Here is a 72,089-nt window from a genome sequence, read left to right on the forward strand (position 1 = left end):
CTAGCTAACAAGTTAAGCTATTAATATTTTGTAATGTAGTAGCAGTTTTTCCAAGGGTGATATGTAATTATCATTTGAATTTAGTAAGAATAGAGCACTTGAATGATAAAAAACATGATGCTAATATTTGTTTCACATGTATAGCAACTTCAAATACTTTCCTTTGTGTTGGGGCCACAAACCTTAAATTTGATTATGCAAATTAATTTAGTCAATTAGTCATAAGAAATATCAATTGCATGTAGGAAATAAAACAAATCAACCATAAACGAGAAAATAGGATTTACATGGAAAACTTTCCATTGTGGAGGGAAAAAAATCACAAGCCAAATTTTGAATAAAATCTACTATTTGAGAAAAATTAGGTACAATCACTCGTAAGTTTACTATGAACTTGACATCAACAATCAACAAATATATAGTCAAATTATTTCCCTAGTGAAAATCCCATAATACTCTGTGATTATGGATCAATATAAGAAAAATAAACCTTAATAATTTTTGAAATAAACCCTAGCGATCTTGATAATACTTAGTGATGAATCAAAGACCAAGGAAAAATCTAACATTTTCTACCTTTGATCTACATAGGTAAGAAAAACAAACTCTCTAATATGTTATTCTTGCTTCGTTTGTGTCACCATAAAAAAGAGATATATTTATATCTCTTTATAACAAAGGCATCAATGTAAATTTATTATATTATTTAATAATGCGGGTTGGACCTTTAAGCCCATTAAACCAATAATCTCCCCTTCCAACACATGGAAGAGTGTTAGCAGCTTAACATCACTTGGAGCTTTGTCCCGCCAGCTTGGTGCAAAATTGGTGTTTATCTTAGGTCACTACTTTAGTCAACATGCCAACTAGATTTTTATCAATGTGAACTCTTTTAATAAAATCTCTCGATTCTTCACTACTTCACAAATCCAGTAGTATCTCACATCAATATATTTGGTACGATTATGGTATGTAACATTCTTGCTCAAATCCAAAGCAGTCTGACTATCATAATCAACCACATACTCATCTTGATTCAAACTTAGCCAATTCCAAAGCATCTATTTACCTACTTCAATTGCAACTTTATACTCAACTTTAGTTGTTGACAAGGCAACACAATAGATAACCCAAACGTTTTTTAGGATTGTGTTGAGAAGAAGGGAAAATGTTTGGCAAGGCTGAAAGGTTTACGGATTTAAGGATTAAATTTGAATCAAATGGTGTAGTGTTTCAGTATGATAAAGGACTTATATGGCCAAGATGATCATTTAAGGAGTGTCTAATGTTTGAGTTTGTCCAAGCTATAGAACCAAGACTAACTTCAAGAACAAGGTCACTTAAAATGGTGGGTAGGTAAAAGTAAGTGTTGAAAAATAATTTAATTATGTAGAAATAGTTTTGAAAGGTTAAAAAATCTTTATATGTTTGAAAAGGGAAATCTGTCTCATTAAACTTTCTTGATGTTAAAATGTAAACTCCCCCAAACTTACTTAGACACTTATACCCTTTGTGAATTAAGCTATAACCTAAAAAGACACATTTTTTGTATGATAATCAAATTTGTGTTTGTTGTATTGGTGAAGGAAAAGATAGCAAACACAACCAAACACTTTTAGGAATGAATTTTTAGGGGATTTATGAAACAACAATTGATAAGGACTATTATTTCCTAAGACAAGAGTTAGCATTCTATTTATTAGAAAAATAGTAGTTTGGAAAGACTCCCACCAACAATATAAAGGCATACTAGTTTGAGATAATAATACTAGTCCCAATTCTACTTAATAACTATATTTGCGTTCATTCTATTGGTGAGTATATGGGCATGAAACTTCAAAATTGATCCCATTATCTTAAAAATATGGAACAAGTGTTCTATACTCACCTCCTCAATCAAATTGTATGGTTTTAAGTTTTTCTTTAAATTGCTTCCTTACAAACTTATGAAACTATCTAAAAACATACATGGCCTCAACTTTATTTCTTAAGGGAAATAGTTATATAAACTTGGTATAAACATCTAGAAAGTGCAAACAATATTTAAATCCCTCTCTAGATATTATAGAAGTTGGTCCTCACAAATTACTATGAACTAATTCTAAGAATTTTGATACTTTAATGTTAGAAATAAGAAAATGACTATGTTTGTGCTTCCCAAAGTGACAATTCTCATAGAAAGAGAGATCAGACATATAAAAATTAAGATTCAAAGTTTTAAACATATATTTCATAGTTTTCTCACATGGATGACTTAATCTTTTATGTCAAACATAAATATCAATTTTATTAATTTGTAAAATAACTTGTATGTAATTCAACAATATTATCATAACTCAAAACAAAATTTTCATATGCTTTGTCGACAGTAAAATCCTTAATTTTATCAAAAAACAAACAAGATACATCATTAATTTGAAATTTTACTATATTGTACTTATCAACGGGAAACTACAATTGATATAACCCATTTTTAAGTGTCATTTCTAGCAACATAATCTTGATGTCCTTGTCCTTAGCAAAACAACAATCATTTAGGAACTCAACAATGACATTATTATCTTTAGTAAATTTTTATATGCAAGTTTTTAGTTATTCTAGGTAGGGATAACATGTTTTTAAGATGTAGAAATCTATTAGAATATGAAGTAGATAAAAATTTTGAACCTTTATGAGAAATCCTCAAACACTCACCACTTCCCACTTGTAGATGTTGATTTCCCATATACTTTTCTTTAACAACAAGTTGATCCACCTTATAAGTGACATGGTCTAAGGCTCTTGAATCCATATACCAACTCATGTCTTGGCCTATAGAGCTTTTATACTGGTTCTTGAATTTTGTCCACAACATCCAAGTGTAGGGCATGCTATTTAAGAAAGGTACTTAAGGTAATTGAGGGGTATAGGGTGATGTGTTTACTTAGGGAGTGTAAAGGGTGTTTTGCTAATTATGGTGATATGTTTGTTGTGAGACAAAGCCTTGTGGATTAGGTTGGTTATGCTATGAAGAGTGATATTATGTATTCAGTGGTGGTTGTTTGGTTGTAGAAGAGTATATAGGCAAGTCTATTGTGCTTGGAACAGTATTAGCAATAAAATGTTGCCTTAGGGTAATATATGGGTTACCTAAGAAAATGATATCAAATGTGTGATAACACTGTAAGATGGTATGCCCTATCTTACCATAGAGTTGACACATAATTTAGGGTTTAAAGATTTGTAAATACTATCAAGAAATAAAACTTTAATATTAACCAAAATTTATGTGTACAGAGACTATGACCCTCAAACATTTAATTCAAATTTAAAGCTAACCACTTAAGGATTGAGGTAGAAAGCAAATTTTTTTAACATTTAGAAATAGTAAAAATTGGTTTATTGCGCTCTATATGATAAATTTAGACACTAGAATTAGGGTTTATTAATATTTTGATTTTCATATTTTCATTATTTATTAATTATTATAAAATTATGAATCATTACTAACTAGAGGGGGTTTATAAAATAGAGTTAATAGAAGTGCACTTTGTATTATAATCAATACTAGCATATGGGGTTTATAAATAGGGTTGGATTCGATCTAAGCTATTTGATTAAATTTTGTTCTAATTAATTGAGTTTGAATCAAGGATTTTAACCTTCGTATTCAATCAATTAAAAGTATAAAAGATTAAACTTGCATATAAAATTCCCTTTGAGGTGATTTGACTTATTTAGGTTCTTGTTGCACATGCCATACATCTTACCATTGATTTGATCCACACAACTCATGCGGAAAAATACTATAGTACATACAACTCATACCTTTGACCATATATTATACTGTATCACATCTAACCATATATAACTCTTGTGTGTACTAAATATTTCAAAAGTTAATGTAAATAAGATATGTCTTAGAGCACTGATATTATTTACATGGTATCAGAACCTTTTAAGGCTTAACAACTTTCTTTCTTTTTTGTTTCCATGACTGACAGTAGAGCAATCATGAATATAATAAATTCTTTCACACCAACGTTTGCTCATTTTTTGAATATAACTCACCTTTTACCCTTGAAACTATCATTCTCTAATTACTTGTTATGGTAGACTTAACTCTTGCCTTTGTTCATGGATATCATGGCTCACCATATTGATAGTAGTCAATCTCCACCACCAAAATTAATTAATGAGACAAAAGTCAATCCTGCCTACACATCATGATTTAACCAAGATCAACTCATTTTGAGCTAGATAATCAACTTTCTCTCTCTGAAACAGTTTTGCCTCAAGTTATTGGCGTTTTCTTAGCAAGGGAGGCTTCACAAAACTTGCTCAGACATATGCATCTAGTTCTAAAATGTAGGTGTTGCAATTGAAGACTCAATTGAATAATCTTCACTGAGACAATGATCTCATTCTAAAGTATATACAATGGGCTAAAACTCTTTTCAATCAATTACATGCCCTCAATCATCTAGTAGATGAAAAAGACTTTGTTGATGCGATATTATCAGGCCCTAGACTAACATATCATTTATTTGTTTGCAGTGTTGGGTTGCATCTTACTATTGTGTCCTTCGATGATCTCTAAGGTCTATTACTAAGTAAAGAATCCTAATTGGCAAAAGACTCTATGCAATCCAACATCATTATTCCTTCAGCTTATTACACTTCTCATCAATCCAATAATAGAGACAGAGGTCTTGTATTAAAACAAACAAATCTCATATGGATAAATTTATGAGGGTTGATTCTCATCTGGTCTACCCAATCAATTTTCCAATCAGTTTTCAAGTGGTAGTGCTTACCATGTTATAATTGTAATTGTGTCGATAATGTTTGAAAATAGTGTCCTTCCCCATACATGCAAGATGCCTATGCTTCTAATATATTTTCCAGTACCTCCAAACCATTGGTTGTTGATTCCAATACCACTCATCACTTGACCAATGACATGAAAAACCTACCCATTCATTCAGAAAATATTAGACCGAAAGAGCTTGTTATTAGTAATAGTAAAACACTTCCAATCACTCATATTGGTTCCAATACATTCTCTTTTAATTCCAAGCTCTATTGTTTTCAAGATATTCTTTATGTTTCATCTGTCTGTCAAAATTTACTTTTTGTTAATGCATTTACTCATGCTAATTGTGTTTCTCTTGAATTTTTTACTGTTATTTTTTTTATTAAGGATTTGGAATTTTTTGCAATCCTGTACAAAGGCTGGAGTGACAGCTATATTAGTCCTCTTCTAGTGGTTGCAAAGCCTTGTCTTATGCCTTGTCAATCGCACCTTAGGCATGCTTCAATCCCAATTGTTAAACACGTCTTGTGGTACTCTAATATTAATTTTGCTAATGATATTAGTACTCGTTTTCATGCTTGTAGCATTACTAAAGCCTTCATATTACCTTTCCTATCCTCTAATTTTAATGCTTTCGCTCTATTAGAATTAGCTTGTTCAGACATTTGGGGTCGTACTATAGTTTTCTCAATAAATAGTGCTAGTTATTATGTTATATTTTATGATCATTTTAGCAAATATTCATGGATATTTTTTATTAAGTACAAGCCTGAGGTACTTAGTTGTTTCATTAAATTTCATTGTATTCTTGAAAAGTATTTCGGTTGTCCTATTAAAAGTTTTCAATCTGACTAGGGTGGAGAATTTCAGGCCATGCGAAATTATCTTACTGACAATGATATTTCTCAATGATGATCATGTCCATACATGCTAGAACAAAATGACTATGTCAAAAAAAAGCATACCTATATTGTTGAAACTAATCTTGCACTCTTAAATCATACTAATTTGTCAATGCAATTTTGGGACTACGCTTTTGAAGCTATTGTTTACACTATAAATCGTCTTTCCACACTACATACTAGTCATCTTTCTTTATACCAAAAATTGTTTCATGAAAAACTGAATTATGCTAAACTTAAAATCTTTGGTTGTGCTTGTTACCCTTGGATGCATCCATATACCAAAACCAAATTATCTCCTAGTTCCAAACAGTGTGTTTTTCTTGTTGCAATAAAGTTTATAAAGGATAACTTTGTTTTGACACTATTGATAACAAAATCTATTACTCACAACATGTTCTTTTTGATGAACTAGTATTTCCATTCAAAGGATCAATTGATAGTGGCAATAGAATGAATAACTCAACCATTCCTAATTATATCAGTCCATTTCCAATTAGTCCTTTTCATTTCCCATTGCATCCGCCTACAACAAACACCACACCACTTAGTAATCAATCATCCTTGTTCACCCTAACAATGGCTTTAACGTTGCCCCAAGCCTTTGATTGCCATAATCTAAGTCCACCAGGATTGGATTTAATTATGGATCTCTTTCAATATTTCCAACATCAATCGCCCAACTCCTCTCCATCACCTTGGTCAACCGAGAAAAATATTCATCTCATGGTTACTAGTGAAAAATTGGGGAACTTGAAACCTAAATCTTTCACCACTGGCCCTAAATAGCCAAAGCTTTCAAACACAAAATCTGGCATGATACAATGAGTGAAGAAATTGAAACTTTTTTATCCCAAGGCACATGGGACTTGGTCCCTTAAGGGAACGCATTTAATATAGTTGTCAACAAATGAGTGTTTTGAGCTAAGAAGAATCTTGATGGTACTATCAATCCCTTTAAGGCATAACTTGTTGCAAAAGGGTTTCATCAACGCCATGGTATCAACTACTTTCAGACATTTAGTTTAGTAATTAAGCTATTTATAATTTGGCTCTCTCTCTTACTTGCAGTATCCTTTGGCTAGAATATCACGCAATTAGATGTTTCTAATGCCTTTTTACATGGTTAACTTGATGAAACCATATGCATGGTGTAACCTCAAGGCTATATTGATCCACTGAAACCTCATCATGTCTATTACCTCCACAAGTCTCTTTATGGCCTGAAACAAGCACTAAAGGCATGGTTGTCTTATATTACCACTCTTTTACATCGGTTTGGCTTCATTAGTTCCAAAGTTGATACTTCACTTTACTGCTATAGACAAGGCACAATATGACACATTGTCTCATCTATGTAGATGATCTTATTCTCACTTATAGCAATGCTATTTTTTTGTCTCATGCCATCAAGCAGCTTTAACAAGACATTACTCTTAAAGACCTTGGTTTGTTGAATTATTTTCTTGGTGTTAAGGTTAGTTGGCTACACCATGGGCTCTTGTTATCTCAAGAGAAATACATTAAAGATCATCTTGATAAAGCAAGCATGAGCATTGCCAAATTTGTTTCTACTCCTTCGTGTCCTACCATCAAATTTGTGCATAAAGATTCTGAAGCCTTTGATAATCCAACATTGTAGTGGTAGAGGGTTGATAGCCTGCAATACTTGTGTATCATAAGACCCAAAATTGCCTTCTCTATTAATCAAGTGTTACAATACATGCATCAGCCCTGTAAATCTTAGTGGCAAAGTGTTAAGTGGATCTTGCATTATTTACATGACATTATCGGTCATTACTTGCTCCTTCGTAAACTATGCAATTTTGATCTTGTTGGTTATTGTGATGCCAACTAGGGCAACAATCTAGATGACAGAAAAAGTACCATCGAGTTTGCAATTTACTTCGACGTTAATTTAATTTCATGGAGTTGTTAGAAACAACAAATAATTGTTTGGTCCTCAATAGAGGTTCAGTATGAGGTAGTTGCAACATGTGCCTTGGAAATTATATGGCTCAAGTCTCTCCTTCATGAAATTGGTTTTTTTATTACATCGACTCCTATTATTTAGTGTGATAATTTATCGACTACATATCTCACCTTGAATCCTATTTTCCATCACAGTCTAAGTACTTAGAGATTGACTTCCAATTTGCTAGAGATCAAGTCCAACAAGGGCTCCTTAAGGTGTGATATTTTTCCTCCACCAATTGCAAATGTTCTCACTAAGTCGATGTCCAAAACCAGATTTCAACTCTTAACGAACAAGTTAATAGTTTTTGCAAAACTTGTTAGGCTTGAGGGAGGGTGATATGCATAACTCATGCAAACAAATATAACATCATATATTTTGTTGTATATTATACTGTATCACATAAAACTTATAATTTTGACCATATATTATACTGTATCACATCTAGTCATATATAGCTCTTGAATGTACTATATATTTCAAAAGTTAATGTAAATAAGATATGTCTTGGAGCGCCAATATTATTTATATGATTCAAAGGTCATGCAATTAATGGATAAAAAGGTAATTCATTGTTCATTTCCATCTTCTATTGTTTAAGGGATGTAAAGATTTACTTGTATTTGTATTGATAATTGAGATGTTAGAGATATACATTTAAAGATTTTTGGTTCTACAATTTATTTGTAAAATAGATTGTGATTTCGTTTAATTGTGTTAGTGTTATTGTGATTAAAGAAGATTAGAATCTAACAATAGAAAATTGAACATGAATTTCATTGATTTTTTTATAAAGTTTTTACCATATGTGATTTACATCCCCCAAGTATAGTCATACATGATGCAAGTCGAAGCTATTTTATGGATTTCTTCTTATTTTCGGTGGAATGAAAAGATTGACATTTTCTATATTGAACAATTGACCACATAAATATTATTCATGCATGTGCCCTAATATGGGATGAGAATCAAATCAAAATCCAGGTTAAGATTATATTATATTTCTTGGTCGAATAAAAACAACATAACCGACTTTATTTTTCTTTTGATAAAAGCTTACACATTTCTAAGTAGTGGTTACATCAATAACCGAATTTATTTTTCTGTTGATAACAATTTTAAAATAAAATAAAATTATACGGAGAAACAATAATTTATTTATATAAATTAAAATAATATTTTATAATTAAGTAATATAATTTTTTTATTTCAAAATTATTAAATCAGATTTTACCGCAAAATGTATACATGAATATGATTGTATAATTAATTTGTATATATTTCTCAATAATAATTTAAAATAAAATAAAAATTATCTATAACTTATTTATATAAATTGAAGTAATTTTTTATAATTAGATAATATAATTATTTATTTTATTTTTCACTATAAAATTATTAAATTAGATATTATCACATAATATATATATGAATATAACTATATAATTAATTTATATAAATACTATTACTCTTGAAAACACCATACATAATATTATCTCAAAAAGTGGTGGACTTTTCATGTTTGCACATAAAGTTGAAATTGTTCTTTTGTGTACGTTTTTATCATATTTGACTTATATTAAAACCATCAAAATATTTGATTCAAAGATTAATATATTAACTTCAAATTGTTGAAGTCAGATGAAATATTGTTAGATTATAAAATAATAATTATAATAAGTTACACATGCACTGACATTTAATTAACACAAACTAAAAAAAATAAAAAATATTTAAAATATATAATTTTTTCCAATCCACAATATTTGTTTATTTATTTTTTCATTTCCCGTTAGTATTTCTGTGACTTCTTCTCCTTCTCGTAAGCATTTCTTTAAATTTAAATGTATTATCATTTGATTCGATATTATAATGAGTAATATTATATGTATATATTTTTTAAATACATAAAATAAATATATAAATAATATGTTATTATATAAAGTATTATTTTATTTTTAATTTAAAATCACCTAATTATATAATCATATATTATTTATATACTCATTTTGTGTTCTCAAAATATGTACACATATTTTTGTTATCACAGTGATACATTATTATTGATACTCAAATTAGTGTTCATTATAAGTATGCATAGTTTTATTATATGTTAAACCTAACAAAATTTGACATGATTCGTTAACTTAATACGATATGCCATGAAAAAATTAGGTTAGCGTTATGATTTTCAATATGAAAAATAGTTTGAGTTAGGTTCGGGTTGACTTCCATAAAATCAGATCGTGTTCAAGTTAATGTGAAGTGAACCCGAATTCACTCAAACTAATCTGAAAATTTTAAATATAATATTACATAACATCATAACAGTAAAAAATCTTCAATATTTTTATTTTCTTATATATGATAGAAAGAATATCAATTCACAAAATCTTTATTCTCTAATTCGAATCAACAAAAAAATCAATATTGTATTACCAAATATTAAATTTGCATTACCCAAAGACATTCATTTTAATTTAATAACTTTTTTTTGTAGACTTGTAAAAAAAACATTTATAGTTTTTTTGTTGAAATTATTATATTAGATGTGTCATATTCATATACTTTGACTTCTTTTTATATTTATGATAATTACATTCATCATATGAATTAAAATTAAATTTCTTAAATATTTGATAATTAATCGTTAAATTCAAAGTTGAAGTTATAAACTTATTTAGGTTTTTTCTTATGATATTTTGTTAGTTTTCCTTACAATTAATCATATAAAAAGACAATACGTAAACTATTAATATTAATTAATAGTTTTTACAAGTATATTAAAAAAAGTTATTAAATTAGAATGAATGTTTATGGTAGAATGATGATAAGATTTTGGCAAAAGCCCTAAGAGTAACTCCTCCAAGTAGATATCCAAAATTTATCAAAAAAATAATAAACATCTAGCTAATCTATACAATATTTCAAGAAGCAATGAATGAGTGATGCAGATTTGATGTTTAGTGCTGTAATATCAATTTCTTTGTTAATTTGAATTAGAAAATATAGATTATATATTTAAACTCTTTCCGTCAAATAAAGAAAATAAATAGTATCGGAGATTTTTTCATGATATCATGTTATACAATAATTTGTTCAAAATATTCGGGATAGTTCGGATTAATTCGAGTTGGCTTTGTTCAACCATAACTTGACTTGAACTATTATTCGTGTAAAAAAATCATAACCCTAATCTAATTATTTTCGTATCGTGTCATATCGAGGTTAATAGATCGTGTCAAATTTTGTCAATTCTAACACATCATTTCTCATGACTCTAGGATGTATTTGATTTAAGTAATATTTTTTCACAAAAATAAAAGATTACCATACTAAAAGATTAATGAATAAATTACTATTATATTTAATAAAAATTAATAAATATAAATTATTATTTTATATAATTGAGTACAGTAAAAGAATACTAAAATATATATATAACGGGAATGTGCTAACAAGATTTATTCACAGTCAAACCAAAAGAAAAGTACTATATATGAGCCATACGCAGCCTATATATACAAGACAAGAAGCAATGAATGAGTTATAAAGTAGAAGATGATAAAATTTTGGCAAAAGGCCTAACCTAAGGCTAGCTCCTCTAAATAGATATCTAAAATTTATCAAAAAATAATAAATATCTACCTAACTTATATAATATTTGAAGAAGGAATGAATGAGTGATGTAAACTTGGTATTTCGTGATGTAATATCAATTTCTTTGTTTATTTGAATTAGAAAATATAAATTATGTATTGAAATTTATTCTGTCAAATAAAGAAAATAAATAATATTCATTCCTTCTTGATATCATGTTATACAATAATTTGTTGAAAATATTTAAGTTAGTTCGGATTAATTCAAGTTGGTTTCATGTTAATCCAAACCTGATCCAAATTTTTAAGGGTCAACCCTAACCCTATTTGAAATACTTTTTGTGTAAAAAAATCAAAACCCTAACCCAATTTTTTTTGTATCATGTAGTATCAAGTTAACATCTATTACCAAATTTTGCCAACTCTAACATATAGCATTTCTCATAACTCTAGGATGTATTTAGTTTGAATAATATTTTTTTACAAAAATGAAAAATTACCATACTAAAAGATTAATATATAAATTATTATTATATTTAATTAAAATTGATAAGTATAAATAATTATTATATTTAATCATTATAATAAAATAATACTAAAATATAATTATTTGAAAAATTCTTCTATTAATTGTTTTGTTAACTTAAAATAAATGTATTTTTATTGTAATTTTATCTTAAAAAATTAATAAATAATTATGAAAATTATAATTAATTTATTAAGTTTTTAATATATAACGTGAATATGCTAACAAGATTTATTCACAGGCAAACCAAAAGAAAAGTACTATATATGAGCCATACGCAGCCTGTATATACAAGGCAAGAACCCAAGAATACAACACACATGCATAATATCTACAATGAAAAATTTTACAATTACTCCGAAACTTTCATTGTTTTCGATAATTCTCATTCTCTTTTCATCCTTTTCATGGAGAGTAACTTCTGGTTCTGTCCATGAAAACTTCCTCCATTGTCTTTTCAACCATTCTCAGCCCTCCCATCCAATCTCCCCCGCCATTTTCATCCCACAAAATACCTCCTTTACCTCCATATTGCAATCCTACATCCGGAATCTCCGTTTCAACTCAACTTCAACTCCCAAACCTTTCCTTATCATCACTGCATTGCATGAATCCCACGTCCAGGTTGCGGTTAGTTGTGGCCGGAAACAGGGCCTGCAGATGAAAATCAGAAGCGGCGGCCATGACTACGAGGGCTTATCTTATGTCTCCCAAGTCCCTTTCTTCGTCCTCGACATGTTTAATCTTCGCGCCGTTGATGTTGACATTGAAAACAACACTGCCTGGGTTCAGCCGGGGGCGATTCTTGGAGAAGTTTATTATAAAATTGCGGAGAAAAGTAAAACTCATGGCTTACCGGCCGGGGTTTGTCCCACAGTGGGTGTTGGTGGACACATGAGCGGCGGAGGATATGGCAACATGATGAGAAAATACGGGCTCACTGTCGATAATATCGTCGATGCAAGGCTTGTTGATGCTGTGGAAGGCTTCTGGATAGAAAATCCATGGGGGAAGATTTGTTTCGGGCTATCAGAGGAGGAGGAGGAGCCAGTTTCGGAGCCATTATTGCTTATAAAATCAATCTTGTTCCAGTTCCAGAAACAGTGACTTCGTTTCTGGTTAGAAGAACTTTAGAATCACACAATCTAACTGAGATTGTGGATCAATGGCAACATGTCGCGTACAAATTTCCTCAAGAGCTCTTCGTCAGACTCACATTAGACGTGGTTAATAAGACTGTGAGGGGGAACTTCTGGGGCTTTTATCTCGGTGGCTCTGAGAAACTTCTTTCAATCATGGAAAAGAGCTTTCCTCAACTGGGGTTAACTCAGTCTGACTGCGTCGAATCGAGCTGGCTTGAATCAGTTGTTTTCTGGAGAGGTTTTCCCTCCGGAACATCAACAAATGTTTTACTAAATCGTGCGCCGGCGCTGAGTTTCCTGAAGAGAAAGTCGGATTATGTGAGGAAGCCGATTCCTAAAGACGGCCTGGAAGGAATATGGAAGAGAATGATTGAACTAGAGACGCCAGTGCTGGAATTCAATCCTTACGGTGGTCGAATGGAGGAGATTGCCGCGACGGCGACGCCATTTCCGCATAGAGCTGGAAACTTATGGAAGATTCAGTACTTAGTGGACTGGAATGAATCGGGGACTGAGGCGGCAAACTTTTATTTGGGGTTGATTCGAGAGCTTTATAATCACATGACTCCATTTGTGTCCAAGAATCCGAGGCAGGCGTTTCTGAATTATAGAGATATTGATTTGGGGATCAATCACAATGGAAATGGGAGCTACTTGGAAGGAAGAGTTTATGGAATCAAGTATTTCGAGGGTAATTTCGAGCGATTGGTGAAGATTAAGACTAAGGTTGATCCTGATAACTTCTTCAGGAATGAACAAAGCATTCCAGTTCTTTCACACTAGTTTAATATTAATTATTCCAGGCATAATATGAGTATCAATAAAATCATGAGCCCCTTCAAGAGTTAAGTATTCAATTATATATTTAAGTAATATGTAATTATGTGATTGAATAATTAAATTAAAGATAAATATTCAATCATATGAAAATAGATCATATGAATGTTTAATTAAGTACTCAAAATTTGGTGTAAAAAAAATTATTGTGATATTTTAATAGTTATAAAATTAAACATAAGTTGGTTCTTGCAATCTTTTTGTTGGAATCTAATAAATAAATGAAGTTGTTTTTTTTATTATATGAGTTTCCAAGTATTAATGAAAATATGTGTCACCATATTTTAATGCACGGCGTTGTAAGATCAATGCTATTCCAGCAAAATGATGTCGTGGCAATGCAAGATTTGGATTTCCGATGTTGATACGTAATTAACATTTAAATTTAGTAAGGATATAGCATTTGAATGGTCAAAAGCATGAGGCTAATATTAATTTGTTTTCACATCTGCAACAACCTTCTACGTATGACAAATATTAAATAATCCTTGATAATATCCATGTGTACGGCTCGTTCTGACTTTTCTGCATGCTCTTAATCCAACTGACATTAAAGTGTAAAGACGACGAAATTTCAACAATATCTAGTTTTAAATTGTTGGATGATTATCTCTATATATTAACTAGTTAAAAATATTAAACAGTTACATCTAAAATTCTATTTAGATTTTTATCTTTGAAAGTGTGACCATTTACCTTTTTAAAATACATAATTTTCTCTTTTTTTCCTCTATAATTAAAGGTATATAAAAAGGGAACAACAAATCCTCAATAGAGGAAATTTAAGAACAACCTAAGCATCTCTTTTTTATTCTTCTTTCTTTCACTTATTTTTTTCCATTATCCCATCTTAGGAAAGGCCTAGGCCCACCCTTAACTCCAAATTGTTTTATGAAAATTTTAATGAAGACCCACCCTTACTAAGTTTTTCTTTTTCAAAATATAAACAAGCCCAAAAACTCAATTTCCAAACCCTAACCTATTCACCAAATCCCATCTTCCAATTCTGTCGCTCCAAGAATTCTTAGGCCCAAGTTGCAATCCCATTCTTCACTAAGTCTCCCTCGTTACTCATCTGATAAGTGGCTGTTCTATTGCTCCTAGTTACAGCTTCCAAGTATTTTTTTTTTCATTTTTATATAACAATTTTATGTTGGAGCATCTTGAATGGTTCAGTGTTTTTGGAATTAATGAGGAAATGCTGGACATAATTGTAGTTTTTGTGCCTATGAATTCTGATGAAATTTCACCGGTTGATTGTCCTTTATTATTAATAGGATTTTGTGAATGGAAAGCTTTTGTATTGGATGTTTTTTCTCGCTGTGAACGAATATACATGAACCTTAATAAGAGTGCAATTGGACAACTTATTGAAAGGAGCACGTGGTTCATGGCATATTGATTTGGCACTTAATATAATGATGAATGAGGAAGTGCATAACTGTGAATAATATAATTGTCTATGGACTTTTTTTTAAGGTGTAGCTTAATGAAACACCATGAGTTGCAGTTTAAAGTTCTAACACACTCAAACTCAGCATTTGTTATAGCACAAATGCTACCCTAAAATATTTGCATCCGATTGTTTTTTCATCTTGTCTAGGTTAGGCTTGTTATTTTCTTGAGATTTTGTAGAAATTTAAGAGGTCAAATAGAGATGGGGCCTGGGAGTTACTCAATTTTGCTTTTTGTTGTCTCGTCTGTAAATTAAATTTTGATAGTGAGGGATTCAAAGAAAGTTTATTGCTGCAATTGAGATATGAGAATTGACATTTATATTTTCTATTGAAATTGAATAATGCAAATCCCTCTTTTTGTTCTTAACTTCGTGTAACTAGTTATTAATTTCTTAGATATATTTTGATATTTTGGGTTTAACATATTCATCATTTTTTTTATAGATTTAATATTAGATTGAGTGTTACTATAAGGTAAAATATATGTTGATTAGTGAACAATGATAGAGCATGGAGGGCCCCCTTAGCGAAAATTTTGGTTCTACCTTTGATTTCCTCTTCCTTTCTCTTCCACTCATTTCTTTTCAATAAATTTTGATCTAGCTGATTCTACTATTCAAGTAAATATAAATAAAGGGTTATTGTCAAATTGTCCTAGAAAATTGAAGAGTGAAAAGTGGTGGTGAAGAAGATAGAAGCAGAAGGATGATCAATGGTAAGAATGAATGAAGGAGAAGGATGGCTACTCTTGTTGGTGGTGAAGATTTCTATAGAAGAAGGACGACTGAAAGTGGTGTGGCCAGTGAAGATGGCGAGAGGAGAAAGAGGATGACTGATAATTAGTGGTGAAGATATCAAGAAGAGAAAAAGATGATAATGATGGTATTAAATGTTGGTGAATGAAGAGAGGAAAAAAATGATAACCGACAATTAGTGGTAAAGAATTGAACATGATAAAAGAAAAAGGATTAAATAAGAAAAAATATTTTTTTTTTTTAGTAAAAGGGAAAATAATAAAATATAATTATTAGAGAATACATCGGTAAATTAAATATTAGTGGATAATAAATTGATTAGTCAAATTTTAATTGTTCAATATGGGTATTTTTATGAATATTTTAAAACTGAAGACTTATTAATAATTGAAATTTGCATTAAAGAAACATCTTATTAATAATTCTCAATTTGATGTTTACATCTGTGTATACAAATTAAAATTTATGGTTTTCAAAACATCTTATATAAGTATTTCTTGTATATAAGATCCTCTTATTTTAAGTATATTAATGGTACACAATTTGTATAGATAGATGAAGTGTTATCATATGATTGAATGTTTCTTTATCATATGATGACACATGTTTTAAAATCATCTAATTACATGATGACACATCATTGTGTACATGAATTGTGTACCAAAAATAGGTTCACATAACATTGCTTTATACATATGTTACTGTATCATTAGAAAATTTTATCATTACATTAAAATGATATAAAGAGACTATTTATATAAACTTTTTATTTTAATTTAGGATTAATATTAATTATACAAATAAATTATATAAACTTTCGAATATAACCAAATGTGTTTGCATCTGATTAGATGATTGTGAAATAAGAGAAAAAAACAAACAATCATATCCCCCAATCACAAATGGCTACCTCAATTTGTACAAAAAAATGTATAATTTGTTTGTTCGTACAGTTTTATTCTTAAATTTAGATGCCACATGATTATATAAATTTGAATCTTAATGAAGATGTACTACCATGTGATTGGTCTTATAATAAATATTTAATCACGATGTCATATCATAATTGATACTCAAATTATTACTTATTATAAGTATACATAGTTTTATTATATGTCAATTATACTAATAAAAATTTGAGATTTTGTCTGTAGCTTTCACTAATAATAATATTTACTATTGTGTGACAAACCTAGAAATAAATCTTAGGGGGTTCAATATTATAATAATATAAATATGTTTTAAATTAAAACATAAACAAACATTTGTATTAATGAAATATTCATGAACTAATACATTTATAATTGTTTTTTATGTGATTTCATCTTTTCAAAATATTGTATAATGACTTTATTATTAATACTATCAAATATATCATTTTCTATATATACAACTACACTATCATTTAACTATTGATCACTTATTCTATTTCGCAATAGATTTTTCATAAAATTCATTGCTGAAAAATTATTTCTACACTAGCAGTGGTAATTGGTAAAATCAATGCTAATTTCATTAAAAAAAGACTAATGGAAACACTTTATCCTTCTTAGTTTCAACCATCACTCTTGCAAGATCTTCAGTCCCATAAATTTGACATTAGAGAGTATATTCAAAATGTAAACATCAAATTGAGAATCAAGTGCAATGAGATATAAGTCAAAAAATTCTTCAAGATAAAATTTAGTAAGACAAATTAATTTTTGATTTTTAAAAGCAACCCAATTTTCATTTAAACATAAACATGCCAAATAAATAAACAACTTCATCTTTACTTTATTAAAACGATTATTCAACTTTTGAAGTTACATATTTATGACTATATAAAATACATCAATGTGATAATGATTAACATTTGTGATACCTTGAATCTTGTGTTGCAATTGCTCTTGGATAAAAAATTTGTCATCCATATTTGGAACATCACTGTCATGATTGACACAAAAAGAATAGACTTTGTTAAGTAAAATCTCCCATCCATTATCTCTTATCACTTGTAAAACTTGGTTACACGCTTCAATTAAATTCATAGCATTTGCAATATCTTGGTCTTTTCTTTGTGCTGTTTGAAAAAGTTTATTTGTAAAGCCAAGTATATCCTTCATCATAAATAGACTAAACACAAAGTAAAATGATTGCATTAGTTTCAGTATATTTTTTTGCTTAGAATCTTTGCTCAAAGTTTGTCCCATCTTTTGCCACAATTTCAAGAACATCAATAACAGATGAAAATAACAAAGTTATGCTTATTAATGAACCATAATGCAAGCCCCAACGAGTATCACCGACACGTTTTAAATTTGTCTATTAATTAAGACCTCTTCCACTTGAAAGTTCACCATCAGAAAAAGCTTCTACAACTTTATAAGTTTGCTTATGTCTAAAAATATCACAAGGTTTTGATAAAGCGCCAATAAGATTAATTATAATTGCTACGATATTAAAGAGATCATTAACATTATCTTGGTTCTTTGCTAAAGCTACAAGAGCCAACTAGAGTTGATGGGCAAAATAATAAATATAATAAGCAACATCTACTATGCTTCAAGACTAATGTCTTTAAACCATTGAATTCTCTTCCATATTACTAGCTCTATCATAACTTTGTCCTCGAACTTTAGAAAAATTCAACCCATGCCTAGAATAAAAATTGTTAAGTGTTGTCTTGAGTGAGAGAGCTAAAGTACTGATAACATGTTCAACACCTCGAAAAAGCTCCACAACAAGCTCATTCTTGTTAACATAACACAAGAAATTGTTGAAGCTCAAGAAATTCCCTTAATTGTTTGAATTGTCAAATTCATCATGATCATAAAATGCTAGTGCTTGTCTTAGAAGAAAACGAACACAATCAACTGAAGCATTTAAACTAGTTCGATACTTATTCATCCTTTAAAAAATGTCTGAATATGTTGTTTTTGATTCAATAACAATTCACACCTTCTTCAAGCTTAGTTATGAGAAATATTAGCACTTCCAAAGTGAACATTCAATTTTTCCTTTTTTTTTTTCCAATTTGAAACCTTTGGCCAACCAAGTGATCACCACCCTCTTTATCGCCAACGTCTGGCTTAAAAAGATGAAACAACAAATTGCCTTGAAAATCTACCAAAATTTTTAAAAGGAAATATTGTTTTTGATTCAATAACAATTCACTCATTTTTCGAGCTTAGTTATGAGAAATATTAGCACTTCCAAAGCGAACATTCAATTTTTCCCTTTTTTTTTTTCCAATTTGAAATCCTTTGGCCAACTAAGTGATCACCGCTCTCTTTATCACCAACATCTGGCTTAAAAAAATGAAACAACAAATTGCCTTGGAAATCTGCCAAAATCTTTAAAAGGAAACTAACGATCTTTAGGTTGATAAGAACCCCTTTTCAGATATAATCTTCTTATTTGATCTCAAATAAGAGGATCATAATCTGAAATTCGTGGTCATAAACCTGGATCTATAGGATGATCTTACAAATTGACATCCACTTTTTTATTTGAATCATCAATATTATCCTCTTATTCAGACAATAAGATCATTGTTGACTTTTTTTTGAAAAATCTTTCCATACTATAACTTGATAATGAAAATGCAATAAAAATATATTATAAATAAAACAAAAAATTTATTTGTCCTGATGAAACAATAAAATAAAACTTAAATTAAAATGAAATTTACATGAGTAAAAAAACAAACACCTTAAACACAAAACTACCACAAATTCATACAAGTCTTTCTTTAAACACCTTACAAACAATTAAGAAACAATAAACAAGTCTTCTTCAAAATAATCACTCCCAAAACTAACCAAACAATCGAACAAACTTCATAAACAATCCATTAATTATAGCAATTTAGGTGCTTATTCATGTAAATTTGGAAAAAGGAATAGTGAATATTATTGGTCAAAGGACTATTTCCCACTGAAGTTTTAATGTAAAGACAAATACACACACAGAGTTTTAAAAACCTAAACACTCACCCATGGATTAATATCTAGTAGAATTTTCTGTTAGAAATAAAGGTAAAATCATCATTTTACCTTTCATATTAAAAAATATATAATTAATCTCATTCCCCCCTTCCATGTTTTGAAAAGTAATATTTCAACTTGACTTCAAACTTTGAAAAAGTGACACTTCACCCTAACAAACCCTTGGTTTTCTTCTCTGTGGCAATGATGACCACACAACAACAAAGACAACACCATTCTCCTCCCTTTTCTCTCTGTTATGACTAACAACGTCTCACAATAGATGATGATCAATCAATGATGAAAATCGAAGATGAAGCCTTAATTCTTTAACGACAAAAGCATCAACACGATGAAGCCTCAATTCTCCAGCATTAGCTTTGTTTCTGTCAATTGGGCTTCAAATAAAGATGAATCGCACTATTGAAGCTTTATCTGGAGTCAATTTGATGGATCTGAGAATTGGTCCAGTCTTTTTCTTCTTCGATTTTCATCATCGATTGATATTTGTTTGTTATGGGATGTCGTTGACCATGGCAAAGAGAGAAAAGAGGAGAATGGTGGCCATCTTCATCACCATGCAATTAACGTTGTCGAAGAGAAGGAAACCAATGGTTTGTGGGGGTGAAGTCTCACTTTTTAAAAATTTAAGTTTGGGGTAAAATGTTACTTTTCAAAACTTGGGGGGAAATGAGATTAATTATATATTTTTTGATATGAAAGGTAAAATGATGATTTTACCCTTGCCTATAATAAAATATTCTAACAAATGTTTGTCTATGGGTAAGTGTTTAGGTTTTTGAAACCCCGTGGATGGATATCTGTCTTTACATTAAAACTTGGGTAGGAAATAGTCTTTTGGCCAATATTATTATACTATGTTCAAATTTTTCAATTTGTATTTGAATGTATAATGAATTGAAAGGACCACTAACTCATCAAAAACTAACTACTTATGCAAACATTTATGGCTCATTATTGAACATATAATAATGAAAAGAATAAACATGAAGCTGGAAATTAATTGGATACTAAATGCGACTAAAATTACATAATTTAGTTGAAATTAATAAGGGGGGAAAATAAATCAAATTAAGATGACATAATAAAACTTAGTCAAAATAGAATACTAAATCAAATTCAAACAAAACTTTAGCAACCCAATATAACCTAAACTCTAATTTAAACAATCAAATAATCAAAATAATATGAGGGATGAAATTGATACCTGAAAAGAATACCCTAAGAGTGATTAATGATATGAAATAAAGATAGAGCTTGGAGAAGAGTTGATAATGATATGAAATAAAGATAAAGCTTGAAGAAAAGTTGATAATTTGATGAACAAGCGAAGAAAGGAAGGATTGAGCAAAGGATAGGAGAGAAAACTCAAATGGACAAAAAAGAAGAAAAGCTGAAGAAAATAATGAGTTGATAATGCTGTGAGTGTGTGAAGAAAAGAATGGATTTTATTTAATAAAATATTAAAATTGAATATATAATGTCATGGCATTATTGTAAATATATATAAATTTTTGGTTTTTTTTTAAGCCACAGAGGGTCAATTCACCTTGTTGACCCTAGTTCCCTTCGCATTGAATTTGATCTAAGTTAGAATAATATCTAGTTTAAGAATAGTTTGAACTCAAAAGAATAAGTTTGAGATCAACTCAAAATTGATGAGTTGAGACTCAAGTTTCATTTGAAAATAATTTAATAGTTGATTTAATCTAGATCAACTTGAACTTTGACAAACAAATGAAAATGTGAAAATTGTTTACATGCGAGGACAAAAGACACAAAAAAAAAAAAAACCTCTAAACTTTTATTAGATTTCTAGAAAAATTACATAAGAACTGTCATTCTCATTTCTTATCAGTAAATATCCCTCTTGACAATGATTTCTCCATTCACCCCTGAGGTAAGATATTTACCTCTACTTCTTAGTAAGTTAAAGATAATGAAACAGTTGCCTAGGTAATCAACTCATTTTCCATTTCTTCTGTTCATTTTTCAATGCCTTTATTCCATCAAAACAATATCACATGAATAATCCCTAAATCGCACTATTTTACTTAAACAAAAAACATAGTATTTTGATAGTTGGTTTTCACATATTCTCTTAAATCAAATATGCAATGTTTTGATTTGCACTGGAAAACCAACAATCAATGACTCACTTTTCACCATCTAATAAATAGGGCAACAATAATTTTCCCTTAACTATAACTCCTTACTTTTTAACTTCAATCACACAACTCTTCCATTAACTCTAATACTTCTATACTCTAAACACATAAACTACATAACACTATCTTCCTTGAACTATAAAATTATATAAACATAATTGTTTCAAAATTCATTTTACTCCTCTCTCTTACTAGCTAACAAATTAAAATTTTAATATTTTATAATGTAGCAACTGTTTTTTCGAGGGTAATATGTAATTATTATCTGAATTTAGTAAGAATAAAGCACTTGAATGATAAAAAACTTTAAGCTAATATTTGTTTCACATGTATAGCAACTTCAAATACTATCCTTTGTTTTGGGGCCACAAACCTTATATTTGATTGTGCAAATTAATTAAGTCAATTAATCATAGGAAATATCAATTGCATGCAAGAAATAAAACAAATCAACCACAAACAAGAACATAGGATTTATGTGGAAAACTTTCCACTGTGAAAAGGAAAAAACCACAGGCCAAATTTTGAATAAAATATACTATTCAAGAAAAATAGGTACAATCATTCTCAAGTTTCTATGAACTTGACATTAACAATCAAGAAATGCGTACCCAAATTATTTCCCTAGCCAAAATTCCACAATACTCTGTGATTATAGATCAACACAAGAAAAATAAACCTTCAAATAATTCTTAAAATAAACCCTAGTGATTTTGGTAATATCCAGTGATGAATTAAAGACCAAGGAAAAATTTAACATTTTCTATCTTTGATCTACATAGGTAAGAAAAACAAAATCTCTAATATGTTATTCTTGCTCCGTCTCAATGTCACCATAAAAAACCTAAAAGAGACATATTTACATATCATTATAATGAGGGCATCAATGTAAATTTATTATTATTATTTAATAATGTCGGTTAAACCTTCAAGTCCATTGAGCCAACAATCTTCCCCTTCAACACATGGAAGAGTGTTAGCTCCTCAACATCACTTGGAGCTTTGTCCTGCCATTTTAGTGTAGAATTGGTGTTTGTCCTAGGTCATTATTTTAGTCAACATGTCAATCGAATTTTTATCAGTGCGAACTTTTTCAATAAAATCTCTTGATTGTTTACTACTTCACAAATCCAATGGTATCTCACACCAATATGTTTGGTGCGACTATGTTATGTAACATTCTTGCTCAAATCCAAAGCACTTTGACTATTATAATCAACCACATACTCATCTTGATTCAAACCCAACCAATTCCAAAGCATCTTTTTACTTGTTTCAATTGCAATTATATACTTTGCTTTAGTGGTAGACAAGACAACACAATGGATAACTTGGACATTTTTTAGGATTGTGTTGAGAAGAAGGGAAAATGTTTGGCAAGGGCAAAAGGTTTATGGATACAAGGATGAAATTTGAAACAAATGTTGTAGTGTTTGTGTGTGGTAAAGGACTTATATGGCCAGGATTAACATTTAAGGGGTGTCTAATGTTTGAGTTTGTCTAAGTTAAAGAACAAGATCACTTAACATGGTGGCAGGTAAAAGTGAGTGTTGAAAAAGAATTTACCTATGTAGAAGCAGATTTGAAAAGGTTAAGAAAATCTTTATATGCTTGAAAAGGGAAATCTGTCTCATTAAACTTTCCTGATATTGAAATTTAAACTCCCTCAAACTTACTTAGACATTTATACCCTTTGTGAATTAAGCTATAACCTAAAAAGGCACATTTTTAGTATGATAATTAAATTTATGTTTATTGTATGGGTCAAGGAAAGGGTAGCAAACAGAACTAAACACATTTTGAAATGAATAGTCAGGGAATTTGTGAAACAACAATTGATAAGGATTGTTATTTCCTAAGGCAAGAGCTGGAATTCTATTTATTAGAAAAATAGAAGTTTGGAAAGACTCCCACTAACAACCTAAAGGCATACTAGCTTGAGATAATAACACTAGTCCCAACTCTACTTTATGCCTATATTTGCGTTCATTCTGTTGGTAAGTATGTGGACATGTGTTAATGTGTGAAATTCCATATTTTTGGGCATCTAATTTTCTTGATTTATGGTATTTAATTCATTAATTATTCGATTAATTTCTTGTTTTAGGAAATTGGGCATTAATTGCATTATTCTGAGAAAAAATGCGAAATAAAAGGAATTTAGAGTTGTCACATATCAAGATGGAAAGGCGGCAAAATACAGAAGAGATGGCTGATTGTGGAAAGGAGAAAATGTCGCTATTTATTGAGAAATTCATAGTTTGAGACTTAATTGACAATGGTTCTATGACAATTGTGAGATCTTCTTTACCCGTTCTTTTCTTTTAAATATTTAATCTATTCCTGGTTTTATTTATTGTTGTCTTGTTCAATTAAATAGAAGACGTCTTATTTACTTTGGATTAAATACAACTTTGCTAGATTAAATTATTGAATTCGTAATTGTTTGACAGTTTAATCATAAGTGGCTAACTAGCATGCTTGGTGAAGTAGAATAACTATTGTATGTTAGTGGAATTAGTTAATCTAATTTAAACAAAAATAGCGTCTGTGTTTTGTTGATTAGAATCGATGGCTTTTCTAATTCTTATTTCTCTTTTCAATTTAAATTCTAAGATCGCATCTAGAACTGATTGAAAAACAAGAGAAGTAATTAAATAACGTTTCTTAATTACCGACATCTAAGGAAAAATAGAACAACAAGCGTCTTGATGTTTCATAACTGGTTTATTTAAAAGGAAAGATTAATCTTTTTATGGATGATCAATTGAATTGAACCATACCTGAATTACTTGGCTAGAACTCGCCTTATTATTATTTCAATCTAGTTTTCTTATTACTTTGATTATTTAATTTTAAGTTAAATTATTTTTGTTTATTGGTAGGATTCGAAACAACAAAATCCTTCTGGCTTTATTTTGTTTGATTTCAGATAAATAGCCCAATCTCTGTGGATACGACTCTACTTGCCCTATCTACAAGTTTTCATTGAGAGAGTAAAAAATTTTATTTTTGGTGGATTTGATACCTATCAAATTTTGGCGCCGTTGCCGGGGATTGTTGTTGATAATTTGTCTAAATTTTTTTTTAATTCTTGTTTAATTTTTTTTTTATGATCCGTTTGAACCTCACAGGAGAACTTCAGTTTGATCTCGAAATCAAGAAGACTATAAGACAACTCCGTAAGGAAACTAAAGTAAATAAAGCTTCTTTTTCTTCATCTTCTGGAATTAATTTAGGAGAGGACTTAACAAATACGAGAGTTGCAACAATGGTCGAATGAGAGCTTACTTCGAAGAAGATGGTTATACCTATCATAAATCAATAACCTCTGTGCATTACCTATCCAAACATCGATGCCAATTTTGAACTCAAATCAGGTTTGATCCATCTATTGCCTACTTTTTGAGGATCATCAAGTGAAGACCCTCATAAACACTTGAAAGAATTTCATGTTGTTTGTTCCACTATGAAACCACAAGGGGTAAGTGAAGAGCAAATTAAACTGCGTGTTTTCCCTTTCTTTTTAACTGATAAGGCTAAGGATTGGCTATATTATTTACCATCAAGTTCTATCAATAGTTGGGATGAGCTTAAAAGACAATTCTTAGAAAAATTCTTTCCTGCTTCTAAGGCCACCTCAATTAGAAAGGAAATATGTGAGATTAGGCAATATAGTGGGGAGACACTTTATGAGTATTTAGAGAGGTTTAATCAGCTCTGTGCCAGTTGTCCCCACAATCAAATTTTTGATAAGCTATTAATTCAATATTTTTATGAAGGTTTATTATTGTCTGACAGGAATTTGATCGATGCAGCAAGTGGTGGAGCTTTGGTTAATAAAACTTTAATAGAAGCAAAAAGATTGATCTCAACAATTGCCACCAATACTCAACAATTTGGCACTGGACAGGATGCAACTGTGAGAAGGATTAATGAGGTAAGCGATAATAATCCTCTTGAGCAATGTTATAGATTTATATTACCGAACCCTAAGATAATCTGATCCGAACAATATAAATGCGGAAAACAGGAAAAAATATAGCAACAAGATTTACTTGGTTCGGATCTCGTAAACGAAATCCTACATCCAAGGTAGAGGTGTTCCTCTAGTCAAATCCACTAATATCAAGTTCGATTACAATATACAAACAAACGGATCTCTCACTGTACATCAAAACAATATACAAGCAAATACACAACAATACAAAGTCAAAGAGCACCTGACTTTACCGTAGAGACACCGCCAATCGAACTCAGAGAGCAAACTCAGCCATACAGCAGCCACAAGAAGCCACAAGACGCATAAACCAGAGAAAGAAATACACAACAACTTATGCCTCACTTTCTCTCTATTCTCTGTTCTTTAGTCGGCCAAAATTATGTTTATATACTTAGGTTAACACAAGTGCATGCCCAGCAAGTTTACCAAACTGCCCTCACTTATAAATGAAAAGACCCATGCATCCTTAAGCTCTAATTACGCTACTGCCCTTATAGTTTTTAAACAAATATTACAAACTCCACCTTGTTTGAAAACTACAAGACTCAAACATGAATTTAACTAGCCAAAAAACACCTCTGCAAGACAGACTCACAACTTTCCAATTTGCAACAAGTCTAAGGCACTCTTAAACTTATTTATTGGAACTACCTTTGTCAAAATATCAGTAGGATTCACTTCTGAAGCAATTTTCTCCAGAATTACCTGACCTCTAGACAAAATTTCTCTTATAAAATGCAACCTAACATCTATATGTTTTGTTCTCTCATGAAAAGCACTATTTTTAGATAGATGTATTACACTTTGTGAGTCACAATAGATCACAGGAATACCACAATGCAACCCCAACTCTTCTGTTATACCTTTCAGCCACAAAGCTTCTTTTGTAACCTCTATCAATGCAACATATTCAGCTTCTGTTGTAGACAAAGCAACAATATGTTGAAGACAACTCTTCCAGCTTATCACATTTTCACCAAATGTGAAAATATAGCCATTTAGAGACCTTCTCTTGTCTAAATCTGCAGCATAATCTGAATCACAGTATCTTTTAACATGTAAACTGTTAGTATCAGATGTAGTATATACAAGACCAAAATCACATGAACCATTCAAGTATCTCAACACCCATTTCATAGCATTCCAGTGTGCTTTACAAGGTTTTCCCATAAACCTACTCACCAAACTAATTGCATAAGCAATATCAAGCTTGGATCCTATCATAGCATACATTAAGCTACCTACCACATTTGCATAAGGAATCTTTTTCATATATTCAGATTCATCAGTAGGTAAATCATGCAAAACAGACATCAATTTGAAATGAGCACCTATAGGAGTATTCACAGATTTAGCATCATGCATACCATACAATTCAAGAACCTTTTTAACATATTCAGATTGAGACAAAGTTAAAATACCTTTAATTCTATCTCTATTAATATCCATTCCTAAGATTCTTTTTGCATGTCCTAAATCTTTCATTTCAAATTCATCTTTTAACAATTTTTTCAACCTAGTTAAATCACTTATTTTCTTTGAAACAATAAGCATATCATCCACATATATCAACAAGTAAACATAGCTACCTGTTTTAGTTTTACAAAGATAAACACAATTATCAAAGTTACTTCTAGAAAAGCCAATGGAGAGCATATAGTTATCAAACCTTTTATACCATTGTCTTGGTGACTGTTTTAGGCCATATAATGACCTTTTTAGTAAGCAAACCATATCTTCAGATCCAGGTTTCTCAAAACCCTCTGATTGCTCCATATAAATCTGCTCTTCTAGATTACCATGAAGGAAGGCAGTAGTAACATCTAGTTGTTCAAGTTCTAAATCAAATAACACCACAGCAGATAAAATAAGCCTTATTGATATATGTTTAACAACAGGTGAAAAAATTTCATGATAGTCAATTCCTTCTACTTGGGAAAAACCCTTTGCAACAACTCTAGCCTTAAACCTTCCATTTTCAAAGCCTGGAGCAACAAGTTTTCTTTTAAAAACCCATTTACAACCTATAATCCTTTTATTTTCAGGTCTTTTAACAAGAATCCATGTGTTATTTTTATGCAGAGAATCAATTTCAGTTTGCATGGCATTTAACCATTCCTTTTCGTGTTTACTCATATAGGCTTGTTTGAAATTTAAAGGATCATTCAATTCAATGCAATCACCTATATTAAATGCATATGATATAAGATCTACATAAGCATATTTAGATGGCAGTTTAATAGCTCTTCTAGTCCTATCTCTAGCCAATTGATAATCAGAAAAATCACTGTCTAAACTACTTTGACTCTGACTCTGTGATGGTTGCTGGTTCAAACCTCTATCTCCATACTTTGAAGCATGAATTGGATCTGAGCCTAAACTAGGTCCATCACTTGACTCAACACTAGCTGAATTTCTCAAGTCAGAATTCTCCACCTCAATATGAACCTGTTTAGACTGAAATTGGTTAGAGATAAACAGATCTTTATAAAAAGCAAATTCATTAAACACAACATCTCTGCTAACCACACATTTTAATTCATCAATTAACCAAACTTTATAACCCTTAGTCCCTGTAGGGTATCCTAAGAAGGCAGCCTTTAAGGCTCTAGGGTTCAGTTTACCCTGTTTCACATGGATATAGGCAACGCATCCAAAAGGTTTCAAGTGATTTAAATTTGGTGGTTTACCAGAATACAATTCAATAGGAGTCTTAAAATTAATAGCAGAAGAGGGTGATCTATTAATCAAATAACAAGTAGTAGCAACTGCTTCAGCCCTGAATTTCTTACTCAATCCTAAGTCAGCTAACATGCATCTTACTTTATTCAGAATAGTCTTATTCATTCTTTCAGCAAGACCATTCTACTGAGGAGTGTCTGCACAGGTTCTATGTCTCAAGATTCCAAATTGTTTACAAAAATCAGTAAACTGTTTATTACAAGATTCAAGACCATTATCTGTTCTTAAAACTTTTAGTTTCTTATTTGTTTGATTTTCAACAAGAGTTTTCCATTCTTTAAAAAACTCAAAAGCTTGATCTTTAGGTTTTAAAAAATAAACCCATACTCTTCTTGAAAAATCATCCACAAAGGTTAGAAAATAATGAGCATTAGATAGAGACCTTGGTACCTGAGGAGAACCCCACAGATCTGAATACACATAATCAAGAATGTTTTTTAATCTATGAGTAGCAGCTGCAAACCTCAACCTTTGTGACTTCCCTAAAACACAATTCTCACAAAACTCTAATACAGAAATTCTGTTAGAATTAATCAAGTTTTGTTTACCAAGTTCTTGCAAACCCAAGAAACTAATGTGCCCTAGCCTTTTATGCCACAAAACAGTTTCATCCATCTTATCAGGTTCAGAAGACATTGAGTCACTAACAGTTGTTCCCTCTAAAATGTATAACCCATTTATCAATTTTGCTCTCATTACTACTAAAGCTCATTTCATTATTTTAAGCCCACCTTTTTCAGATTTATAAGAATAACCATTGGAATCTAACAAACCTAAGGATATTAGGTTTCTTCTCAATTTAGGAACTAATCTAACATCATTGAGAATTTTAATAGAACCATCAGCAAGTTTCAGTTTAATAGCACCTATACTAGTTACCTCACATGCATCATCATTACCCATTAAGACTTTTCCTCCATTTATCTGTTTTAGATCTAAAAACCAGTCTTTTCTAGGTGTCATGTGATAGGTGCATCCTGAATCTAAAACCCATTCTTCCCTAGACAACCCCTCAGTTAAAACCAAAACTTCAGTACTGTCATAGCCATCAAGTAGATTTACAAACTCATGTTTCTCATTATTTGAAGGAAAATTCATTTTCTTTCTTTCAGGGCAATTTCTTTTCATATGACCTTCTTTATGACAATTCCAACAAACTCTTTTTGGCCTAGATTTAGATCTATTAAATCTTTTATCTTTTTGTTGAAATTTCTTTTCTGTTTTGCCTCTTACTTGCAAGCCTTCACCTATGGTTTTCTTTTCTATCTTCATTTCTAAATCTTTTGACTTAAGAGCCCCTAAGACATCTTCTAAAGAAATAGACTCTCTACCATATTTGATAGCAGCTTTTACATCTTTAAAAGTTTCAGGCAGTGAGTTCAAAATAATAATGGCTTGATTTTCATCAGAAATTTTCTCTTCTATATTAGCCAAATTAATAGTAATTTTATTGAACTCATCTAAATTTTCTTCTAAAGACTTTCCTAGATCCATTTTAAAACCAAACAGTTCCTCTTTCAAATATATTTTATTAGTCAAAGATTTAGTCATATAAAGAGATTCAAGCTTCAACCATAATTTTGCAGCAGTACTAACATCATCAACTTGTCTTAAAACATTATCAGATAGATGTAAAATAAGCAAGCTATAAGCAGTTTCAAGTACCTCAGCCTTCTAAGATTCTGTCATATTAGAAGGTAAAGAATCTATACCTTCCAAGGCCTTTGCACACCTTTGATGCACCAAAATAGCCCTCATCTTTTTCCTCCAAATATTAAAATCATTTTTTCCATTAAATTGTTCTATTTTCAGTCTTGTTGAGCCCATTATGTTCTTTTTCTTTTTTCTTTTAGTTTCTTTAATCCTACAAGTACCAAAAAAAAATACAACAGTATCAAGAAAGCAAAGTACTCACAACAAAGAACACAATCTTTCCAAAATATATTCACATATATCAAGAGACACAACACATATATTTCACCAGAATATATTGCAAAGCATGAAGACCAAACACGCCTCAAGATATACACAAGTAGCCGAATATAAACAGAAAAGAAATGAAAATAGGTCACAAGATCACAGATCGGAAAAATCTTTTGTGGCTCTGATACCACTTGTTATAGATTTATATTACCGAACCCTAAGATAATTCGATCCGAACAATATAAACATGGAAAATAGGAAAAAATATAGCAACAAGATTTACTTGGTTCGGATCTCGTAAACGAAATCCTACATCCAAGGCAGAGGTGTTCCTCTAGTCAAATCCACTAATATCAAGTTCGATTTACAATATACAAACATACGGATCTCTCACTGTACATCAAAATAATATACAAGCAAATACACGACAATACAAAGTCAAAGAGTACCTGACTTCACCGTAGAGACACCACCGATCGAACTCAGAGAGCAAACTCAGCCACACAGTAGCCACAAGAAGCCACAAGATGCATAAACCAGAGAATGAAATACACAACAGCTCACACCTCACTTTCTCTCTATTCTCTGTTCTTTAGTCGGCCAAAATTATGTTTATATACTTAGGTTAACACAAGTGCATGCCCAACAAGTTTACCAAACTGCCCTCACTTATAAATGAAAAGACCCATGCATCTTTAAGCTCTAATTACACTACTGCCCTTATAGTTTTTAAACAAATATTACAAGCAAAGACTTGATAAACTCACCTCCTTGTTAGAAAAATTTGTAGTGAATCACTAACAAGTGAAGGCTTATAGGATCTGTTCAAACACGGAGCACTCTACAGACGCATGTCTTACACTTCAGAAGGACACACATAAGGATATTAATGTCGTTGGGGGTTATCAGAACCAAAAGAGGTATGATCTGTACTTGAATACCTATAATCTGGGATGAAGAGATTACCCAAACTTTAGTTATGGCTAAAAAAACAACAACTTCCAACAAGTCGGATACCAAAATAGGTCGCCCCTTCTCAAGCATTTAATCTAACACCCCTACCTTAGTCGAAAGGTATGTCTCTTGAACAAACTGTTACTACACTTGCTAATAATACATAACAATTTCAACAGGAGACAAGGGCTAGCATTTAGAATCTAGAAAATTAAGTAAGCCAATTAGCTACTACTGTGGGAAGATTGGAAACTCAGAATTCTGGTAGATTGTTATCTCAGATTGTGGTGAATTCAAAGTAAGATGTAAATTTTACTGAGAATATCAATGCAATCACCCTGTGGAGTGGTAAAAAGTTGAAGGATCCTAAAAAGAATATCCCAAAATATACAAAAGAAAAGGAGATCCAATGTGAAATTGAGCCAAAAGAAGCCTAAAAATCATCCCCTCCTGTAGAGAAGTGCATGCACCCTTTTGTGGTCAGTGTATCTCCTTTCTCGAGTTAACTTGCAAAGAACAAAAGGAACAATAAGAACAAGAGATCCTTAAGGTCATCTGCAAGGTTGAGGTAAATATTCCCTTTTTAGATGTTATTAAACAAGTTCTTAAATATGCTAAATTCCTTAGGGAATTATGCACGTCAAAAAGAAAACTAAAAGGAGATGAAAAAGTGCATGTCAGTGAGAATGTTTCAACCATTCTCCAAAGAAAATTGCCTCAGAAGTGTAAGGATCCAGGTGTGTTCACAATCCCTTGTAAGATTAGTAATGTTAAAGTTGCGAAAGCAATGATAGATCTAGGAGCATCTATTAATGACATGCCTAGCTCAATTTATCATTCTTTAAATGTAGAACCTTTAAAACCCACTAGTATAATAATCCAATTAGTTGACAGGTCCAATGCATATCCCAAAGAGGTGTTAGAAGATGTTCTTGCTCAAGTTAGTGAACTGATTTTTCCTGCTGACTTTTATGTGCTTGACATGGAAGATGATAACTCATCTAAATCAGTCCCAACTTTGCTAGGAAGGCCTTTTCTTAAGACATCTAGAACAAAAATCGATGTTTCAAAAGGTACTTTAACTATGGAATTTGATGGTGAAGTAATTAGATTCAATATTTACGAAGCCATAAGATTCCCTAGTGATGTCAATTCAGTTTTTGTTGTTGATGTAATCGATTCCTTAGCTCAACAAATTTTTGAGTTGTAGGATTCTGATAATTTGAAGGTTGTCCTTAATAAAAGACTTAACACAAGAACATTGTAGAAAATTAAGCAGAAGCTTGTGGTAGATGATGAATTAAGTGATACGGTTTATGAACTAAAACCATTCAAAACAACCAGGTATGATGTTTCTTATATTTCATTACCCATACCTAACTCAAAATTACATCCATCCATTATGCAGGCACCCGAATTGGAACTTAAGCCTTTGCCAAGCCATCTCAAATATGTATATTTGGGAGATAATGAAACCCTTCCTGTGATAATTTCTAACAAACTCACTCTTCTTGAGGAAGAAAAACTCATTAGAGTCCTTAGAAATTACAAGGAACCTATCGGATGGACAATCGTAGACATCAAGGGTTTGAGCCCATCACTTTGTATGCATAAAATCTTGCTGGAAGAGAACACTAAGCCTTCAAGGGAAGCTCAAAGAAGGTTGAATCCTTCAATCATAGAAGTTGTGAAGAAAGAAATAATAAAGCTTTTGAACGTTGGTATGATCTATCTTATTTCAGATAGTGATTGGGTGAGTACAATGCAGGTAGTACTTAAGAAAATCGATTTCACTGTTTAAAAGAATGATAATGGTGAGTATGTTCCTGTTAGAGTTCAAAATGGATGAAGGGTTTGTCTAGACTATAGAAAGTTGAATGCTTTTACTAGAAAAGATCACTTCCTTATACCTTTTATTGATCAAATGTTAAAAAAATTAACTAGTCAATCTCAATATTATTGTCTTAATGGATATTCAGGTTTTAACCAAATTATGGTTGCTCTCGAGGATTAAGAGAAGACAACATTCACATGTCCCTTTGGTACTTTTGTATATAGACGCATACCTTTTGGACTTTGCAATGCCCTAGCCATTTTTCAGATATGTAAGGTTAGTATATTTTTGGATTATGTGGAGAATATCATAGAGGTATTTATGAATGACTTTACTGTTTACGATAATTCATTCGAATCTTGTCTAAATAATCTGATTAAAATTTTGAAAAGGTGTATTGAAACAAACCTTGTGTTAAACTATGAAAAATGTCACTTTATGGTTGATCAAGGTTTGATATTAGGGCATATAGTGTCTTCTAAAGGGATAGAGGTAGATAAGTCAAAAATTGATTTGATTAAATCCTTACCTCACCTAACTTGTGTTCGAGAAGTGCGTGCTTTTCTTAGACATGCAGGTTTTTACAGGAGGTTTATCAAGGATTTTTTGAAAATTGCCCAATCGCTTTAAAGACTTCTATAAATGGATGTCCAATTCGAGTTTGATAGAGAGTGCAAGAAAGCTTTTGATCAACTGAAGGAACATCTAATTTCTACTCTGATTGTTCAACCACCCAATTGGAAATTACCCTTCGAGATTATGTGTGATGCCAACAATTAGGCTATAGGGGTCGTTTTAGGCTAGAAAAGTGGAAAACTTTCTTAATTGATTTATTATGCTTCAAGAACTCTTGATAATACTCAAAGAAATTATTCCACAACTGAAAAAGAATTGTTGCCAGTAGTTTTTGCTTTAAAAAAGTTTCGCTCTTATTTATTGGGCACTAAGATAATTGTTTATTCTGATTATGTAGCTCTAAAGTATTTGCTTTCTAAAAGGGAATCAAAGCCGAGGCTAATTAGATGGATACTATTGCTGCAAGAATTTGATTTAGAGATCCGAGATAGAAAAGGAGCTGAAAATTTTGCAGTTGATCATCTAAGTCGATTGGTGACAGACGAAGACCCTATGTCTCTCTAAGATGCTTTTCCAGATGAGAATCTCTTTCACTTTGATAGTATTACACCTTGGTATGTTGATATTGTTAATTATGTGGTCATTAAGTCATTACCGAATGATCTCACTAGAGACTAAAAGGAAAAAATTAAAAGTGATTCTAAGTACTATATATGGGATGATCCGTATTTATAGAAGCAATGTTTTGACCAATTAATTCGTAGGTGTGTACATGATAGTGAAATCCAATCTATCTTAGAGTTTTGCCACTCTGATGCATGTGGAGGTCATTTTGGCCTAAAAAGAACAACACAAAAGGTTCTAGAATGTGGGCTATATCGGCTTACTCTGTTTCGAGATGCATACATGTTTTGTAAGTCTTGTGCTAATTGTCAAAGGAGTGGGAATTTAGGACATAGGGATCAAATGCCACTAACCCCAATTTTGGTTTGTGAAATTTTTGATATTTGGGGAATTGATTTTATGGGTCCTTTTCCATTATCTTTTGGTAACTCCTATATTATTTTAGCTGTTGATTATGTTTCTAAATGGATTGAAGATAAGGCAATAAGAACTGATGATGCTAAAACTGTTGTAGGATTTGTCAAGACTTACAGTTTTTCCAGGTATGGAACACCAAGAGCCATTATAAGTGACCGTGGAACCCATTTTTGTAATCGGGTCATAGAGGCATTACTTAAGAAGTATAATGTCACTCACCGAGTCTCCACCACATACCATCCACAAACGAGTGGACAAGCCGAAGTTTCAAATAGGGAGATTAAATCTATACTTAAGAAAACGATAAATCTAAATAGAAAGGATTGGAACATCTACTTGGATGATGCCTTATGGGCTTATAGAACTACATACAAAACTCCAATAGGTATGTCTCCTTATTACTTAATATTTGGTAAATCTTGTCATCTCCTAGTTGAATTGGAACACAGGGCCTATTGGGCAATCAAGCAATGCAATACAGACTTGAACGAGGCAGGTAATCATAGGAAGTTACAACTTCAAGAATTGGAGGAAATAAAAAATGATTCCTATGAAAATTCCCAGATTTATAAAGAAAAGACTAAACTTTTCCATGATAAAATGATTTCTAGGAAAACCTTTCATGTTGGACAAAAAGTACTCTTATATCATTCTAAACTTAAATTGTTCCCGGGAAAATTATGATCTCGTTGGATTTGTCCTTTTGTTTTCACTAATGTCTTTTCTCATGGTGCAGTTGAAATTCAAAGTACTTCTACCAATAAAATTTTTAAGGTTAATGGACATCATCTAAAACCTTATTATGAGGGATTTCAAGCCTACAATGTAGAGGAAATATCTTTGGCTCCCTCAAATTGACGAATTGGTTGCATCTAGCCAAAAACGTTAAAGAAAGGTGCTTATTGGGAGGCAACCCAATTGATCTTATTTTTCATTATTTTTAATCATTTTTTGTCTTTAATTAAGGTTTAAATTAAAAACAAAAGACAAACCAAAAGAAAATAATAATAAAAAAAATTATTAAAAAAAAAGAGCAAATTTCATTTTTGTGTCTTCTCTTTTATTTTTCTAATCTCTTTTCCTTCCTGTTCAATTTCTTTTCATCTCTACAGGCCCAAATCAAACACTGACAACTTCAATCACTCCTCTATTGCACTAACACTCCTATTCAGGGAAGTCCTCTTAACTTTCCTTTCATTCTTTCTTTTATTTGTGAGTTTCAATTTTTCTACATTGAGGACAATGTAAAGATCAGGTGTGAGGGAGGGAATGTATAATTCTCAATCTCTTTGGAACCTTTGACTCTTTTGAAAGCTGTCCTAGAATTTGGTCTAAGTTAGTATGCATTATTGGTTCGAGTTTGAATGCATGAAAGAGGCAAGTATGATTAGTGATTTTACTTTAAATGTTTCGAGTGTCTCATTGAATTTAATGATTGAATTGAATGAAAATGTGCAAGGTTTGCTACAAGTTGAACACCAATGTGAGCTTTTGAGCCCATGAGCATTTCATTACACTTTGCTCTAATTATCTTTTTTGTTGAGTGTTTATCAAACATGGCTTGTTATTCTAGAATTTGCTTTGTTATGCATTTTGAGACCATATTTTTTTGAATTCATGTATTAAGATGATAAGAGCATTTAGGATTAACCACTTCAAAACTCTTAAAAAGCCAACCTTAGCTATATTTTCTAGTGGATAGCCGATTTTGAGCCGAATCCCTTTTTCTTTGTTTTAACCCATCAACATTTACCCTTAACCCATAAATATAAAGAGTGAGAAAAAACAATTTGAAAAAAAAAAAAAAAAGAGATAAAGAAAAAAAAAAGGAAAGAGAAGATATTAATCCCTATGTATTGAACTGGAAGTTTGGACAAGTGAAGTATCCATAATTGTATAGAAAAGAAGTCCAATTATTCCTACATGTTGCAAATTAAATTTAAAAAAAAAAATCTTTAAAAAAGGGATGAGTTTCACTGAAATGAAAAAACAAAAAAGAGGAAGAGAGAAGTGTGGTTGAAGGAGTTATTTTCATTATTCTTTAAATATCATGTAAGGGAACTCACTCATATCTTGATCTTCACACATATATTTTCCTTCTTTTTCCTACCTTCACCTAAACCCCATTACAACCCTACTTAAGACCCTTTGATTTTTGCATCGTCTTCATATTTATTAGTGGTGGAGATACGATATATGAGCAAACTTATGGTAATGACTTGCTATGTTTTGATCTGATAGCTAAATGAAACCCTAAACACTTTGAGAGTATAGAGTGAAACCGATGTGAGGGTGTTGAATCTTGTTTCATTTGATTTTGATGAGATTGTTGAGATTGATGAGATGTTTATGTTTTTCCAAAAATTCATACTATGAAGACTTGTGCTCTTGAATGTTGTTTTGGACATGGGTTTCTAATGCATCTTAACTTTGAGTTGTCACGTATCAAGACGGAAAAACAACAAAATACATGGGAGATGGCTAATTGTAGAAAGGAGAAAATCTCACTATTTATTGAGAAATTCACAGTTTGAGACTTAATTAACAATTGGAGGAAGTTCAGGTCCTTTGGATGATATTTGGCATAAAAAATTTATCAATGACTGAAGTAGACCTGACACTATAAAAAGGAAAATTGCTCTCTGTTTTAGGGACTGGTTTTTTTTAGCATCCTTTTCTTTCAAAAATAAACAGAGCTGCAACCCTTCGCTAGTTCTTCTTCAATTAGGATAGGATTTTTATTTTATTTTTTTGTGAAGACATGAACATGAACATGAGTGGCTAACTCTTTTCTTTAGTCAAGTAGTTGGGATCATGGTTCTACGATGATTGTGAGATCTTCTTTACCCATTCTTTTCTTTTAAATATTTATTCTATTCCTGGTTTTATTTATTGTTGTCTTGTTCAATTAAATAGGAGACATCTTATTTACTTTGGATTAAATACAACTTTGTTAGATTAAATTATTGAATCCGTGATTGTTTGACAGTTTAATCATAAATGGCTAACTAGCATGCTTGGTGAAGTAGAATAACTATTGTATGTTAGTGGAATAAGTTAATCTAATTCAAACAAAAACAGCGTCTGTGTTTTGTTGATTAGAATCGGTGGCTTTTCTAATTCTTAATTTTGTTTTCAATTTAAATTCTAAGATCGCATCTAGAACTGATTGAAAAACAAGAGAAATAATTAAATAACGTTTCTTAATTATCGACACCCAAGGAAAAGCTAAATAACAAGCGTCTTAATGTTTCATAACTGGTTTATTTAAAAAGAAAGATTAATCTTTTTATGGATGATCAATTGAATTGAACCATACCTAAATTACTCGGCTAGAACTCGCCTTATTATTGTTTCAATCTAGTTTTCTTATTGCTTTGATTATTTAATTTTGAGTTAAATTATTTTTGTTTATTAGTAGGATTTGAAACAACAAAATCCTTCTAGCTTTATTTTGTTTGATTTCAGATAAATAACCCAATCTTTGTGGATACGACTCTACTTGCCCTATCTACAAGTTTTCATTGAGAGAGTAGAAAATTTTATTTTTGGAGGATTTGACACCCATCAACATGAAAATCCAAAATTGATCTCATTATCTTGAAAATATGGAACAAGTGTTCTATACTTACCTTCCCAATCAATTTGTATGGTTTTACGTTTTTGTTTAAGTTGCTTCCTTACAAACTTATGAAATTGTCTAAAAACATAGATTACCTCAACTTTATTTCCTAAGGGGAATAGTCAGATAAACTTGGTATAAACATCTAGAAAGTGCAAATAATATTTAAATCTCTCTCTAGATATTATGGAAGTTGGTCCCCACAAATTACTATGAACTAATTCTAAGAATTTTGATACTCTAGTGTTAGAAACAAGAAAATACTATGCTTGTGTTTCCCAAATTGACAATTCTCATAGAAAAAGAGATCAAACAAATAAAAATTAAGATCCAAAGTTTTAAAACATATTTCATAGTTTTCTCTTATGGATGACTGAATCTTTTATGCCAAACATAATATCAATTTTATTAACTTGTAAAATAACTTGTATGTAATTCAACAATTTTATCACGACTCAAAACCAAATTTTCATATGCTTTGTTGACAATAAAATTCTCAGTTTTGTCAAAAAACAAATAAAATGCGTCATTAATTTGAAAATTTACTATACTGTACTTATCAATAAGAAACTAAAATTGATATAACCTATTTTTAAGTGTCATTTCTAGCAACATAATCCTGATATCCTTGTCGTCAACAAGGCAACAATCACTTAGGAACTCAACAATGACATTATTATCTTTAGTAAATTTTTATATGCAAGTTTTTAGTTATTCTAAGTACCAATAATACGTTTTTAAGATGTAGAAATCTATTGGAATATGAAGTAGGTAAAAATTTTGAACCTTTATGAGAAATCCTCAAACACTCACCACTTCCCACATGTAGATGTTGATTTCTCACATATTTTTCTTTGACAACAAGTTGATCCACCATCAGAGTGACATGGTCTAAGGCTCCTGAATCCATATATCACGTCATGTCTTAGCCTATAGAGCTTTTAGATTAGTTCTTGAATTTGTCCATAATATTAAGTGTAGGACATGTTATTTAATAAAGGTACTTAAGGCGATTGAGGGGTATAAGGTGATGTGTTTACTTAGGGAGTGTAAAGGGTGTTTTGCTAATTGTGGTGATATGTTTGTTGTGAGACAAAACCTTGTGGATTAGGTTGGTTATACTATGAAGAGTGATTTTATGTATTCATTGAAGGTTATTTGGTTGTAAGAGAGTATGTAGGCACGTATGTTGTGCTTGGAACAGTATTAGCAATAGAATGTTGCCTTGGGGTAATATATGGGTTACCTAAGAAAGTGATATCAAATGTGTGATAACACTATAAGATGGAATACCCTATCTTACCATAGAGTTGACACACAATTTAGGGTTTAAGGTTTCGTAAAGACTATCAAGAAATGAAACTTTAATATTAACCAAAATGTATGTGTAAAGAGACTATGACTCTACAAACATTTAATTCAAATTTAAAGTTGACCACTTTAGGTTTGAGGTAGAAAGCAAATTTCTTTGACATTTAGAAATAGTAAAATTTGTTTTATTGCGCTCTATATGATAAATTTGGACACTAGCATTAGGGTTTATTAATATTTTGATTTTTATATTTTCATTATTTATTAATTATTATAAAATTATGAATCATTACTAACTAGAGTGGGTTTACAAAATAGAATTAATAGAAGTGGACTTTTTATTATTATCCATACTAGTTAGATGAGGTTTATAAATAAGGTTGAATTCAGTTTAAGTTATTTGATTGAATTTGGTTCAAATCAATTGAGTTTGAATAGAGGATTTTAACCTTTGCAATCAATTGATTAAGGGTAGAAAAGATTACACTTGTATATAAAATTCCCTTTAAGGTCATTTGACTTATTTAAAAACCCATATATACTATGCACATGCCATACATCTCACCACTGATTTGATACGCATAACTAATGCAGAAAAATACTATATTACATACAACTCATACCTTTGACCATATATTATATTGTATCACATCCAACCATATATAACTCTTATATGTACTATATATTTCAAAAGTTAATTTAAATAAAATTTGTCTTGGAGTGCAAATATTATTTACATGGTATCAAAACCTTTCGAGGCTTAACAACTTTCTTTCTTTTTTGTTTCCACGGTTGACAGTAGGTTAATCAAGAATATAGCAAATTCTTTCATACCTTCTGCTCATCTTCTAAATATAGCTTATCTTTTACCCCTAAACCTAACCTTTTCTAATTACCTATTATGGTAGACTTAACTCTTGCCTTTGTTCATGGAAATCACTTGGCTCAACATATTGACAACAGTCAATCTCCACCACCAAAATTAAATAATGAGATAGAAGTCAATTCTGTCTACACATCATGATTAAACTAAGATCAACTTATTTTGAGCTGGATAATCAACTTTTTCTCTCTGAAATAGTTCTGCCTTAGGTTGTTGGCATTTCCTTAGCAAGGGAGGCTTTAGAAAAACTTACACAAACATATGCATCTGGCTCTAGAACATAGGTGTCACAATTAAAGACTCAAGTGAATAATTTTCGCTAAGACAATGATCCCATTCTAAAGTATATACAATGGGCTAAAACTCTTTTCAATCAATTGCATGCCTTCAATCATTCAGTAGATGACAAAGACTTTGTTAATGTGAGATTATCAAGCCTTGGACCAACATATCATCTATTTGTTCGTAGTGTTGAGTTGCATCTTACTATTGTGTCCTTCGATGATCTCCACGGTTTGTTACTAAGTGAAGAATCTTAATTGGTGAAAGACTATGCAATCCAACATTATTATTCCTTCGGCTCAATACACTTCCTATCAGTCCAATAAAAGAGATAGAGGTCATGGACGTAATGGGCAAATCTCATATGGACAAGTTTATAAGGGTCAATTCTCATCTAGTATGCCCATTCAATTTTTCCAATTAGTTTTCAAGTGGTAGTGCTTACCATGATTTTTCGCTCATGTGCTATAATTGTGATGGTGTTGAACATGTTTCAAAATGGTGTCCTTTCCCATGCATACAAGATACTTATGCTTCTAATACATTTTTAAACTACAACTCGACCTCGCCATGTCTTCCACTGTCTTCAAACCATGGCTTGTTGATTCTGATGTCACTCATCACTTGACCAATGACATGGAAAATCAAGCTATTCATTCTAAGAATACTAGACTAAAAAAACTTGTTATTACCAATAGTAAAACACTTCTAATCACTCATATTGGTTCCAATACATTTTCTCTTAATTCTAAGCCCTATTTTTTTCAAGATATTCTTTATATTTCATCTGTTTGTCAAAATTTACTCTTCGTAAATGCATTTACTCATACTAACTGTGTTTCTCTTGAATTTTTTCTTAACTATTTTTTTTATTAAAGATTCGACATTACGAGCAATCCTATCCAAAGGCTTGAGTGACAAAGGGTTATATTCTTTTTCATTAGAGCTGTTTCAGTCTTTCTCTAATGGTTACAAAGCCTTTTCTTTTGCCTTGTCAGTCTAGCATGTATGCCTTGGGTATGCTTCAATCCTAACTGGTAAACATGTCTTGCGACACTTTAATATTAATTTTGCTAATAATATCAATATTCGTTGTCATGCTAGTAACATTAGTAAATCCTTTAAATTACTTTTTCAATCCTCTAATTTTAATGTTTCCGCTCCTTTAAACTAGTCCTACACTCTTAAATCATACTAATTTGCCAATGCAATTATGGGACTATGATTTTGAAATTACCGTTTACACTATAAATCATCTTCCCAGACCACATCTTGGTTAACTTTCTTTATACCAAAAATTATTTCATGAAAAATCAAATTATGCGAAACCTAAAATCTTTGGTTATGCTTGTTACCCTTAGATGCGTCCATATACCACAACCAAATTATCTCCTCGTTCCAAATAGTGTGTTTTTCTTGTTTATAGTAAAGTTTATAAAGGATATCTTTGTTTTGACACTTTTGATAACAAAATCTACTACTCACAGCATGTTCTCTTTGATGAACCAATATTTCCATTCAAAGGATCAACTGATAGTGGCGATAGAATCAAGAACTCAACCATTCCTAATTACATTAGTCCACCTTCAATTAGTCCTTTCCCTTTACATTTGCCTACAACAAACACCACACTCTGATGTTACCCCAAGCCTCTAATCGCCATAATCTAAGCCCACCAAGATTGGATTTAATTATGGATCTCTCTCAATATTCCGAACATCAATTGCCCAATTCCTCTCCATCACCTTAGCCAACTGAGAAAACTATTCATCCTATGGTTACTAGAGCAAAATTGGGGAACTCAAAACCTAAATCTTTCACCACTGGCATGGTTATACCTGAATCACCAAAGCTTTCAAACACAAAATTTGGCATGATGCAATGAGTAAAGAAATTGAAATTTTGTTATCCCCAAGGCACAAAGGACTTGGTCCTTCAAGAGGAAGCATTTAATATAGTTGTTAACAAATGGGTGTTTCAAGCTAAGAAGAATCCTGATGGTACTAGTAATTGCTATAAGGCACAACTTGTTGCAAAAGGGTTTCATCAAGGGCATGGTATCAACTACTTTGAGACATTTAGTTTGGTAATTAAGCCATCCATAATCCAACTCATTCTCTCACTTGCAATATCCATTGGCTAGAATATCAGGCAGTTAGATGTTTTTAATGCTTTTTTACATGGTCAACTTGATGAAACCATATACTTGGTGTAACCTCAAGGCTATGTTGATCCACTAAAACATTATCATGTCTGCTGCTTCCACAAGTCTCTTTATGGCCTTAAATAAGAACCAAGGGCATGGTTATCCTATATTACCACTTTCTTACATCGATTTTGCTTCATTAGTTCCAAAGTTGATACTTCACTTTACTGCTATAGATAATGGTACAATATGACATATTGTCTCATCTATGTGGATGATCTTATTCTCAATGGTAGAAATTCCATTTTATCAGTCTCATGTTATCAAGCAGCTTCAATAAGACATTGCTCTTAAAGACCTTCGTTTGTTGAATTATTTTCTTGGTGTTGAGGCTAACTGGTTGTACCATGGGCTTTTGTTATCTTAAGAGAAATACATTAAAGATCTTCTTAGTAAAGCCAACATAAGCATTGCCAAATTTGCTTCTACTCCTTCATGTTCTACCATCAAATTTGCTCATAAAGATTTTGAAGCCTTTGATGATCCAATATTGTATTGGTAGATGGTTGATAACTTGCAATGTTTGTGTATCAAAGACCCAAAATTGCCTTCTTTGTTAATCAAATGGCATAATACATGCATCAACCTTGTAAATCTCACAAGCAAGGTGTTAGGCAAATCTTGCATTATTTACATGACATTATCGATCATTGATTGCTTCTTCTTAAACTAAGCAATTTTGATCTTGTTGGTTATTGTGATGCCAACTGGGGCGACAATCTAGATGACAAAAAAAGTACCACTGGGTTTGCAATTTACTTCGGCTCTAATTTAATTTCATGGAGTTGTTAGAAACAACAGAGGTTAAGTATAAGGTAGTTGCAACATGTGCCTTGGAAATTATATAGCTCAAATCTCTTCTTCGTGAAATTGGTTTTCCTATTACATTAGCTCCTATTATTTAGTGTGATAATTTATCAACCACATATCTCACCTTGAATCTTATTTTCCATTCACAGTCTAAGCAATTAGAGATGGACTTTCATTTTGCTAGAGATCAAGTCTAACAAGGGCTCCTGAAGGTGTGATATTTTTCCTCCACCAAATTGCAAATGTTCTCACTAAGTCGATGTCCAAAACTAGATTTCAACTCTTAATGGACAAGTTTTTGCAAAAATCTGTACGGCTTGAGAGAGCGTGATATGCACAACTCATGCAAACAGATATAGCATCATATGTTCTGTTGTAAATTATATGGTATCACATAAAACTTATAACTTTAACCATATATTATACTGTATCACATCAAACCATATATAGCTCTTATATGTACTATGTATTTCAAAAGTTAATGTAAATAAGATATGTGTTAGAACGCCAATATTATTTACATGATTTAAAGGTCGTGTAATTAATTGATAAAAAGGTAGTACATTGTTTATTTTTATTGTTTAGTGGATGTAAAGATTTACTTGTATTTGTATTGATAAGGGAGATGTTAGAGATATGCATTTAAAGATTTTTTGTCCTACAATTTATTTGTGAAATAGATTATGATTTAGTTTAATTGTGCAAGTGTTATTGTGATTGAAGAGGATTAGAATCTAAAAATAGAAAAACTAAACATGAATTTCATTGATTTTTTATAAAATTTTTACCATATGTGATTCGCATCCCGTACGTGTAGTCATACATGATGCAAGTCGAAGCTACTTGATGGATTTCTTCTTATTTTCGGTGGAATGAAATGATTGACATTTTCTATATTGAGCAATTGACCACATAAATATTATTCATGCATGTGCCCTAATATGAGATGAGATGAGAATCAACATCCAGATTAAGATTATATTATATTTCTTGGTCAAATAATGACCAACCTCTCAAAAATCAACATATATAATTAATTAATAATGACATTTTTGACTAGTGGTACATCAATAACCGAATTTATTTTTCTTTTGATGACAATTTTGAAATAAAATAAAATTATACGGAGAATCAACAATTTATTTATATAAATTAAAATAATGTTTTATAATTAAGTAATATATTTTTTTTTATTTTTACTATAAAATTATTAAATTAAGTAATATATATATGAATATAATTATATAATTAATTTATATATATATATATATATATATATATATATATATATATATATATATATATATATATATATATATATATATATATTATATATATATATATATTGGGGACATACTAATTCGTGCTTACCTCAAAAAGTGGTTACTTTTCATATTTGTATGTATGGTTGGAAAATAGTAATCCGTGTATGTTTTGGGGATATTTTGTTACATAATTTGAGTTAATTAGACTCAAGTTAACTAAAAAAATATTTCAATAAAATTTTAATATAATTCTATTTCAAATCGTGTTAAGAATTTAGACTCTTTGATACGAAACCTGAATTGATTTGATATGAACACAACTCAATGATATGAACTATCAACTCTATTATATACTAACAATATTAATTAAGGTATGAGATTAAATTTGTAACTTCCAATAATAATAATATTGACTATTGTGTAGAATTGAATTTAACCTAAATTAAATTTGAACAAATTCTAATTCAAAGATAGTTTAAACTTAAACGAATAAATTCAATGTCAGCTCAAGATTAATGAATTAAAATTTAAATTGCATTTAAATATAATATAGTATTTGAGTCAATCTAAATCAACTCAGAGCTTAAATGGATCACCTGAAACTTGATTTGATTATCACATGTTGCATAATGTCACCTGAAATTTAAATATAATATTTTAGTTTGTAGACAGATATTCATTTGACATTTCTTGGTCAATTTGGCAGGAGATGACTTGCGCCGTCTTTCCACTATCTTTTTAATAACAATATTATTATTAAAATGCAACATCGAACAGCTACAAGATAAACTTCCGGGTATTCAATTCTGAATATTTAAAATAATATATTATATTTGATTAAATAATTTTAAATTAATAATTTAATTTAATTTAATAATATAATAATATATTGTATGAGTAAAAATAAAAGTGAAAACTTAAAAATTCATATTATCATATCATATTTATGTCGTGCTAATATAGATTTTAAATTGAAAACTTTGTTTTTTAACTCATTATGAAATAAAATCGTATCAAAATTTTTAATCTTAAATTGACTCTAAATATTTGCGGGTAACCCTAATCTGACCCAAATTAGTCTAAACTATGTAAAAAGTTAAGTCATATCAAAACACAATATGTAACGACATAATTTATTACGAAATAATACATTTTATCAAATGTCAAATAATCACTCAATTTATTACAAAATAACACAAAAAAATGCATTTTAACATGAAATGATATTTTGTCAAAACAAAAATACTCTATTTTAAGTTAATACTAAAATTTACTTATTGTCTCTTTATACGGTCAATTGTAGGGATAAAAATAGATTATTATAATTAAGTATTAAAATAAGTTCATAATTTCAACTTCAAAATAATGTAATTGATAATTAATGAGATTAGTAACGACTTATCAAATATTTAATAAATTTAATTTTTATTATATATTATGAATGTAACTGTTATAAATATTAATATCATTAATAAGTAAATAAATATAATAAGTTTAATTTAGTAGTATTTATAACAAACCAAAGAAAAAAAAACTATAAATAGTTTTTATAAGTATATTAAAAAAAGTTATTAAATTAGAATGAATGTCTCTAGTAGAATGATGATAAGATTTTGGCAAAAGCCCTAAGAATAACTCTTCCAAGTAGATATCCAAAATTTATCAAAAAAATAATAAACATCTAGCTAACCTATACAATAATTCCAGAAGCAATGAATGAGTGATGCAGATTTGATGTTTAGTGATGCAATATCAATTTCTTTGTTGATTTGAATTAGAAAATATAGATTATATATTTAAACTCTCTCTGTCAAATAAAAAAGATAAATAGTATTGGAGATTTTTTCATAATATCATGTTATGCAATAATTTGTTCAAAATATTCGGGTTAGTTTGGATTAATTCGAGTTGGCTTTGTATCAATCTAAACTTGATTCAACTTTTTAACGGTCAGCCATAACCTAACTTGAACTATTATTCATGTAAAAAAATCATAACCCTAATCTAATTATTTTTGTATTGTATCGTATTGGGGTTAATAGATTGCATCAAATTTTGTCAATTCTAACACATTATTTCTCGTAACTCTAGGATGTATTTGATTTAAGTAATATTTTTTCACAAAAATAAAAGATTACCATACTAAAAGATTAATGCATAATTTACTGTTATATTTAATGAAAATTAACAAATATAAATAATTACTATATATAATTGAGTATAGTAAAAGAATACTAAAATATATAATATTAATTGTTTTATTAACTCAAAATAAATATATTTTTTTCTTAAAAAATTAATAAATAAATATCAAAATTATAATTAATTTATTAATTATTTAATATATAACGTGAATGTGCTAATAAGATTTATTCACAGTCAAACCAAAAGAAAAGTATTATATATGAACCATACGCAGCCTATATATACAAGACAAGAACCCATGAATACCACGCACATGCATAATATCAACAATGAAAAATTTTACAAATACTCCGAAACTTTCATTGTTTTCGATAATTCTCATTCTCTTTTCATCTTTTTCATGGCGAGCAACTTCTGATTCTGTCCACGAAAACTTCCTCCATTGTCTCTTCAACCATTCTCAGCCTTCCCATCCAATCTCCCCCGCCATTTTCACCCCACGAAATACCTCCTTTTCCTCCATATTGCAATCCTACATCCGGAATCTCCGCTTCAACTCAACTTCAACTCCCAAACCTTTCCTTATCATCACTGCATTGCATGAATCCCACGTCCAAGTTGCGGTTATCTGTGGCCGTAAACATGGCCTGCAGATGAAAATCAGAAGCGGCGGCCATGACTACGAGGGCTTATCTTATGTCTCCCAAGTCCCTTTCTTCGTCCTTGACATGTTTAATCTTCGCGCCGTTGATGTTGACATTGAAAACAACACTGCCTGGGTTCAGGCGGGGGCGATTCTTGGAGAAGTTTATTATAAAATTGCGGAGAAAAGTAAAACCCATGGCTTCCCGGCCGGGGTTTGTCCCACAGTGGGTGTTGGTGGACACATAAGCGGCGGAGGATATGGCACCATGATGAGAAAATACGGGCTCACTGTCGATAATATCGTCGATGCAAGGCTTGTTGATGCTAGTGGGAGGCTTCTGGATAGAAAATCGATGGGGGAAGATTTGTTTTGGGCTATCAGAGGAGGAGGAGGAGCCAGTTTCGGAGCCATTATTGCTTATAAAATCAATCTTGTTCCAGTTCCAGAAACAGTGACTTCGTTTCTGGTTAGAAGAACTTTAGAATATCACAATCTAACTGAGATTGTGGATCAATGGCAACATGTCGCGTACAAACTTCCTGAAGAGCTCTTCGTCCGACTCACATTAGACGTGGTTAATAAGACTGTGAGGGGGAACTTCTGGGGTTTTTATCTCGGTGGCTCTGAGAAACTTCTTTCAATCATGGACAAGAGCTTTCCTCAACTGGGGTTAACTCAGTCTGACTGCGTCCAATCCAGCTGGCTTGAATCAGTTGTTTTCTGGGGAGGTTTTCCCTCCGGAACATCGACAAATGTTTTACTAAATCGTGAGCCGGCGGTGAGTTTCCAGAAGAGAAAGTCAAAGTCGGATTATGTGAGGAAGCCGATTCCCAAAGACGGCCTGGAAGGAATATGGAAGAAAATGATTGAACTAGAGACGCCAGTGCTGACATTCAATCCTTACGGGGGTCGAATGGAGGAGATTGCCGCGATGGCGACGCCATTTCCTCATAGAGCTGGAAACTTATGGAAGATTCAGTACTTAGCGAACTGGAATGAATCGGGGACTGAGGCGGAAAACTTTTATTTGGGGTTGATTCGAGAGCTTTATAATCACATGACTCCATTTGTGTCCAAGAATCCGAGGCAGGCGTTTCTGAATTACAGAGATATTGATTTGGGGATCAATCACAATGGAAATGGGAGCTACTTGGAAGGAAGAGTTTATGGAATCAAGTATTTCAAGGGTAATTTCGAGCGTTTGGTGAAGATTAAAACTAAGGTTGATCCTGATAACTTCTTCAGGAATGAACAAAGCATTCCAGTTCTTCCACACTAGTTTAATATTAATTATTCCAGGTATAATATGAATATCAATAAAATCACGAGCACTCAAGATTTAAGAATTCAATTATATATTTAAGTTATATATTATTATTCAATCGTATGATAATAGATCATATGAATATTTAATTGAGTATCCAAATTATTGTAATGTTTTAATGGTTGTAAAGTTGTTTTTTTCTTGGTGTTGAGGTTAGTTGGCTAAACCACGGGCTCTTGTTATCTCAAGAGAAATACATTAAAGATCATCTTGATAAAGCCAACATGAGCATTGCCAAATTTGTTTCTACTCCTTCGTGGCCTACCATCAAATTTGTGCATAAAGATTCTGAAGCCTTTGATGATCCAACATTGTAGTGGTAGATGGTTGATAGCTTGCAATACTTGTGTATCATAAGACTCGAAATTGCCTTCTCTATTAATCAAGTGGTGTAATACATGCATCAGCCTTATAAATCTCACTGGCAAGGTGTTAAGCAGATCTTGCATTATTTACATGACATTATCGGTCATTGCTTGCTTCTTCATAAACTAAGCAATTTTATCTTGTTGGTTATTGTGATGCCAACTAGGGCAACAATCTAGATGATAGAAAAAGTACCACTGACTTTGCAATTTACTTCGACTCTAATTTAATTTCATGGAGTTGTTAGAAACAACAGATAGTTGTTTGGTCCTCAATAGAGGTCGAGTATGAGGTAGTTGCAACATGTGCCTCAGAAATTATATGGCTCAAATCTGTCCTTCATGAAATTAGTTTTTCTATTACATCGGCCCCTATTATTTAGTGTGATAATTTATCGATTACATATCTCACCCTGAATCCTATTTTCCATTCACGGTCTAAGCACTTAGAGATTGACTTCCAGTTTGCTAGAGATCAAGCCCAACAAGGGCTCCTCAAGGTGCGATATTTTTCCTCCACCAATTGCAAATGTTCTCACTAAGTCGATATCCAAAACTAGATTTCAACTCTTAATGGACAAGTTAACAGTTTTTGTAAAACCTGTTAGGCTTGAGGGAGGGTGATTTGCACAATTCATGCAAACAAATATGGCATCATATATTTTGTTCTATATTATACTGTATTAGATACAACTTATAATTTTGACCATATATTATACTGTTTCACATCTAGCCGTATATAGCTCTTGAATGTACTATATATTTCAAAAGTTAATGTAAATAAGATATGTCTTGGAGTGCCAATATTATTTATATGATTCAAAGGTCATGCAATTAATGGATAAAAAGGTAGTACATTGTTCATTTTCATCTTCTATTGTTTAAGGGATGCAAAGATTTACTTGTATTTGTATTGATAACCAAGATGTTAGAGATATATATTTAAAGATTTTTGATTCTATGATTTATTTGTAAAATAGATTGTGATTTCATTTAATTGTGTTAGTGTTATTGTGATTAAAGAAGATTAGAATCTAACAATAGAAAATTGAACATGAATTTCATTGATTTTTTATAAAATTTTTACCATATGTGATTTACATCCCACACGTATAGTCATACATGATGCAAGTTGAAGCTATTTGATGGATTTCTTATTATTTTCGGTGGAATGAAAAGATTGACATTTTCAATATTGAACAATTGACCACATGAATATTATTCATGCATGTGCCCTAATATGAGATGAGAATCAAATCAAAATCCAGGTTAAGATTATATTATATTTCTCGGTCAAATAAAAACCAACATATATAATTAACCGACTTTATTTTTCTGTTGATAACAATTTTAAAATAAAATAAAATTATACGGAGAAACAATAATTTATTTATATAAATTAAAATAATATTTTATAATTAAGTAATATGATTTTTTTATTTCAAAATTATTAAATTAGATTTTACCACAGAATGTATGCATGAATATGATTGTATAATTTATTTGTATATACTTCTCAATAATAATTTAAAATAAAAAAAAAATTATCTATAACTTATTTATATAAATTGAGGTGATTTTTTATAATTAAGTAATATAATTATTTATTTTATTTTTTACTATAAAATTATTAAATTAGATACTATCACATAGTATATATATGAATATAGCTATATAATTAATTTACATATATAATATTACTCTTTCAAACAAGATGAACCCATTGAAAACACCACATATAATATTATCTCAAAAAGTGGCTACTTTTCATGTTTGTATGTAAAGTTGGAAAATAGCAATCCGTGCTTATCAAAAGGTGGTGGACTATTCATGTTTGCACATAAAGTTGAAATTGTTCTTTTGTGCACGTTTTTATCATATTTGACTTATATTAAAACCATCAACGTATTTGATTCAAAGATTAATATATTAACTTCAAAATGTTGAAGCCCGATGAAATATTGTTAGATTATAGAATAATAATTATAATAAGTTACACATGCACTGGCATTTAATTAACACAAACTAAAAAAAATAAAAAATATTTAAAATATATAATTTTTTCCAATCCACAATATTTGTTTATTTATTCTTTTTCATTTTTCATTTCCCGTTAGTATTTCTGCGTCTTCTTCTCCTTCTTGTAAGCATTTCTTTAAATTTTGATGTATTATCATTTGATTCGATATTATAATGAGTAATATTATATATTTATATTTTAAATACATAAAATAAATATATAAATAACATGTTATTATATAAAATATTATTTTATTTTTAATTTAAAATCACCTAATTATATAATAACATATTATTTATATACTCACTTTTTGTACCATAATTTTGTTGTTTAATAAATACCCATTCACAATGATACATTATTATTGATACTTAAATTAGTGTTCATTATAAGTATGCATAGTTTTATGATATGTTAAACCTGATAAAATTTGACACGATTCGTTAATCTGATAGATATGCTATGAAAAAATTAGGTTAGCGTTATGATTTTCAACATGAAAAATAGTTTGAGTTAGGTTCGGGTTGACTTCCATAAAATCATATCGTGTTCAAGTTGATATCAAGTGAACCTGAATTCACTCAAACTAATCTGAAAATTTTAAATAAAATATTACATAACATCATAACAGTAAAAAATCTCTAATATTTTTATTTTCTTAATTTGATAGAAAGAATATCAATTCACAAAATCTTTATTGTCTAATTCGAATCAACAAAAAAATCAATATTGATTACCAAATATTAAATTTGCATTACCCAAAGACATTCATTTTAATTTAATAACTTTTTTTTGTAGACTTGTGTTGAAATTACTATATTAGATGTGTCATATTCATATACTTTGACTTCTTTTTATATTTATGATAATTACATTCATCATATGGATTGAAATTAAATTTCTTAAATATTTGACAATTAATCATTAAATTCATTGGGTATGAATCGTGTAATTTCGAAGTTGAAGTTATAAACTTATTTAGGTTTTTTATTATGATATTTTGTTATTTTATCCTTACAATTGATCATATAAAAAGACAATACACAAACAATTAATATTAATTTGAAATAAAGTAATTTTATTTTGACAAAATATCAATTTGCGTATTATTTTGTAACAGATCGTGTTATTCTTTGAAATTTAACAAAGTGTGTTGTTTCATAATAAAACATTCATCATATGTAATATTTTGACACGACTTTACTTGTTACATAGTTTGGGTTAATTAGACTTAGGTCAATTAAAAAATATTTCAATACAGTTTTGGGTTAAAATATTTTGACATGATTCTATTTCAAATCAGGTTAAGGTTTAGACTCTTTAATATGAAACTTGAATTGTTATGATATGAATACGACTCAATGACATGAAGTAGCAAGTTTATTATATACTAACAATATTAATTAAGGTATGAGATTTTATTTGTAACTTCCAATAATAATAATATTGACTATTGTGTAGAATTGAATTTAATCTAAATTAAATTTGAACAAATTTTAATTTGGGAATAGTTTAAATTTAAAAGAATAAATTCAATGTCAGCTCAAGATTAATGAATTAAAATTCAAATTGCATTTAAATATAATATAATATTTGAGTCAATCTAAATGGATCACCTGAAACTTGATTTGATTATCACATGTTGCATTATGTCAAAAACTAATAAAATATGGCTCTTCGTAGTTTGTAGACAGATATTCATTAGACATTTCTTGGTCAATTTGGGAGGAGATGACTTGCGCCGTCTTTCCACTATCTTTTTAATAACATCAAACAGCTACAAGATAAAATTCCGGATATTCAATTCTGAATATTTAAAATAATATATTATATTTGATTATATCATTTTAAATTAATCATTTAATTTAATTTAATTATATAATAGTATATTATATGAATATCTAATTAATAGTTAAAATTGGATGTATATAATAGATTTAATAATTCATGTTATCAAATCATATTTATGTCGTGTCAGTTTAAGTTTTAGATTAAAAACTTTGCTCTCTAACTCAATCTGAAAAGAATCATATCAAAAAATTTCAATTTTAAATTAATTTCAAATATTTGCGATCTTAAATACAAATTATTGTGATATTTTAATAGTTGTAAAATTAAACATAAGTTGGTTCTTGCGATCTTTTTGTTGGAATCTAATAAATAAATGAAGTTTTTTTTATTATATGAGTTTTCAAGTATTAATGAGAATATGTGTCACCATACGTCAATAAGAATAACTTGAAGCATTGTGCTATAGTCATTGTTGTATCGCTCTCTTGATGCAAATTGTTCATGTTCATACAACTCTGCACGGCGTTGTAAGATCAATGATATTCCAGCAAAATGATGTTGTGGCAGTACAAGACTCGGATCTCCAATGTTGATACGTAATTAACATTTGAATTTAGTAAGGATATAGCATTTGAATGATCAAAAGCATGAGGCTAATATTAATTTGTTTTCACATCTGCAGCAACCTTTGATAATATCCATTGTTTTTTGGACATTTGGAACAATCCTTGATAGTATCCATGTGTACGGCTCGTTCAGACTTTTCTGCATGCTCTTAATCCAACCGACATTAAATTGTAAAGACGACGAAATTTCAACAATAACTAGTTTTAAATTGTTGGATGATTATCTCTTTATATATTTTCAACAACAACTAGTTGAAAATATTAAACAGTGACATCTAAAATTCTATTTAGATTTTTATCTTTGAAATTGTGACCATTTGCCTTTTTAAAATACATAATTTTCTCTTTTCTTCCTCTATAATTAAAGGTATATGAAAAGGGAACAACAAACCCTCAATAGAGGAAATTTAAGAACAACCTAAGCGCGTCTTTTTAAAAGGGGACTGTACAAAAAGATAAAGTCAAGCAAAACCTAGCCAAGCTTCCAAGCAACAATAAGGAGATTAAGATTTCTTCTCATGAATATCTATTATGATTTCTATCACGATGGAATTTAAGGGAAGAATAACTAATTTTATAATAACTAAATTTTGAAAATACAAATAAAAGCGAGCAGACTCAATTAATAGTAAAGCAAGTTGTAAAGAAAAATAAAGTGTTAATCTTGAGACACACACTAGAGGAATAGGCTGCCCGAGCAATTCTAGAATGCATAATTTTCTCTTATTTGTCATATTTACTTATTTATTCTTCTTCATTATTTTATTTTCTTATTATTGTCTCATCGTCTTCTTCTCCTCCTCAATTTTTTAATAAATGGCAGTCTTTCACTTTTTTTCTTTTTATCCAACTTTTTTTCCTGTTGCTATCTCTTTTCTCATTTTTCTCTTATTCATTTTTTTTAATAAATATCATTCTTTCTCTTCTTGTTTTTTCTCCTCCACAATTTTTTTAAATAAATATTGATCTTTTTTTCTTCTTCTTTCTTTCACTTATTTTTTCCATTATCCCATCTTAGGAAGGGGGGAAATTAATTAAAATAGGCACAGAATTTGTTGCCTAAATCTTTTTTGACAAGATTTATCAACTTTACCTTTTTAAGCAAATGAGATTTTTCATTCCAAAAATACCTTTCATCCTATTTCTTTTAATTTAAAGCAGTTTTCACAGATTAAGCTTTTATATTTCAGAGTATACAAATTAAGCTTAATTTTTCTGTAATGAATAAAATTTATAGATGAAAAACAGATTAATTTAGGATATAATAATTGATATTTATATACTTTTATACCTTTACAAAATGATGAACATAAAACGGTGCGTTTTTTCGAACGGATGCAAAAATGTGCGAAAATGTAAAGGGGTGCATGAAAATGCAAAGGTGTGTGTGAAAGTTTGAAGGGGTGCGTGAAAATATGAAGGGGGCGTGTCAACTCTGAAGGGGTGCATAAAATCGTAAAAAGGTACGTCAACTTCAAAGGGGTGCGTGAAATCGTAAAAGAGCGCATCATTCTCTTAATGGGTGTGTGCATGCATAAAGGGGTGCGTGAAATCTTAAAAGGGTGCTTCAGCTTCTGAAAGGGGTGCGTCAGCCTCTGAAAGGTTGCATGAAAGGGTGCGACAACACTGAAGGGGTGCGTCATAACTTGAAGGGTGCGTGAAAAGGTGCGACAACGCTGAAGGGATGCGTGAAAAGGGCGTGACACTTTGAAAAGGTGTGTCATAACCTGAAGGGGTGTGTGAAAGGGTGCAGCAACGCTGAAGGGGTGCGTGAAACGGTGCGACAACGTTGAAAGGGTGTATGCACTAAAGGGGTGTGTCAAAGGGTGTGTGAAAAGGTGTGGCACTTTGAAAGGGTGCGTCATAACCTGAAGGTGTGAAAGGGTGCAACAACGTTGAAAGGGTGTGTGAAAATATAAAGGGGTGTATGAAACTATGAAAGGGTGCCTGAAATTGTAAAAAGGTGCGTGAAATTGTGAAGGGGTGCGTAAAAGTATAAAGGGGTGTGTAAAAATGTAAAGGAATGCATGAAAATATAAACAAGTGTGTAATAATAATAATAATATATAATATAATATAATATATATTTATATATAAAATATATTATAATTATATTATTAATATATTATATATTATATATAAAGGGGTATGTAGAAATGCAAAGGGGAAGAGACGCACCCTTTTGCAATTCTCCGCACCCTTTTATATATATATAATATATTATATATTATATTATTAATATAATATAATACATATTTTTTATAGTCTCACGCACCCTTTCTATAATCTACGCACCCCTTTTATATTATATGCACCTCTTTTATATTTTCACGCCCTCATTTGTATTTTTACACATCCGTTTGTATTTTCACACACCCATTTGTATTTTTATGCACCTGTTTTATATTTTTACACAACCGTTTGTATTTTTATGCCCTCTCATTTGTATTTTTATGCACCCGTTTGTATTTTCATGCACCATTTTATATTTTTATATACCTGTTTCACGCACCCTTTCACATTTTCATGCACCCCTTCACATTTTTACGTACCCCTTCACATTTTTATACACTCCTTTATAGTTTTACGCAACCCTTCACATTTTCACACACCCTTTTACACTTTTGTATATTTTCGCATCCTTTCAGAAAAAACGCACCCTTTGACACACCCCTTCAACGTTGTCACACCCTTTCACGCACCCCTTTCAGAAGTTGATGCACCCTTTTAAGATTTCACACACCCCTTAAGAGAATGATGCACCCTTTTACGATTTCACGCACCCCTTTGGAGTTGATGCACCCTCTTCATATTTTCACGCACCCCTTTACATTTTCACACATTTTTGCACCCACTTGAAAAAACGCACCGTTTTATGTTCATCATTTTGTATAGGTATAAAAGTATATAAATATCAATTATTACATCCTAAATTAATTTGTTTTTTATTTGTAAATCTTATTCATTACAGAAAAAATTAAGCTTAATCCGTATACTTTGAAATATAAAAGTTTAATCTATGAAAACTACTGTAAATGAAAAGAAATATGATGAAGGGTATTTTTGAAATGAAAAATACTATTTGCTTAAAAAGGTAAAAGTTGAGAAATCTTGCCGAAAAAGGTTTAAGTAACAAATTCGATATCTATTTTAATTAATTTCCCTAGGAAAGGCCTAGGCCACCCATAACTCCAATTTTTTTTTTTGAAAATTTTAATGAAGGCCCACCCTTATTTGTTTCATTAGGCCACCCTTCTTACTAAGTTTTTCTTTTTCGAAATATAAACAAGCCCAAAAACTCAATTTCCAAACCGTAACCTATTCACCAAATCCCATTCTTCCAATTCTGTCGCTTCCAAGAATTCTTAGGCCCAAGTTGCAATCCCATTCTTCACTAAGTCTCCCTCGTTACTCATTTGATAAGTGGCTGCTCTATTGCTCCTAGTTACAGATTCCAAGTAATTTTTTTTAATTTTTATATAACAATTTTATGTTGGAGCATCTTGAATGGTTCAGTGTTTTTGGAATTAATGAGGAAATGCTGGTCATAATTGTAGTTTTTGTGCCTATGAATTCTGATGAAATTTCACCGGTTGATTTTCCTTTATTATTAATAGGATTTTGTGAATGGAAAGCTTTTGTATTGGATGTTTTTTCTTGCTGTGAACGAATATACATGAACCTTAATAAGAGTGCAATTGGACAACTTATTGAAAGGAGCACGTGGTTCATGGCATATTGATTTGGCACTTAATATAATGATGAATGAGGATGTGCATAACTGTGAATAATATAATTGTCTATGGACTTTTTGTTAAGGTGTAGCTTAATGAAACACCATGAGTTGCAGTTTAAAGTTCTAACACACTCAAACTCAGCATTTGTTATAGCACAAATGCTACCCATAAATATTTACATCCGATTGTTTTTTCATCTTGTTTGGGTTAGGCTTGTTAATTTCTTGAGATTTTGTAGAAATTTAAGAGGTCAAATAGAGATGGGACCTGGGAGTTACTCAATTTTGCTTTTTGTTGTCTCGCCTGTAAATTAAATTTTGATAGTGAGGGATTTAAAGAAAGTTTATTGCTGCAATTGAGATATGAGAATTGACATTTATATTTTCTATTGAAATTTCTTAACTTCGGTGTTTTTTTGTTCTTAACTTCGGTGTAACTAGTTATTAATTTCTTAGATATATTTTGATATTTTGGGTTTAACATATTCATCATTTTTTTTATAGATTTAATATTAGATTGAATGTTACTATAAGATAAAATATATGTTGATTAGTGAACAATGATAGAGCGTGGAGGGCCCCCTTTAGCGAAAATTTTGGTTCTACCTTTGATTTCCTCTTCCTTTTTCTCCCACTCATTTCTTTTCAATAAATTTTGATCTAGCGGATTCTTCTATTCAAGTAAATACAAATCAAGGGTTATTGTCAGATTGCCTTAGAAAATTTGAGAGTGAAAAGTGGTGGTGAAGAAGATAGAAGCAGAAGGATGATCAATGGTAAGAATGAATGAAGGAGAAGGATGGCTACTCTTATTGGTGGTGCATATTTCTATAGGAGAAAGACGGCTGAAAGTGGTGTTGCCAGTGAAGATGACGAGAGGAGAAAAAGGATGACTGATAATTAATGGTGAAGATAACAAGAGGAGAAAAAGATGGTTAATGATGGAATTAAATGTTGGTGAATGAAGAGAGAAGAAAAATGATAACAGACAATTAGTGGTAAAGAATTGAACATAATAAAAGAAAAAGGATTAAATAAGAAAAAATATTTTCTTTTAGAAAAAGGGAAAATAATAAATTATAATTATTAGAGGATACATCGGTAAATTAAATATTAGTGGATAATAAATTGATTAGTTAAATTTCAATTGTTCAATACGGGTATTTTTATGAATTTTTTAAAATTGAAGACTTATTAATAATTGAAATTTGTATTAAAGAAACATCTTATATAAGTATTTCTTGTATATAAGATTGTCTCAATATCTTATTTATTAATACGATGATACCACCTAATAAGTTAAGAACAATGTTATACGTAAATATTTTATATTTACAATTTAGATATACAAATGATGTGTTATCATATGAGTGAATATTATTTTATTTTTAATTAAAAATCATCTAACTATATAATGACACATTATCTATGTATGTAAATTATATATTAAAAATATATATGCATAGTTTTATTGATAAATTAAATTTTAATTTTCAAAACCATTTATCATGGTTGTAATTACTGAATATAAACTTTAATTTTGATGACATTATACAGAAAATTTTATCATTACATTAAAAAGATATAAAGAGACTATTTATATAAACAATTTTTTAAATTTAGGATTAATATTACGTATACGAATAAATTATACAAACTTTCATATATAACCAAATGTGTTTGCATCTAATTAGATGATTGTGAAATAAGAGAAAAAAATAATCATATCACTCAATCACAAACTGTTACCTTAATTTGTACAAAAAAAATATGTATAATTTGTTTGTTCGTACAGTTTTATTCTTAAATTTAGATGCCACATGATTATTTTGTCACTGAACAATGCAGTGTGTATTTGTAATAAATATAAGTTTGAATCTTAAAGAAAGATATACTATCATGTGATTGGTCTTATAATAAATACTTAATCACGATGTCATATCATAATTGATACTCAAATTATTACTTATTATAAGTATACTAATAAAAATTTGAGATTTTGTTTGTAGCTTTCACTAATAATAATATTGACTATTGTGTGGCGAACCCAGAATTAAATCGTAGGGGGTCAATATTATAATAATATAAATATGTTTTAAATTAAAACAAAAACAAACATTTGTATTAATAAAATATTCATGAACTAATACATTTATAATTCTTTTTTATGTGATTTTATCTTTTGAAAATATTGTATAATGACTTTATTATTATTACTATCAAATATATCGTTTTTATATATACAACTACACTATCATTCAACTATTAATCACTTATTCTATTTCGCAATGGATTTTTCATAAAATTCATTGCTAAAATTTTTTTTTTTACACTAGCAGTGGTAACTAGTAAAATCAATGTTAATTTCATTAAGAAAAAAACTAATGGAACACTTTATCCTTCTTAGTTTCAACTATTACTCTTGCAAGATCTTCAGTCCCATAAATTTGACATTAAAGAGTATATTCAAAATGTAAACATCAAATTGAGAATTAAGTGCAATGAGATATAAGTCAAAAAATTCTTCAAGATAAAATTTAATAAGACAAATTAATTTTTTATTATTAAAAGCAACTCAATTTTCATTTAAACATAAACATGCCAAATAAATAAACAACTTCATTTTTATTTTATTAAAATGATTATTCAACTCTTGAAGTTACATATTTATGACTATATAAAATACATCAATGCGGTAATGATTAGCATTTGTGATACCTTGAATCTTGTGTTGCAATTGCTCTTGGATAAAAAATTTGTCATCCATATTTGGAACATCAATGTCATTATTGACACAAAAGGAATAGACTTTGTTAAGTAAAGTCTCTCATCCACTATCTCTTATCACTTGTAAAACTTGGTTACACACTTCAATTAAATTCATAGCATTTACAATATCTTGGTCTTTTCTTTGTGCTGTTTGAAAAAGTTCATTTGTAAAGCCAAGTATATCCTTCATCATAAATAGACTAAACATAAAGTAAAATGATTGCATCAATTTCAGTATACTATTTTGCTTAGAATCTTTGCTCAAAGTTTGTCCCATCTTTTGCCACAGTTTCAAGAACATCGATAACAGATGAAAATAACAAAGTTATGCTTATTAATGAACTATAATGCAAGCCCCAACGAGTATCACAGACACGTTTCAAATTTGTCTATTAATTAAGACCTCTTCCACTTGAAAGTTCACCATCAAAAATAGCTTCAACAACTTTATAAGCTTGCTTATGTCTAAAAATATTACAAAGTTTTGATAAAGCACCAATAATATTAATTATAATTGCTACGATATTCAAGAGATCATTAACATTGTCTTGGTTCTTTGCTAAAGCTACAAAAGCCAACTAGAGTTGATGGGCAAAATAATGAATATAATAAGCACATCTACTATGCTTCAAGACTAAGGTCTATAAACCGTTGAATTCTCTTCCATATTACTAGCTCTATCATAACTTTGTCCTCGAACTTTAGAAAAATTCAACCCATGCCTAGAAAAAAATAGTTAAGTGTTGTCCTGAGTGAGAGAGCTATAGTACTAGTAACATGTTCAACACCTGGAAAAAGCTCCACAACAAGCTCATTGTTGTTAACATAACACAAGACAATAACCATTTGTTCCTTTGTAGAGTTATCTTGAGATTCATTAATCAATATAGAGAATAAATAATCTCCTAAATCTCTAAAGATAGCACTTAGAATGTCTTTTTAAATTGTTTGAGATTATCAAGGTAATTCTTGAAAGCAACATCACAGGCATCTTCATTATGATTAGTAAGAAATTGTTGAAGCTCAAGAAAATTTCTTAGATTGTTTGAATTGTCAGATTCATCATGATCATAAAATGCTAGTGCTTGTCTTAGAAGAAAACGAACACAATCAATTGTAGCATTTAAACCAGTTCGATACTCAATTCATCCTTTAAAAAATGTCTGAATATGTTGTTTTTGATTCAATAACAATTCACACATTCTTCAAGCTTAGTTATGAGAAATATTAGCACTTCCAAAGTGAACATTCAAATTTTTTTTTTTTTTTCCAATTTGAAATCCTTTGGCCAACCAAGTGATCACCACCCTCTTTATTGCTAACATCTGGCTTAAAAAGATGAAACAATAAATTGCCTTGAAAATCTGCCAAAATCTTTAAAAGGAAACTAGCGATCTTTAGGTTGATAAGAGCCCCTTTTCACATATAATCTTCTTATTTGATCTCAAATAAAAGGATCATAATCTGAAATTCGTGGTTATAAACCTGAATCTATAGGATGATCTTACAAATTGACATCCACTTTTTTATTTGAATCATCAATATTATCCTCTTGTTCAGAAATGAGATCATTGTTGACTTTTTTTTGAAAAATCTTTCCATACTATTTCAAAATAATAATATATTATAACTTGATAATGAAAATGCAATAAAAATATATTATAAATAAAACAAAAAATTTATTTGTCATAATGAAACAATAAAATAAAACTCAAATTAAAATGAAATTCACATGAGTAAAAACACAAACACCTTAAGCACAAAACTACCACAAATTCATACAGGTCTTTCTTTAAACACCTTATAAACAATTAAGAAACAATAAACAAGTCTTCTTCAAAATAATCACTCCCAAAACTAACCAAACAATCGAATAAACTTTATAAACAATCTATTAATTATAGCAATTTAGGCGCTTATTCATGTAAATCTGGAAAAAGTAATAGTGAATATTATTGGCCAAAGGACTATTTTCCACCCAATTTTTAATGTAAAGACAAATACACACTCACAAAGTTTTAAAAACCCAAAACACTCACTCATGGATTAACATCTGCTAAAATTTTCTATTAGAAGTAAGGGTAAAACCATCATTTTACCTTTCATATTAAAAAATATATAATTAATCTCATTCCCCCTTCCAAGTTTTGAAAAGTAACATTTCACCTTGACTTCAAACTTTGAAAAAGTGACACTTTACCCCAACAAACCCTTGGTTTTCTTCTCTTTGGCAACGATGACCACACAACAACAAAGACAACACCATTCTCCTCCCTTTTCTCTCTGTTATGACTAACAATGTCTCATAATAGATGAAGATCGATCGATGATGAAAATAGAAGATGAAGCCTTAATTCTTTACTGACGAAAGCATCAGCATGATGAAGCCTCAATTCTCCAGCACTAGCTCTGTTTCTATTGATTGGGCTTCAAATAAAGATGAATCGCACTACTGAAGCTTCATCTGGAGTCAATTTGATGGATCTGAGAATTGGTCCAATCTTCTTCCTCTTTGATTTTCATCGTCGACTGATCTTTGTTTGTTGTGGGACGTCGTTGACCATGGCAAAGAGAGAAAAGAAGAGAATGGTGGCCATCTTTATCACCACACAATTACTGTTGTCGAAGAGAAGAAAACCAATGGTTTGTGGAGGTGAAGTGTCACTTTTTCAAAGTTTGAGGTTGGGGTAAAATGTTACTTTTCAAAACTTAGGGGAAATGAGATTAATTATATATTTTTTGATATGAATGGTAAAATGATGATTTTACCCTTGCCTATAATAGAACATTCTAACAAATGTTTGTCTATGGGTAGGTGTTTAGGTTTTTGAAACCCCGTGGATGGATATCTGTCTTTACATTAAAACTTGGGTGGTAAATAGTCCTTTGGCCAATATTATTATACTATGTTCAAATTTTTCAATTTGTATTTGAATGTATAATGAAATGAAAGGACCACCAACTTATCAAAAACTAACTACTTATGCAAACATTTATGGCTCATTATTGAACATATAATAATGAAAAGAATAAACATGAAGTTGGAAATTAATTGGATACTAAATGCGATTAAAATTACATAACTTAGTTGAAATTAATAAGAGGGGAAAATAAATCAAATTAAGATGACATAATAAAACTTAGTCAAAATGGAATACTAAATCAAATTCAAATAAAACTTTAGCAACCCAATATAACCTAAACTCTAATTTAAACAATCAAATAATCAAAATAATAAGAGGGATGAAATTGATACCTGAAAAGAATACCCTAAGAGTGATTAATGATATGAAATAAAGATAGAGCTTGGAGAAGAGTTGATAATGATATGAAATAAAGATGAAGCTTGAAGAAAAGTTGATAATTTGATGAACAAGTGAAGAAAGGAAGGATTGAGCAAAGGATAGGAGAGAAAACTCAAATGGACAAAAGAGAAGAAAAGTTGAAGAAAATAATGAGTTTATAATGTTGTGAGTGCGTGAAGAAAAGAATGGATTTTATTTAATAAAATATTAAAATTGAATATTTAATGTCATGGCATTATTGTAAATATATATAAATTTTCGGTTTTTTTTAAAGTCACGGAGGGTCAATTCACCTTGTTGACCCTAGTTCCCTCCGCATTGAATTTGATCTAAGTTAGAATAATATCTAGTTTGAGAATAGTTTAAACTCAAAAGAATAAGTTTGAGATCAACTCAAAATAATTTAATAGTTGATTTAATCTAGATCGACTTGAACTTTAACAAACAAAATGAAAATGTGAAAATTGTTTACATGCAAGGACAAAAGACACTACAAAAAAATACCTCTAAACTTTTATTAGATTTCTAGAAAATTTACACAAGAACTGTCATTCTCATTTCTTATCGGTAAACATCCCTCTTGACAATGATTTCTCCATTCACCCCTGAGGTAAGATATTTACCCTTACTTCTTAGTGAGTTGAAGATAATGAAACAGTTGCCCAAACAATTGACTCACTTTCCATTTCTTCTGTTCATTTTTTAGTGCCTTTATTCCATCAAAACAATATCACACGAATAATCCCTGAATTGCACTATTTTACTTAAACAAAAAACACACTATTTTGAGAGTTGGTTTTCACATCTTCTCTTAAATCAAATATGCAATGTTTTGATTTGCACTAGAAAACCAACAATCAATGACTCACTTTTCACCATCTAATATATAGAGCAACAATAATTTTCCCTTAACTACAACTCCTTACTTTTTAACTTCAATCACATAACTCTTCCATTAACGCTAATACTCATATACTCTAAACACATAAACTACATAACACTATCTTCCTTGAACTATAAAATTATATAAACATAATTGTTTCAAAATTCATTTTACTCCTCTCTCTTACTAGCTAACAAGTTAAACTTTTAATATTTTATAATGTAGCAACTGTTTTTTCGAGGGTGATATGTAATTATTATCTGAATTTAGTAAGAATAAAGCACTTGAATGATAGAAAACATTAAGCTAATATTTGTTTCACATGTATAACAACTTCAAATACTGTCCTTTGTTTTGGGAACACAAACCTTATATCTAATTGTGCAAATTAATTAAGTCATTTAATCATAGGAAATATCAATTGCATGTAGGAAATAAAACAAATCAACCACAAACAAGAACATAGGATTTATGTGGAAAACTTACCACCGTGGAAGGGAAAAAACCACAGACCAAATTTTGAATAAAATCTAGTATTGAAGAAAAACAGGTACAATCATTCTCAAGTTTCTGTGAACTTGGCATCAACAATCAAGAAATGCATACCCAAATTATTTCCCTAGCCAAAATTCCACAATACTCTGTGATTATGGATCAATACATGAAAAATAAACCTTCAAATAATTCTTGAAATAAACCCTAGTGATCTTGATAATATCTAGTGATGAATTAGAGACCAAGGAAAAATTTAACATTTTCTATCTTTGATCTACATTGGTAATAAAAACAAAATCTCTAATATGTTATTCTTGCTTCGTCTCAGTGTCACCATAAAAAACCTAAAAGAGACATATTTACATATCATTATAATGAAGGCATCAATGTAAATTTATTATTATTGTTTAATAATATGGGTTAGACCTTCAGGCCCATTGAGCCAACAATCTTCCCCTCCAACACATGGAAAAGAATTAGCTCCTCAACATCACTTGGAGCTTTGCCCCGCCATTTTAGTGTAGAATTGGTGTTTGTCCTAGGTCATTATTTTAGTCAACATGTCAACAGAATTTTAATCAGTGTGAACTTTTTGAATAAAATCTCTTGATTGTTCACTACTTCACAAATCCAATGGTATCTCACATCAATATGTTTGGTGTGACTATGGTGTGACTATGGTGTGTAACATTCTTGATCAAATCCAAAGCACTCTGACTATTATAATCAACCATATACTCATCTTGATTCAAACCCAACCAATTCCAAAGCATCTCTTTACTTGTTTAAATTGCAATTATATACTTAGCTTTAGTGGTAGACAAGACAACACAATGGATAACTTGGACATTTTTTAGGATTGTGTTGAGAAGATGGGAAAATGTTTGGCAAGGGCAAAGGGTTTGTGGATTTAAGGATGAAATTTGAAACAAATGGTGTAGTGTTTGTGTGTGGTAAAGGACTTATATGGCCAGGATTAACATTTAAGGCGTGTCTAATGTTTGAGTTTGTCTAAGCTATAGAACCAAAACTAACTTCAAGAACAAGATCACTTAACACGGTGGCAGGTAAAAGTAAGTGTTGAAAAAGAATTTACCTATGTAGAAGCAGATTTGAAAAGGTTAAGAAAATCTTTATATGTTTGAAAAGGGAAATCTGTCTCATTAAACTTTCCTAATACTGAAATTTAAACTCCCCCAAACTTACTTAAACATTTATACCCTTTGTGAATTAAGCTATAACCTAAAAAGACACATTTTTAGTATGATAATCAAATTTGTGTTTATTGTATGGGTGAAGGAAAGGGTAGCAAACACAACTACACACATTTCGAAATGAATAGTCAGGGAATTATGAAACAACAATTGATAAGGATTATTATTTCCTAGGACAAGAGTTGGCATTCTATTTATTAGAAAAATAGTAGTTTGGAAAGACTCCCACTAACAACCTAAAGGCATACTAGCTTGAGATAATAATACTAGTCCCAACTCTACTTTATGACTATATTTGCATTCATTATGTTGGTAAGTATGTGGACATGAAAATCCAAAATTGATCTCATTATCTTGAAAATATTGAACAAGTGTTTTATACTTACCTTCTCAATCAATTTGCATGGTTTTAAGTTTTTGTTTAAGTTGCTTCCTTACAAACTTATGAAACTGTCTAAAAACATACACTACCTCAACTTTATTTCCTAAGGGAAATAGTTAGATAAACTTGGTATAAACATCTAGAAAGTGCAAATAATATTTAAATCCCTTTCCAGATATTATGGAAGTTGGTCCCCACAAATTACTATGAACTAATTCTAAGAATTTTGATACTTTAGTGTTAGAAACAAGAAAATACTATGCTTGTGTTTCCCAAAGTGACAATTCTCATAGAAAAAGAGACCAAACAAATAAAAATTAAGATTCAAAGTCTTAAAACATATTTCATAGTTTTCTCCCATGGATGACTGAATCTTTTATGCTTAACATAATATCAATTTTATTAACTTGTAAAATAACTTGTATGTAATTCAACAATTTTATCATGATTCAAAACCAAATTTTCATATGCTTTGTTGACAATAAAATTCTCAGTTTTGTCAAAAAACAAAAAAAATACATCATTAATTTGAAAATTTACTATATTGTACTTATCAACAAGAGACTGCAATTGATATAACCTATTTTTAAGTGTCATTTCTAGAAGCATAATCCTGATATCCTTATCCTCAACAAAACAACAATCACTTATGAACTCAACAATGACATTATTATCTTTAGTAAATTTTTATATGCAAGTTTTTAGTTATTCTAGGTGCCAATAATACGTTTTTAAGATGTAGAAATCTATTGGAATATGAAGTAGGTAAAGATTTTGAACCTTTATAAGAAATCCTCAAACACTCACCACTTCCCACATGTAGATGTTGATTTCCCACATACATTTCTTTGACAACAAGTTGATCCACCATGAGAGTGACATGGTCTAAGGCTCCTAAATCCATATACCACATCATGTCTTGGCCTATAGAGCTTTTAGACTAGTTCTTGAATTTTGTCCATAGTATTAAGTGTAGGACATGCTATTTAATAAAGGTACTTAAGGCAACTGAGGGGTATAGGGTGATGTGTTTACTTAGGGAATGTAAAGGGTGTTTTGTTAATTATGGTGATATGTTTGTTGTGAGACAAAGCCTTGTGGATTAGGTTGGTTATACTATGAAGAGTGATTTTATGTATTTATTGAAGGTTATTTGGTTGTAAGAGAGTATGTAGGCAAGTATGTTGTGCTTGGAATAGTATTAGCAATAGAATGTTGCCTTGGGGTAATAAATGGGTTATCTAAGAAAGTGATATCAAATGTGTGATAACACTATAAGATGGCATGCCCTATATTACCACAGAGTTGACACACAATCTAGGGTTTAAGGTTTTGTAAAAACTGTCAAGAAATAAAACGTTAATATTAGCCAAAATGTATGTGTAAAGAGACTATGACTGCACAAACATTTAATTCAAATTTAAAGTTGACCACTTTAGGTTGAAGGTAGTAAGCAAATTTCTTTGACATTTAGAAATAGTAAAATTTGGTTTATTGCACTTTATATGATAAATTTGGACACTGGCATTAGGGTTTATTAATATTTTGATTTTTATATTTTCATTATTTATTAATTATTATAAAATTATGAATCATTACTAACTAGAGCGGGTTTACAAAATAAAGTTAATAGAAGTGGACTTTGTATTATTATCCATACTAGTTAGATAAGGTTTATAAATAAGATTGAATTCAGTTTAAGTTATTTGATTGAATTTGGTTCAAATTAATTGAGTTTGAATAGAGGATTGTAACCTTTGCAGTCAATTGATTAAGGGTAGAAAAGATTACACTTGTTTATAAAATTCTCTTTAAGGTCATTTGACTTATTTAAAAACCCATATATACTATGCATACAAGGTCCTTGTTGCACATGTCATACATCTCACCACTGATTTGATATGTACAACTAATGCAGAAAAATACTATATTCATACAACTCATACCTTTGACCATATATTATACTGTATCACATCCAACCATATATAACTATTATGTGTACTATATATATCAAAAGTTAATGTAAATAAGATATGTCTTGGAGTGCAAATATTATTTACATGGTATCAAAACCTTTCAAGGCTTAACAATTTTCTTTCTTTTTTGTTTCCACGGTTGACAGTAAGTTATTCAAGATTATAGCAAATTCTTTCACACCTTCTACTCCTTTTCTGAATATAACTTACCTTTTACCCCTGAACCTAACCTTCTCTAATTACTTATTATGGTAGACTTAACTCTTGCCTTTGTTCATGGAAATCACTTGGCTCACCATATTGACAACAGTCAATCTCCATCACCAAAATTAAATAATGAGACAGAAGTCAATCCAGTCTACACATCATGATTCAACCAAGATCAACTTGTTTTGAGCTGGATAATCAACTCATTCTCTCTGAAATAGTTCTGCCTTAGGTTGTTGGCATTTCTTTAGCAAGGGAGGCTTTAGAAAAACTTACACAAACATATGCATCTAGCTCTAGAGCATAGGTGTCACAATTGAAGACTCAAGTGAATAATCTTCGTTAAGACAATCTTCTTATTCTAAAGTATATACAATGGGCTAAAACTCTTTTCAATCAATTGCATGCCTTCAATCATTTAGTAGATGACAAAGACTTTGTTAATGCGAGATTATCAGGCCTTAGACCAACATATCATCTATTTTTTCGTAATGTTAAGTTGCATCTTACTGTTTTGTCCTTCAATGATCTCTACAGTTTGTTACTAAATGAAGAATCTTAATTGGTGAAAGACTATGCAATCTAACATCATTCCTTCAGCTCAATACACTTCCTGTTAGTCTAGTAATAGAGATAGAGGTCATGGACGCAACAGGCAAATCTCATAGGGATAAGTTTATAAGGGTCGATCCTTATCTGGTATGCCCATTCAATTTTTCCAATTAGTTTTCAAGTGGCAGTGCTTACCATGATTTTTCGCTCATGTGCTATAATTGTGATGGTGTTGAACATGTTTCAAAATAGTGCCCTTCCCCATGCATACAAGATACTCATGCTTCTAATACATTTTTAAATTACAACTCGACCTCGCCACGTCTTCCACTGTCTACAAACCATGGATTATTGATTCCGATGTCACTCATCACTTAACCAATAACATGGAAAATCTAGCCATTAATTCTAAGAATACTAGACTAAAAAAACTTTTTATTAGCAGTAGTAAAACACTTCTAATCACTTATATTGGTTCCAATACATTCTCTTTTAATTCCAAGCTCTATTTTTTTCAAGATATTCTTTATATTTCATCTACTTGTCAAAATTTACTTTTTGTAAATGCATTTACCTATACTAACTGTGTTTCTCCTGAATTTTTTCTTAACTATTTTTTTTATTAAGAATTCGACATTTCGAGCAATCCTATACAAAAGCTTGAGTGACAAAGGGTTATATTCTTTTTCATTAGAGTTGTTTCAGTCTTTTTCTAGTGGTTACAAAGCCTTTTCTTTTGCCTTGTCAGTCTGGCATGTGTGCCTTGGGCATGCTTCAATCCTAATTGCTAAACACGTCTTACGACACTCTAATATTAATTTTGTTAATAATATCAATATTTATTGTTATACTTGTAGTATCAATAAATCCTTTAAATTACTTTTCCAATCCTCTAATTTTAATGTTTTCGCTCCTTTAAACTAGTCTTGCACTCTTAAACCATACTAATTTGCCAATGCAATTCTAGGACTATGATTTTGAAACTACCGTTTACACTATAAATCATTTTCCCACACCACGTCTTGGTTAAATTTCTTTATACCAAAAATTATTTCATGAAAAATCAAATTATGCGGAACCTAAAATCTTTGGTTGTGCTTGTTACCCTTGAATGCGTCCATATACCACAACCAAATTATCTCCTCGTTCCAAATAGTGTGTTTTTCTTGTTATAGTAAAGTTTATAAAGGATATCTTTGTTTTGACACTTTTGATAACAAAATCTACCACTCACAACATGTTCTCTTTGATGAACCGGTATTTCCATTCAAAGGATCAATTGATAGTGGCGATAGAATCAACAACTTAACCATTCCCAATTAAATCAGTCTACCTTCAATTAGTCCTTTTAATTTCCCTTTGCCTACAACAAACACCACACTCTGATGTTGCCCCAAGTCTCTAATCACCATAATCTAAGCCCACCAAGATTAGATTTAATTATGGATTTCTCTCAATATTCCCAACATCAATTGCCCAATTCCTCTCCATCACCTCAGCCAACCGAGAAAAATATTCATCCTATGGTTACTAGAGCAAAATTAGGGAACTTGAAACCTAAATCTTTCACCACTGGCATGGTTATACTTGAATCACCAAAGCTTTCAAACACAAAATCTGGCATGATGCAATGAGTAAAGAAATTGAAATTTTTTTATCCCCAAGGCACATAAGACTTGGTCCTTCAAGAGGAAGCATTTAATATGGTTGTCAACAAATGGGTGTTTCAAGTTAAGAAGAATCCTGATGGTATTATTAATTGCTATAAGGCACAACTTGTTGCAAAAGGGTTTCATCAAGGGCATGGTATCAACTACTTTGACACATTTAGTCTGGTAATTAAGCCATCCATAATCTAACTCATTCTCTCACTTGCAGTATCCATTGGCTAGAATATCATGCAATTAGATGTTTCTAACACTTTTTTACATGGTCAACTTGATGAAACCATATACATGGTGCAACCTCAGGGCTATGTTAATCCATTAGAACATTATCATGTCTGCTGCTTCCACAAGTCTCTTTATGGCCTTAAACAAGAACCAAGGGCATCGTT

The 72,089-nt window shown here is 30.4% G+C and overlaps 1 protein-coding gene and 1 pseudogene across 1 annotated transcript; both read left to right on the plus strand.

Moving 5' to 3' along the window:
- Positions 1 to 12,133: 12,133 nt before the first annotated feature.
- On the plus strand, positions 12,134 to 13,742 carry LOC123227948 (annotated as a pseudogene).
- Positions 13,743 to 48,063: 34,321 nt separating this feature from the next.
- On the plus strand, positions 48,064 to 49,739 carry LOC123227944 (berberine bridge enzyme-like 8). Its single transcript, XM_044653103.1, has one exon. The coding sequence runs from the start codon at positions 48,072 to 48,074 to the stop codon at positions 49,665 to 49,667; it is 1,596 nt and encodes a 531-aa protein (XP_044509038.1). The 5' UTR covers positions 48,064 to 48,071; the 3' UTR covers positions 49,668 to 49,739.
- The last annotated feature ends 22,350 nt before the right edge of the window (positions 49,740 to 72,089 follow it).

Source organism: Mangifera indica, chromosome 10 (genome assembly GCF_011075055.1).
Source record: "Mangifera indica cultivar Alphonso chromosome 10, CATAS_Mindica_2.1, whole genome shotgun sequence".
Classification (NCBI taxonomy): domain Eukaryota; kingdom Viridiplantae; phylum Streptophyta; class Magnoliopsida; order Sapindales; family Anacardiaceae; genus Mangifera; species Mangifera indica.

Bases quoted from the DNA above. Each gene is read 5' to 3' on its own strand.
- LOC123227944 (XM_044653103.1), top strand. From the start codon at position 48,072: ATGAAAAATTTTACAAATACTCCGAAACTTTCATTGTTTTCGATAATT.